The sequence below is a fragment of the Erigeron canadensis genome, chromosome 9 (assembly GCF_010389155.1).
Source record: "Erigeron canadensis isolate Cc75 chromosome 9, C_canadensis_v1, whole genome shotgun sequence".
NCBI lineage: Eukaryota > Viridiplantae > Streptophyta > Magnoliopsida > Asterales > Asteraceae > Erigeron > Erigeron canadensis.
The window spans coordinates 34004268-34076193 of record NC_057769.1 but is presented as its reverse complement, the minus strand read 5'-3'; the positions used below and the strand labels follow the sequence as shown (position 1 = coordinate 34076193).

Genomic DNA, 71926 nt, shown 5'->3' with positions numbered 1-71926 from the left:
CTTTCCAAAAATATTTCGCAAACCAAACGCGCCCTAACTTTCTTCACATTCTAGTATTCTGCTGAATTGATGATAGCGGGTGCAGGCCTGCTGGGCTTCGATCCCCAATAAGCCCAAAAGATTAGCAAAAATTATATTCTATGTGTAAAAAATAAAGTCAAAATATGTAGAAGTACGTTAGTAGTATATTTTGCGCTAATTGGTGTAAAATCATTGATACATGCTAGTATCGTATCTGTGCGTTGCACCGGATACAATTGACAGGAAACGCGTGCAAAAGAAAGAATGGGGAAAACGATTGTGGGCTGCAATAAAGGTTTGTGTGTAAATGACTGCAACGTGGGTTTTTATGGATGGTTGCAATATTTGTGGGAAAGGTATTTTAGATATTTTCCTGCGTAACTTTCAACAGGGGTCTATTCTCTTTATTATGTAATATAGGTATAGATATAAATTATTTTTTAAACATTTAGATATAGATTATTAGATGAAATATGTATATTTATATCACACCAGACTTGATACTACTATATAACATCAGAAGATAGGTAAAAGTTAGTCGTAATATACTGATAAAATGGTGTAAAATAATTGATACATAGATGTATGTAGTAAAAGTAAATATGTTTATTTACACCAAACTTGATACTCCATCCGTCCCATATTAAGTGCTCACGTTTGACTTTTTGAGTTTTTTGTTTTCTAACTTTGACAGTTAATATTTTTATTTGTGTTATATAAAATTTAATATAACATATATGAACTGATTGAGTTTTAAATGTATTTTTCATTGTTATAACTTTCATCAACTAATATATAACACAAACAAAAATATTTGCGGTCAAACTCGGAAGGAAAAGACTTGACCAGTTAAAATAAGATAATTAAAATGGGACGGAAAAAGTAATATTTAGTATTTACAAATACAACTTTCTCACATTAAAAAATTCCATAAGCAACGTCTAGAAAAATCTACGTTTCTTCATTTTAGTGATATGATAGACATGGAATTCAAAAGTTGTATTTCTAATATATATTTCAACACAAGTTGTTTAAAAATAAATCCTTTCAATACAAAAGGCCATTCAAAGTTTCAGATTATATATCGATCAAAGAACAGAAGAAAAAGTCGTGACTTGTACGGTCAATAAACGAGAAACAAAGACAGCGACATTTGTACGGTCAATAAAGGACAAACAAAGACAACAAGGTTTTGATTGCTGTATTCAATAATATTTGGTGAAGTGAATATGGAATTGTCCCGTTTAAGTTTAATCGGAAAACTCCTCATAATTTATTTTTTTAATTCATAAATATTATAGGACCTTATCATTTATTTAAAATATAAATACTATTAAAATGTTTGTGTGTGAGGGTTCCATCTAAGCTTAGATTAGTAACAACCCTATATTTACTTTTTTCATAATATGTTACTCTTATTTTTTAATATTTACTTGCATTTGATATGAGAAAACACTTCCCTAGACAATCACGCCGTCTTAGTGCGTATTTAACCATAAACTGTTACAAACCATTCAAAAGAAAGCGCTCATGAAACATCACTCTCATGAGTTAAACATATATATTTGATATGTTTTACAAGTTAATGATATGTTTTATTAAAAAGGTTAATGGGGAATCTAGCTCCGGTTTCACAATAGAATACCCTCGAATCATCTCGTATGAGCCATATGATATGTTGGTACAATACATCTATCTTAAACCTTACATGATTTGAACACTTTAAAGGATTGAACCCGTGTTTTTAGATTTTCGTATGTGAGCCCAAGCTTAAAAGAATTGTTTTTTGAATGATATATATATTATTAATATATTAATAAATGTAATATATATAAAAAACAATACAAATTTTTTAAGAATTCTCCTTGTTATCACTTCAATATTTGCAACCGATCGACAACTATATTGACCGACTTATATGTCCAAAGCTATATGCCTATATATCTATTGGTGATAAATCTATTACAAATATTGAGAATAGTGTCCGTCAGTGTGTCACTTATGCAGTTATTAGACAAATATCCACGTGATGCGGCGGTGTCACGACGAAAGTAATGGGTGATGGTGGTGGTGGCGGAAATTACGTTTATAATAATTATTCATATGTCTATCTTTTCTTTACAAAAGTTATTTTATCAAAGTTTAAATCGTTTCAAATTTGCTATTCGTTGTGGTAATTATGAGTGTGGGCATTAATGTAAAAGTGATTGATGTAAAGGAAATTAAGTGATATAGTTATTTTAAAAGTTGAGAGATGCATGTTATAAATAATACAAGTATAATTAAGGGTATTATAGGTATCTTAAATGAATATATTTTAATTAATGAATAAAATAAAAGATATTTTGAAGTTATCAACTACTTAGTTAAAAAAATTGATAGAAATAAATATTTTATAATTTAGTATAGACACAATATATTATCAAACTTGTACGTTAGCCCAACTGGACATTTAACGTCTCTTATGTTTTTCAGCCAAATGTTGGTCATAGATTTGAAACTTTTGAAATGTTTATTGGTAAGTCATTGTCAATGAGGTGGACATGAGAGTTTTTTTTTAGCATTTAGCTGGTTTCATCCAGAACGGTAGTGAGACTTCCACCGCCAGTCATGTCCTCAGATTGACTGTGCTGGTGACGTGGTCGATTTCTAGCGGACGATGAAGCGACAATACTGTTGAGTCCAATCACCACGACGGTTGAAAAAATAATAATATATCGATTTAAGTGGTAAGTTTATCAAATTATCAGTATTCAATAGCGAGGAGAAAAAAAACTGAATACAAGAGTCGAAGCATACCAACTTTGACTTTCTCCACTTTGTGTAAAGTCAAAGAGAAGCTTTTAATGCGTTTATGGATGCTTGGACACTTGAACATTTCATTGCCAATTATGGACCCTTATCAGAATCATCCCCTTCATTTCCTACACCTTCACCACTCAACATATATGCACTACTTTAAATACATAAACGATCATTCGATATTATCTTATCTCACATACAAATTTAGAACAAAATCTCTAAGTCCCTTGTAGCCTAAATAACTTCCCATCTTTTGGTTTCGAAGCTATATATTTAGCGTTACAGCTATATATAACTTAGTTAACCAAAGGGACAATAAAATGAAGATATATAAGGGTACGAATCATGAGATATCCGGATATAAGTATATAGTCGTTATCAAGATTTTTATGAAAACAATGCAACACTGCATGTTACATCGATGGAAATACATTGAAGTCGAGTCTAAACAAAAGTGCGAAAACAAAGTCGTGCCTAAAGATGTAAGAGAAGGGCAATTCGCCGTCGTTGCAGTGAAGTGTGAGAAGCCTAAAAGATTCGTTGTCGAGTTAAAAAGCCTTACGAATCCTGATTTCTTGAGACTTTTAAAGAAAGCTGGAGAGGAATATGGGTTTAAACATGAAGGTGCCATTACAATCCCTTGTGAACCTCATGAATTACAAATGATTTTGCAAGAAATGAAACACAATTAGATCATTAATTAAAAAAAATGTGTACTATGTACCATGTAGTTAGTTATTATACATATATCATACATATATTCATATATGTAAGTGAAAGTATGTGCTATTGATTCTTTTTAAGGAATGTTGTCTATTGACCTCATATTCTCCTTTTACGTTCTTTGGATTATCATCATATATAATTGTATATCATGTACTCTTGGTTTGGCAATTGGCTACATAGTCCACTTCAAAGAAAAGACTACCCTTTACTCCTTTAGCTCTTACTTGTTACTTCAACTTGAAGCATTGTTTTCTACAGTTCTCTATCCATATAATTCAGTTATAAAAACTTCTAGAAATAGAGTTTGGTTGTGAAGGTACAAAAAATACAAGGGAAGAAAACATGGCAAAAGGGCTGTATCATGGGTCTTGGCCCATTTAGTTACACTCTAGTAGCGGCTATTGGCCTGTTTCAGCTATCAGGCTCAAGTGCTCCTTCAGTAACGGTGAATGCCTGAATGGTGATTAATTAATCTATTACTAATTTCAATATTTCATAGACCCTTAAACATGCTTAAAATTTGATGCTGACAAATGACTTATCAAAGGTGAAAATTATAAGGAAAAAAAAAAGTAAAATAAGAAATAGTGAAATCAATATTCAACCTTTAGACATAGGATTTACTCTATATCTCATTGGTGTCATGTAACCGGTTTGCAAAATTGGATACACATGATGGCAAGTACCCCAATACGTGATAAGCTTGAAACAAAGGAACCAAGTTTGTTCACTCAATAGTAGATGGGGTGTCATAAGCATTCTAGCTATTGTAAAATTTAAGTTTCATTATCTAGTCTTCAAGCTTTAGTGAGATTGATAGACATTGACTGAGTACATTTGGGATGGCTTCTTTTAACTTTTCTTACATTTTAAAGTTATAATGTGTTTAGAGGATCGTATTTAATAGAGAACATAGAAATAGCATTTTAAGACACACGGTCTGTTAAAGAGTTAAAAGTATTATGTTTCGTTATTATTTGTAAACTTTTTAAAGAAAATTATTCCATAATTCGACATCTTAAATGCCTTTCGGACGATGCATCTAGGTCTTGAGTTAAGCATGATGTACAACTCATCTTAACAAACAAGACAACAATATATACAATCGCTGAATCGCAAACTTTAGTATGACTATACGAGTGTGATGCGGATCCATCAGATGCAAATCCAAAACCAATACAAATCTTTAATTTTTTGAAAAATCATTAAAATATGGTTGTATATAATCAACCAAAAGACTGCTAAACTTTGAACATAACAAACTTATAAAAGCCAAAATTCAAAACAAAAAATTTAATAAAGTAACATTTGATGGACCCTAGGTTATTATCCAAACATTTAGGAGTATCTTTTTAACATGTGATGATGTGAGTATGTGACTTCAAATTATTTCACTAAAACAATTAAAATCTAGAATAGAAAAGAAAAAAGACACACAAAAATAAAATTCAATTTTCTACAAGTTACCCCCAAAATCAAAAATTTGAACTCTCAAAAATCAAAATGTTTCCTTTTCCTTTTTGGGTGTCAAAGTAAAAAACAAAAATAAACTATCTTTACTAGCAGCAGCAGTTTACCTTTTTCTTCCCAGGATCTGGGTTTGTCTCTTCGGTTGCCATCTTTCCATCTCTTTCTTGTAAGCAATCAATCTTTCCAAATTTGTAAACTTTAAATTATATATATGTATGTATCTCTATATATATATATTCAATATTTATTATTATATATGCATGCAATTAGGCTTTATTACAACATGAAATGCAAAGTTAATTTGGGGGTTTTGTTATTTGGGTATTAGTTGTATGAAAGTTGGGTAAGTTGTACAATATGTTAGTTTATATTTATACAATTGAAGTTGATAGGTTTATGGGTATTGAAGATTATGAAGAAATGTTATCATGGTTGGCTTTGTTTAACGAAAAATGTGATTTTTTTTCATGATGTTTTTTGTGATTTACATATTGCATTGTTGGTTTTCGAATCCTCACCCCATGCAAGAGCCGGAGGTCCTTTTCTACCACTTAGATAGAACCTGGAAGCAACCTCTTTACCTAGGTAGAGGTAAGGCCCTATACACCGTTGAGGTATTGGGATCCAAAACCCATGGAAGACGGCATTGGGTGTTACATTTATTGTTGGTTTTCGAAAAGGGCTTTTTATGTTGTTATAAGACTTAACTTCCATTGTTGTTTGGGAATATGATTCATATATAGTCCATGACAAGATTATGTTTTGACTTTTGTATATATTTGTGGTTAGAAGTTTGAGTGTTAACTTTTTTGGATTCGAGACTGAATTATGTATCTTGTTATACTTTAAAGGTTTGAAGGTCATGATCATGACACTGGTAACCTTGTGTTGAGATAGTACACGAAAATGGAGGCACAGTCACAAGTTCCCTTTGACCACGAGACTTATACCCAACATGACGATGTGTTTGTTAAAGACGTAATTACATCTGAAACAAATCATGTTCCATCTGATCAACCAGGTAAAACGAATATATATTATGTTTAGTCGAATTGCTTTTCGGTGATACATAATGTGGTTAGTAACTTAGTATGAAGCTAATTGGAATCTTAAAATATTAATTTAGTGAAAAAACGATCACGACAATGGGCAGCATGGACACGTCAAGAGGAGGAAAGCTTCTTTACTGCACTTCGTCAAGTTGGCAAGGTAAGGTTCACTGCATTAATGCTTTTATATCTTCTTTTGAAAGGATTAAGAAAATTAAGATTATCATGTGTTTCTTTGCAGAATTTTGAGAAGATCACATCTCGTGTGCCAAGTAAAAACAAGGATCAGGTTATTCTCTCTTTGTATAACTTTATGTTTTGTTCTCAACAATATGACATTTTCTTTGATAATACTAATAGCTTCTCCATTTGAAGTTTTATTTTTCACCATATTGGAAATTTCAGGTTAGACATTATTACTACCGTCTTGTAAGGCGTATGAACAAGTTGCTGGGTCCTGAACTTACTCTTGATGCCAAAAATTCCAAAGACACAAATGCTGCTATGCTTCGATGGTAGCTGTGTGTGTATATATATATATATTATGTATATTTATGTTTAATATGATTGCGATTAGTCACATTCTGTAGAAAGTATATGGATGATGTGTATGACCAACATATATATATGTATTCATATTATAGCAATTTAATATCAGCACATCGATTTAATGCCCATATCTTTCTTTGCAGGTGGTCATTACTTCAAAAACATAGCTGTAAAGCCTCAAAACTTCACTTGAAGCCTCGGAGATTCAAGATATTCTTGGAGACCTTGGTTAGTTGGTTCACTATAGTCTACACACTCAATTTTTTTATTATATGATATGTTGTTTAGTTACCTTTCTCTAAATTGATAATCTTTTAGGTGAACCAATTATCAAAAGACCAAAAGAAGAATACAAGGAAACGGCCTAAACAGGGGGGAAACAGTTCTACTGCAAGACAGCGCAGAAGACCAGGTCGTTATATTTCATTGTGGCTACTTTAGTGCTTAAAGTTTTTCTATCTACGTGCTTATATTATTTAAGAATTTTGTTCTCTTATAGGTAAAACGTCGACAGATGCCTATAAGAAATGGGAGAAGGCTGCAAAAGCTGGAGTTTCATTGGTTGCTGATGCTGCTGAGCATTTGGAGCGGACAGCATTGCATAAATTAGCAGACAGTGTACAAAATGTACAAGGTAAGCCGCCATACTAAATAGTATCAAGTCGACTTTGTATCTTATTAATGTAATTTTTGATATGCGTTCAGGAAACAAGGGTTCAGACCTTACTGCAAAAAGTATTCCCCGAGTGCCAGATTTTTGTCAAAATATAAAACTAAAACTTCAACTCTTCCCAGTTGATGAAAGTACACGCAGAGCCTTGGAAACGGTAGGAGTTATAATAATAATGTAATATGTGAAGCTTGATCGACTTGTTATCTAATATTGGTATAATCTTTTCACAGGACAATTACAATCCACATCTGGAGCTAACTTTAAGTACCCGAAAGAAAATATCTTCAGTTTTGGAACGTATGAACTGTAAATGGGGTAGTTCTAGCGTAGCATCTGGGGAATTAACACTTGTGCCTTATGATGTCCAAACCTTAAATATCACAAACTGTCAGAAATGGACTCAGGATTCGGTTTTAAGTGCTGGCGACATATATGCAGCAATTGGAAGCCCTCCCATTTTCCGCTTAAGGTTTCATTTTACACATTCTTTCCTTTAAGGTATATTTCTAAATAATGTGTGACTGTCTCATTATTTGTAATTCTTTTAAAGGTATGGTTGGTTTGGCAAGGCTGACTGTATATCTACACCGATCCAAGATCATAAAGTGACACTGGAATGGGCTGACAGCCAGACGAACATAAGTGTCGGTGATCTGCTCTCAGAATTGTCCCATAATCCAGATGCCAACTGCATGGGCCCGCCCCTGCCACCTGGTTCTCCTTGTCAGAGTCAAGTTTCGTTTAGTTGTGATTCATTTGATGCTGCTATTGCTGCCCACATAAAACAACATCATGGCAAAAATGCCTTTCAGCCCACCGTTGCAACTTCAATTTGGAATGCAGAAGAAACATGTGATGCCTTCTCATTCCCAAAGAACAGTGCTCCTTCAGGCTCTCTTATTGAGGTGAACAGTTTAGCTGCATTATTGTTTTCTTTTGAACTGATTTTAATTCCTTAAATGGTGGCGGAAATAACAAATCTTGAAGCATAATTCTTTTTTCCCTGAAAAGTTGCTAATGCTTCTCAATTTATTGATCATCAAACTATTTCAATTCTTCAAAATTTAACACTTTGGCCATATCCAAGCTTTAAAACATATATTACCAGACTATATACTCTCATCTTTATACAATCATACTATCTATCCAAACTAATCCTGCTAGAAATGTACATTCGTCTTCCACCTTCCAAAAAAAATGTCTCAAAATTAGATGTTCCATCTTGATGCATACTTAAGTGACACGCTTCTGTGCTGTTCATAGAAATCAGTTGAGCAAGAAGAGCTGAAGGATGGTTATCCTGAAGAAGTAAATTCAATGGATGAGTGTAGGTTTGTTGGAAATATTGAGAATGGTTCTGCAAAGGATATCAGATCGCTTACTGATATATACTGGGTCTGTTTCTTTAGTTTCTAATCAAGAATGTAATGATCTGTATTTGTTATTTTCGCAAGATGGTCTAATAATTTTGTTTTTCTTCTATTGCAGCCTGACTCTTTAGGACCGTTAGATTTGGATGCATCATCGTGTAGATATACTAATGATGTTATTTTTAGTGATAGTCTTGGAGGATTAAATTGCCTTATAAACAGCAGCCTTGACAGTTTTCAGAATTGTTCATTTTTTGGATTGGGGAAGAAAGAGACAGCATTAATCGCAGGAGCTGGAGAAACTGCTTCATCCTCGGGTTACAAAGCAGACAGCAAAGTTTGAAGTCAGTTTTGCTGAACCATAACACTTTTCATGAGGGCGACTGTTGTTGCTGATAACCTTCTGTGTTGATATAATATCCCATATCATGATCTGACTTTAGCATTGTGGAAAAAGCCAACATGATGTTATAGGAGAGTTTCTTTAACATTGTACAAAAGTAACACTCGAATTGATGATTGTCAGAGTTTCACTCTTGAAAAACATCTTTAATACCTAATTATGGAGCATCATCCTTTTGAAACACGATGTTTGCTCAACATATGCATGAAAGATCCAACCATATATATGTCCTCAAATGTTAAATGTTCCAAAATCGTACATCAAACTTCTTTCTGGCTGTTATATTAACTTAGACTTGTGCTTTCTTAGATGGTACTATGATATGGTTTATATGAACTAAACTTGGACAGACACGTGTGAATCACAGGATGGTTTTGTTAACCTTTACATGCTGTGTTATTACTTTTGAGAGTTGGATTACACATCTTTGAAACAAAATACTTTCACTGCCCGTGTAATGTTTGGTTCTGCTCATTTCTAAACATAAATTTCGCAAGTATTATCCATGATGTTGATTTTGGCCTTAACGCGAACCAAAATGTATAGTTGCAGCAAAGGCTGATTTGAGTACACATATATCTGAGTTGGTAATTTAAACGTCTAGCCTTGCTTCTTGTGCTACTTTCAAGAGTCAATGAAATGTTCGGTTCAATTTGGCAAGCATTATCCATGATGTTGATTTTGCCATTTAATATTGCTAAGCAAGATGTACACACACATCTGAACTAATTTGATTCACTACATTGAAAGGTTGTGTTTGAACCCAAACAACTACAAAGAATTCAGTTCTGTAGTCATAGTCTCTACTTCTCATGTTATTAGTTTAGTTTTGTGGTTAATTAGGAATCCAATCCTTGTTGTAGTCAGTCTTTATTGGTCGTTTTTAAGTTTCACATACGAGAGTAGTATATGTATATGTACTAATCCTAATACCCGTACGATGTACGGTAGCTATATAGATTGTATCATAAAGAAATTCGAATATGTCTCATACATAATTCGTGAGTTTGAAATAAATTGTTGTTAAAGTAAATCGATGACCGAAGCTAAATTATAATAAACATTAATGATAAATATAAGATATGTTTTAGTTAGAGTTTTGGATTTACCTTAAATTTTTATAATCACATCAAAATCGGACTTGCAAGCATAGTGGATGACGACAAATAGTCTTGTGATTACGGATCATAAACTCAAAATTTTGAAGTTTTCATGTTAATTACTTATTATAAGTAATTAAAGTAATAGAAATTGAATAACTGAGAAAGAAAAATAGACAATTTATTAATAAGAAAACGATCAATCAAATAAGATTATAATGTATTTTGTATTAATAATATTTAGAGTTTAATTCTAAGTCTAATAAGCAAATTGAATCTATATATAAATAAAAAGTTAATTTAATTAAATAAATTAATTAAAAGAACATGTGTCGATCAAGAATTACGTCACGTGTCATTTCAAGAACATCTCAATTATGTTTTAGTTTATTGGTAGATATGATATTTTTATAACTACGATCGATTCTGGATATTCTAGATTCATAACTTATATAAACATTCTATAAATTAAATTCTTATATTTATATATTATTATTGTTATTATCTTCTTTATATATAATAAAAAATGATTGTTTTTTAAAATTATTTTTAGAAACATTATGAGGTGTCAAGATCATATATTTTTTAAAAATGTTTATCTTTCATTTATGATGCTATATTTAAAAATAAAAACCCCTCACTTAATGCTTATTTAAAATTTCTAATCTCTTAAATTTTTCTATATAATATTTTGAAATGTTCTTTATATTTTATTAACGTAATAGGTACTCTTCATATCAAGTTATAATATATTAATAACAAAAATTAGATACATTTTTTTTGATTTTAAGATTTTAATTACAACACCCGGGTTGAACCATTGTTATTAACAAATCGATCATGGAATATTCTAGAATGTCGTGTATGTAAACGTTACCTAAATTCTTCCAAAAATAAAAAACGTAAAAAAAAATACCTTTTGTAACAAGGAAAGGAGTAATATACTTTTGCACTATATATATACCCCATTCAAAAACCCTGCACATTAACCAAACGAAAATCCTTCGAACCATAATTGAAACCTTAGAAAAACGTACCAAACAATTATACGAACAATTTTTCTTCGAATTATATAAAAAATCAAACATGAGTAACCAACCAGAATCATCATCGGATATGTAAGTCACATTCATCATATATTGTTTTCGTTTTATAATGTACTACTAGTATATTTTATATTTATTGCTTGTTAATCAACTATAGTCTTAGAATTATGGTTTTTAGTGATATTAATCTGTTTATTTATGCTGCAATCATAATATCTACGTTTACAATATTACAGTAAAGGAACAAAGCGTGATTATAGTACGGCTATACTGGAGCGAAAGAAGGCGCCGAATAGACTAGTGGTCGATGAAGCAGTTACTGACGATAATTCTGTTGTTGGTTTGCATCCTGAAACAATGGAGATACTTAAGCTTTTTAGGGGTGATACTATCTTGATTAAGGTAAACAAAAAAAAAAAAATTGTGTTTTTTTTTTTGTTTTTTTTTTGCTGTATGATATCATTTTTAGTTTTATTATATACAAATATATATTTATACAGTACAACCAAGCGGTCATACGTTGTAGTCCCGGTCCCCTTCCTTTTTTCGTTCAGTCTAAAAAATTATTTTTTTAGTGTTATTTTTAGATTTAGTGAGTATTGGCACGGGCACCCCTGAGTATTTTTCTTAGTGTTATTTTTTGGTCCCATGAGTTTAGGTCGTTAAATTGACATTGGTGGATTACATAAGTAAGTATGTAGCCGGTTTATCGTTCTTGATGACACTTTTTATAAGTGAATGCTAATGTAGCTGTTTCTTTATACAGGGCAAGAAAAGAAAAGATACAATATGTATTGCTCTTGCTGATAAAACTTGTGAAGAGCACAAGATCAGGATGAATAAGGTTGTCAGGGCTAACCTTAGGGTTAGGCTCGGTGACGTTATCTCTGTACATCAGTGCCCTAATGTTCATTATGGGAACCGAGTACACATCCTTCCTGTTGATGATACAATCGAAGGCATGACAGGGAATCTCTTTGACGCTTACTTGAAACGTAAGTTTTTATATTTCTGTAGAATAGAATGGCACTGGTTTATTGGATAATGTGCTGATAACTTATCTCCATTGTTTGCAGCTTATTTTCTGGAGGCATACAGACCGCTGAGGAAAGGTGACTTCTTTCTTGTGAGGGGAGGGATGAGGAGCGTAGAATTCAAAGTTATAGAGACTGATCCGGCTGAGTATTGTGTGGTTTCACCTGAGACCGAGATTTTCTGTGAAGGAGAGCCCATTAAAAGGGAGGATGAGGATCGGTTGGACGAGATTGGTTATGATGATGTTGGTGGAGTCAGGAAGCAGATGGCACAAATCCGTGAGCTGGTGGAGCTGCCATTAAGGCATCCTCAGCTTTTTAAAGCAATTGGGGTTATGCCACCAAAGGGGATACTTCTTTATGGTCCTCCTGGATCTGGAAAGACTTTGATAGCCCGAGCAGTTGCTAATGAAACCGGTGCTTTCTTTTTCTGTATCAACGGGCCGGAGATCATGTCAAAATTGGCTGGAGAAAGTGAGAGCAATCTTAGGAAAGCTTTTGAGGAGGCTGAGAAAAACGCTCCATCAATCATCTTTATTGATGAGATCGATTCCATTGCTCCTAAGCGTGAAAAGACAAACGGAGAAGTTGAAAGGAGGATTGTTTCACAGCTATTGACTCTTATGGATGGGCTGAAAGCTCGGGCTCATATTATTGTTATGGGTGCCACTAACCGCCCTAATAGCATTGACCCTGCCTTGAGGAGATTCGGCAGGTTTGATAGAGAAATTGATATCGGTGTCCCTGATGAGACTGGTCGACTTGAGGTTCTTCGTATTCATACAAAGAACATGAAGCTTGCTGATGACGTTAACTTGGAGAAGATCTGTAAAGAGACACATGGATACGTTGGAGCTGATCTAGCAGCTCTGTGTACTGAGTCTGCACTCCAATGTATCCGAGAGAAGATGGATGTGATTGATTTGGAAGACGATGAGATTGATGCTGACATTTTAAATTCCATGGCTGTAACGAACGAGCATTTTCAAACTGCTCTTGGTATAAGTAACCCATCTGCTCTTCGTGAGACGGCTATTGAAGTTCCCAATCTTAGTTGGGATGATATTGGAGGGCTTGAGATAGTTAAGAGAGAGCTTCAAGAGGTATTTGCTACTTTCTATCCTAATTCTTTTATCATACTATATAGAGGTCGTAATATGGGCAAGACCTGCAGCGGGTCAGATAAATTAAGGGCTGGTTTGACCCGAAACACTTCTTGTCAAAGTTCTCTTTTGTGTTTTCTAAACTTATAATTAGCTTGTCATTATTACAAGTTTTATATGATTACACACTAAAAATACACTATGATATCTGACCCGTCCACCAGCCCATTTGACCCATTTCAAATTTAGTTTTATAACCTGTGTTAATTGCTAACATCTATCATTCTGTAATGCAGACTGTTCAATATCCAGTGGAACATCCTGAAAAGTTCGAGAAATTTGGGATGTCACCATCGAAAGGAGTTCTCTTTTATGGTCCACCAGGATGCGGTAAAACGCTTCTCGCCAAGGCTATCGCCAATGAATGTAATGCAAACTTTATCTGTATCAACGGTCCTAAGCTTCTTACGATGTGGTTCGGTGAAAGTGAGGCTAATGTACGCGAGGTCTTTGATAAGGCTCGTGGGTCTGCTCCTTGTGTTCTGTTTTTCGATGAACTCGACTCCATTGCTACACAGAGAGGGAGCAGTCAAGGAGATGCTGGAGGTGCAGCCGATAGAGTTTTGAATCAACTTTTGACCGAGATGGATGGTATGACAGCCAAAAAGACAGTTTTCGTCATTGATGCTACTAACAGGCCTGATATCATTGATCCTGCACTCTTGAGGCCTGGTCGTCTTGATCAGTTGATTTACATCCCTCTCCCTGATGAGGGATCTCGTTATTCGATCTTCAAATCAGCTTTAAGGAAATCCCCTGTATCCAAAGATGTAGATCTTCGTCTGCTTGCCAAGTATACCCAAGGTTTCAGTGGTGCAGATATTACAGAAATCTGCCAACGTGCTTGCAAGTATGCCATTCGGGAGACCATTGAGAAAGTAAGTAAAAGTACCCATAACTAATAATAGCTTGTAAGGTACCTAGTTGATGTCTATCATTCCCATCCACTAAATATGCTAATTTGTGATGTGTTGCAGGATTCTGAGAGGCAAAGGAAAAGAAGTGAGAACCCAGATGCTATGGAAGAGGATTTGGGAGATGAGGTAGCAGAGATAAAGGCGGCACATTTTGAAGAATCAATGAAGTTTGCACGAAGGAGTGTCACGGATGCTGACATTCGCAAGTACCAGTCATTTGCTCAAACACTGCAACAATCGAGAGGGTTCGGTTCCGAGTTTAGGTTCCCAGAGAGAAGTACTGCAGCCGCTGATACTGGGTCAGACCCTTTTGCTGCTCCTGCTGGTGTAGCTGATGAAGATGACCTCTACAGCTAGCTTTTATAATAACCGTATCTAGATTTAGTAGTTAAAACTCTTTTTTCTCAACATATGTAAAGTTATGTACGTTGATCCGCTAGTTTTATGATGCTGGTTTTTAATACTTCTTTACCTTGTTGAGTTGGTCAGTACTTGATTGTTAAAAGATGTGCATGAGGTTTCTTTAGCTTGAATTGTCTACATCAGTTACCGGTCCTTGATTTCTCGGGCTTGCAAATCTTGAGGGCGCGCACATCAATCTGTGTGTCATGTTTTATGGTTTTTTGTTGGTTACTTTTTAATAATTTGAGAGTTCAGTTGTTGAATGTTAATGCTGAGTTACTGATACTTGGTTTAGAGGAGCCATTAAAAAGTTTAAAGTTAAATAATACTGGAATGAGTTTTCCATTTATAACTTGGAACAAAAGTTGTTGATCTCAATCATCTTCATGCCTAGACTTGACCATCTAATGCGAGTTAAATTTTTGTACAAAGGATGAAACTTTATCTCCGTAAGTTGTATATGAGGCCTTCAGCTAACATCACTTTTATTTGAACATGATATAACTAATGTAAATAGACTTTATTAATGACTAAATCTGAGAAGCTACATAGAAGTGTTGTCATAATCCCCATGCCGATTTAAGAAAGGCATGTTTAATTAAATCAGCATCAGCTATTAAAGAACAAATAAACGGTGCTGTACATGATGACATGATGTATAATGATAACTTATTCGTTGTAAATTATAAGAATGAAAAGTCAGCAGCCCATCGATGAAACTCCCAAGTTGTATACTAATCAAGATATGCCTGATGTCTATGTTTAAAATTCCACCACCGTTTCTTCTTCCTGTATTCTGGCGGTGGCAACTCTGTTAAAATGAAAACAAGTCTATCAGTTTGCCATTCAGTAATAAATGGAACGCAAAAAAATAGTCAATCTGCAACAAATATTTATGAAATATGTGAGCAAAAAGTATTACATACCTCCTTCGGGATATATTGAGTTGTAGTGCACCTCAGCCCAAAAGCTCAAGAAAATGACTGCAAAAGATGTAAAGTTATTAGTTGATAGAAAAAGAACATGTCATTTGATAATCAACGACCACAATTGTGTTGTATGGTAGAACTGAAAGACACGTGACAACTTGAAGCTATCAAAGCTCGACGGTACCTACTCTAGGTATTTAAAGAAACAGATAAGAACATTACCCCGTTTTGACTTTTGAACTTTCGGAAGAATCTCAATGGAACAAGTATCTTTAAATGAGGTTAGAACAAAAATTTTAACTCCATACTGCAGAAAGCATCAAACAAATCTGTGATGAATATTTAATATCAAAATAATAGTAAGTAGCCTAATCATGCAGGTCATATAAAAAGTGCAAAACTAGCAAAAGCCATTAATCCGATTCACATATTTATTTGGGAATTTCAATATTTGTATCCACAAAAAAGACAGAAATGTCACCATACCGAATCTGCAGCTGCCTGCAACGTGACATGATCTCCCCACTCTCCACTCCTATAAAAACATTAATCGAATTAATAAGTAGCAAAAGAAAGGAAGAAAATAAAAAAGATGAGTGCATAAAAAGGCGTTAATAACATACTTGGCAATTCTTTTTAAGTAATCACTGTATGCCATGGGTACATATCCTTCGTACATCTCTGAATGCGCTTTAAGCTGATCAATCATGTAATATATGTGCATATCAGAACTCACAAACTATCAATTAAAGATGGAAATTGGGTGGTTTGGGTAATTGGTCAAAGTGGGTCAGGTCAAATACAACATATATCTTCAAGTGATGGAATATATGGGGTCGGGTTGGGTCAACCGAAAACACATTTTGTACATTTTCTTATAGATGATTGGTGTCTTAAAATCAGATTACAGTCTTTGAATTTGTGCTAACTTTGTTTCTTACTAACCCGTTTGACCCATTACAGATAATACATAACCCACATCGACCCGTTTCTAAGTAAAACGGTTGAAATTGCCTGCTCTACAACCAACCAACATAAGATTCAAGACAAAAAAGACAATCAATCGTTCAAATCTAACCTGATTAACTACTTGTCGTCTCACAAATTTATGATGCTCTGGTGAACGGTAAAACTGATCTGATAGAGCACGAAACTGAAAAAAAAAAAATAGTTGTTGGTTCATGTCTACATGACAAAACTATAATCTAGAGAATGATTATAAAATAAAACAAAAATTCTATTTCTATAACTAATGATGCTGACCTGACAGTTACCATCGCCTTGAACTTTGGACTCGATCAAGTTATACAACTGTAATCTGTCTAACAACCTCTGATGATCAGAAGTAGCTTCATCAACTGAAGGTATATCTCCATTAACTTTGGGGATATGCTGCATCAGAAGAAAAAAAAAGTCCTCACTAAAATAAATTGCTACCGAATCATTATTTTTCAAGCGTACATAGAAGGATAACACGAGCAAATTCTATAAAATACGGCATGCATAAGTGAGGCATAGCCAATGGCGTGTAGCTCATTTGGTACTGGGTGGGAGCATCTTTACCACAAATAGCACAAGGTCTTGGGTTCAATCCCAGGCACCCCAATAGCCACAACCATTAAGTGAATCAGGTATCCACTCCACATTATGGATAGGCAGCCGATTGTGGGCCAGTTTGGGTTGTAAATTATCAATCTTTTGTCAAAAATAAGTGAGGCATAAATAAGTGCCGAGTGCCAATAAACGGACATCATAAAATCAAGCAGACAACAGGTAAATAAGGAAACTACTTATCAACACACAAATGATGCACATTATCATTAAAGAAAATAAAAAATGAAACAATCATTTATTTAGAAACAGATGGGAACTATGACTGAACAATATACTTTCTGAACTTACAGGAATGCGGATAATTTCATTTAGTCTCTTGCCTACTTCTCCATCAAGCTCAGAGTCATCTGTTATCTCTAGATTGTAAGAATACTCATCCCCATCATAAGATCTATTTTCAGGACTGGAGCATGAGCTCGATGGTCCCATATCCTCGTTTTCCTGTAACCTTGGCTCATCACCTGCTAACAAAAGTGTTACCAACTAATAACCATAAGTAAAACATGTGGCGATATTTTTTCTTTTTGCTATGTAAAGATTAAAGAGAAGCTTACTATAGTAATAATTATCCGATGATGGACCACCATACCAATCTTGAGTATCACTGGATGATTGCAAATGCTCCACGGAGTCAGATACTTGCAGATGATCCTGCTCTACATTGGATAATTCATTCCCATCTTCAATTGAAAGATCCAATAGTTCTTGTTGAAGAGAATGAGCCAACATCTCGTCATTATTGACATTGTTGAATTCATTCTCTTGATAACTACCTCCATTGTATTGTTCGTGACATATGTTCACGTCATGTTGATTACTATCACCATAATAAGTAGAGCTAAAAATTTGATCCACATCAAGAAAATTAAGACCCCATTTTACAACATCTGAATCCGGTTCGCACATACTTTATATTTCCTAACAAAACTCTCCCAAAACTGTTAAAGAAATCTGCACTGATCTTGTCAAGATTGCTACTCAAGCGTTTACCTAAATATACGTATTCTCCCTGAAATTCAGAACTGAGTCCAGAAAAACAGAATCAACAACACAGCTTCATATACGGAAAAAAAAAAAAAAAAGCAATTAATAATCTTGATTCGACATAAAAATGTTAATTTCCCAAAAAGTTTAGTCATGTAAAAGAAACCACATAACATTTTCATATTCATTCCTAACATATTGATAGCACACCATTCCATTAATACACTACTCTAACATGGTACCTCGATAAGTCAATATGGTAAAACTAATCTTATAATCGAAATCTAATGGTCAAGTGACGAATGTATGTCGTGTATGCCACTATATCTAAGTATTCAACTACCTATATGGCTATATTGCATACCAAGCACTTAACTTTTTATGGTTTTTATGAACAACATGAATCAACCAAGCACCTATATATATAATAGCATACTCCCTAAACAGTTATATAAATATAGAATAAATAAATCCTCTCAACAATTTACTGAACCAATCATAAATGTATGATTCATTTCAAGATTTGACATACAGTACAAAAATCAGGTACCAATCAAATTAATTAGCCTAATTTCTTTTATTTTTATTTAATGGTAAGCAAAAAGGTAACAAATTTGGCAATATATATTTATCATATATCAATCAAATAAATTCATATACATACATACATACAGATATATAGAGATAGAAGAACTATATATAAAGTTATTAAAGACTTATGCATTAAGTAATCTTGAAAACAGATAAAGATCAAAACTTGATTGATTATATATTGAATTTCAGTAAAATAAAGATTACCCATGATCATAAATATATATATAAATCGATTATTATTAGCAATAAATAAATCAGTACAATAATTATATATATAGAAATATATATAATAGAGAAAAAGTACAAGAGTTTAATATTATTTATTATTATTTACCATGGGATGTCAGAGTCAGAAAAGCAGCTTCATTTCTGATTGAAAATTCAGAAGTTGAATGCAATTCACCAACCAATATTCATTCATGTATATACAATTTATGATGTATACATATATGTGTGTGTGTGTATGTATAGGTGGACGCGGGGAGGAGATAACGAAGAAAGAGGGAATTGAAACAGAAGAAAAGAAAGGAAACGTGAAAGTGAAAGAATGGTGGTGTTTATATTTATATATACTTATATATATACATACAGTTTAACGGCGTGAAGTTATGTGTATTTGTATATACACGTTTTCCGTTATACCAAATACACGGTGATTCGCTGACGCCGTCTATTTTGGTGTTTTATGGTTTTTGGTTTGCCGTTTGGTTTGTTACTTGTACTTTCAAACTAAAATTTACTAAAGACAAAATGGAAGAAAAAACATAAAAACGGAGTATGTATAATTGTATGTATACATATGTATTAGGTATAGTGTATACAAACAAAGAGAGTTGTATTTTTAGGTTATACAAAGAGAGTAAAATTTTATATTTAAATTTATGTAACCTTATTATCGATTTTTTTAATCATACCGACTCTTTGTTGTGCAATTATTATAAAAAAAGGGGTGGTAACTTGTAAGGGATTGGTATATGTTGTTCTGGTTGATTAGAAGATATAGAATAGCCAGAAGTGAATGTGGAAGCGTGGAAAAACATCTAGTAATGTATTTAACCTCTTTTCTAAGTGTTGTATCGATTATTGAATGTTAGTGTTTTAAAAGCTTTCAAGCTGCCTTAATTACCACTATGTCACCCATGATATGGTTTTATATGTATGGTGTATAATCTAATTATTTTATTTTACATTTCGGTAGAATTCATGTGTATTAATTTGGATATATGTATGTTGTTTATATGACTAGAAGATATTTGTATAAGTAACACTCATCATAACATATATACATATGAGTAATGGTTGTCGAGACGACAAGTGGCTCTTGTCAACTTTGATTGATTAAATAGATTGATGAGCTAGATTAAACAGTTTTTAAGTTGAATTCGGATGAATCATTTTACATGGATCAAGGGTGTTTTTAGAAATGGTACGAGCTCAAATTTCGTCAGAGTCGAGAGTTCTAGCTTCTTAAAAACGAATTGTGGATGTGCATTAGTACAAGCATATTAAGTACAAGCCGTTAAATACGCTTGTGATATGTATTATGTGATGTTCATTGATCGATTCACTCATGCTATCAAAAAAAGGGCATGAGTTGTACCAACCTTGGAAAGTTGGAAGAAGTTAATTATACATGTACATATAAACATTAAGTAGTATTTTATATATAAAGTACTAAATCAGCATGATTAGATCAGTGGTAAACACCCTTGCCTCTGGAGACAAAGGTCATGGGTTCGATCCTCATCCCATGCAAAGGTTGGAGGGCCTTTTCTACCATTTAGGTAGGAACTGGAAGCAGCCTCTCTACTTAGGTAGAGGTAAGGTATGCCTACATCTTAACTCCCCCCATACACCGTCGAGGTATTGGGGCTCAAAACCCGCGAAAGGCGGCACTGAACAGTTACTTTATATATAAAGTACTACTTTTTATGCATGTAATAAGATACCAACGACAACCTTAAAAGTTGTCATTATCATTTTCCGTAGATATATGTATTTTTGTTTCTTGTTGTTCTTTCTTATAGCAATAGTAATATTGTTATCATTGTTGACAATTTTTAGACTTTGTTCATTAATTGTGTTTCTCTAAATCGAAAAAAATGGATTAAGATTAGCTAAAATGAAATGGAAAGTATATATATGGGGAATAGTACTGAAGCTGTGAAACACTTGTTGTCTTGTTACATCATAAACTAGCTCATCTGTGACACAAAATTTGAGATACACATCAACTTATAAAATGTACTATATATATGAGCGTACATAACTATTTATTACAATAATATACAGTAATAATTAATTACTTAATTTCTGAATATCAAATATACGGAGTACTTTACTATAATTATTATTAGGGTTTTTCTAGGCTGTGCCTAGTAGCACATGATTTAAACATTTAATTACATACACGTTAGTCATATTTACCATTAATGAACTTTGTTATCTTTTGTTATTATAATTCTATCTTTTAGTTTTCTTTGATACCTTTGTTTATCTAATCTAATATTTTACATATATTTACAAGTGAACTGTTGTTTTTAACGGAATTGCATTCTAATGAATCACGACTCACGAGCTCCTCATCTTTATATCAATTCTAACATATATGACAAATATTATTTGAAGATATTTTAATTTTTCTTTTTAAGAAGTTGATAATAATACGATGTTTTAAATTATATCTTCAAATATTTCTTCCAGGTTTTTCTATAGCTATGTTTTAATAGTCATCTTCACTTTTAAAAAACCAATAACTATACATAAACAATTTCTTTTTATTTGAATGAGATTCCCATAGATCAAAATATTACAAATGTTAGTAAAAAAAAAAAAAACAATCAATTTCGATGAAAGTTCAAAGAAATTTTTTGATAAAGTTTTCGTGGGTCAATTAATGTTTTCTTAGTAAAGAAAAAGTTTTTGTTTTTTTTATCAAAATTTTGCAAAAAGTAATGGATTTTAAATACGAAAAAGAAGTTTGCCAACAAAAATGGTGAAAATAAAAATGACAAGAATTTTTTTTGTCATCGACAAGGAAAACAGGAAGTTAAATTAGTTTACATCGTTATTTTTTTCTTTTTAAGTTGATCTTGCAATAGAATATGTTTGAAAAATCTCAAATTCAATATATCATGTTAGAGAAATATAAGGGGTTTTGTATGAGATCATTATCACCATTAGAAGTCTAAATTCATGATTTTTTAACCTCATTTGCTTTTAAAAAGTTTCAAAAAGAGTTATTTGTACACTTTGTACTGTCTGTCGAGTTTCTAGCACTTTGCTAGTGACTCTTTCGTTTTGCTACTACAAAAAAAAAAAAACTATTTTAGAACATCGAAACTTTAATCCTATTTTTTCTTTGAATTTTTAAATATAGTTTGTTAGGCCATCCGGAGCAAGGCATTATTTTATCTTTTTTTGTGTCAAGAAGTCTTATAAAGCCTTATAAAGCCATGTACATTTGCCCCAAGAGGCTTTATTGATTAAAAAAAATACTCTAGGCTCCTTGTACAAGACGCTTAAAAAAAAGAAAAGTTGTGCAAGATTCCAAATGGCTACATGCAAGATTCCAAAGTTTTGTTAAACAAAACATAAAACAGAAAAATAAAAAATACATGTGTGGCCCACAAAAAGGATATTATGAAGAAGTCTTGCTCCATGTGAATATGGAAGAAAAGCCCTTGATGACTGGACTGACATTTGTCAAAAGATGCTTCTAGGAGGGACTTTATGAGGAAGTCTTGCTCCGCTTAGCCTTAACAATGCAATTTGAATGAAATATGTGTTAGTTTTCAGTCTTATCCTTTTGTTTATTTAGATTAATACGAGCATTTTATGTTTCTTGAGACTTTTCCAATAATGTCATGACTATACTTTAAAAAATTGATAAAAAAAAAAACAAAAAATCAGATAAGAGTTATCATAATTTTTGGTTTAAATTCCATTATTCGTAATACTCAATCACTAGGATTTATGAATATACCATTAAATAAGATACGAGTATCAAATTAAAGGGTAGAAATGGAATAGAAAATTTACCAAGTCTTATTAATTATGAACATCACTTATAAATAGAAACCTGATGATAATTAAATGTTTAAATCATGTGCCTACTAGGCACGCCTAGAAAAACCCTATTTATTATGGGAAAAATAAATATAATGTCCTGACATTTAAACTTGGATGTGAAATCTCTTGCATACTAATTTTTAATATTTTTTATTTTAATAAATAAATATTTGGGATCCCATGAAATTTATGAATTAAAAAATCAAGTGTTTCACACATAATCTTAAACACGTACCTAACAACCTTATATAATCATCCCTAATTATTATATACGAGATCAGATTAATAGTTCTAGTTAGACATATAATTACCACCATCAATCATGGTCGGAAATATTCAAAAATGACCACTGGGAATAATGTAGTTTGAACGAGTAAATTTTTATTCGAGGAATTAAAAAATTAAATTCACATTTATATTAGTACAACCATAGGAAGGATTGTACATTGGTATGATCTGATGAGAGTACTCCTTTTCATTCAAAAGTTTTTAACTTTGACATAAAAACCATACAAAATAAAATATCAGCCATGAACTTTAATGATTTTGAGGTAAGAACACGTACGTACACTAACAATATGAGTAAATTAACAAAATATGCTTCTGTATTGATAAGATATATTTTAAATCGGGAAGTTTTTATATATATAGGTTTAGGTATTTGAAATTTCAGAAATAAATTTTGAAGAGATTTAGACCGATAACTTTTTCATCATATTTCAGATTAGTTGACATGTTTAATACTTTCATTAGACATTTTTTACTTCATCTAGATCAGTCTTTATCCATGAATATCCTTAGATAAAAATGCAATTTTTTACATCACGTCTTTATTATACTTGTTTATATCGGAATGAGTTGAATACAGTTGTTGTTACTGTACTTCTTTCCTTCTTAAAGAAAATAATAATAATAATAATAAACATATACACTGGCCTAGAGTAAATATACATAGCATATATCATAATTATTATTATCATATTTATGTTACCTTTTTTTGATAATAGATTTGACTCTCGTTCGAAAAGTGACAAACACCAAAAACCTTAAAATTAAAGTATTAAAAAATTTTAAAAATCTCTCGATAAAAAACAACCAAATTACTTTCTTCCGCCAACTATGTTGACAATGTAAATACGAATGCAAACATTGAAATTATATCTGTAAATTATAATTCTTGTGCATAAAAGCTATATTACAAAGGGGAAATGATATTTGTACAATATATTTTAACCATTTACAATAATACATGTATCATGCAGTTGTATTTCATGCATAAAAATCTGTGGTAAAATTCTGTTGTAAAAATATCACTTCCCATTACAAAAATACAAATTAAGTTTGTCATTCATATTTTTTTCTCTTCATTTGGCTTACAAAATTTTGGAACTATGAAGTACGAAACTTATATAATCATTGTTTTCCATAGTACAGTTTTTACACAAAAACAGATGACATAATTGAATGCTGTCAATGTACAACACGATTCTTGATTAACAATGCCGATTCTGGTACTCAGAATCTCCCCACACGAAATAATAATTTATAATAAATGATAATTGATATGTTAACCAAACATTCTTTGAATACTTAAGTTAATCTAAAATTTGAATAAGTGATAGAAATAGTTAAGGTTTAAGTAATTTCAATTTGAATAACTAGATGACTACTCACACGTACGATAGAAACAATATACAATATACAATGTGTCAGGAGTCATGACGACGTTGATTTCACACCAAATACTTGTGTAAGTAAATAATATTTGGATGGATTAAAAAACTAATTAACTAAATAATATAAATGATAATCCATCCAAATGCCATTTAATGAATACATGCACTAATTTGTTATCGGAAATAAGTGTTACTATATATATTCGTTTTATATCCATCAACCATCTCGAAAAATTGATGATTTCCTTTTGTTATTATCAATAAAAAAAATTCATGTCTGTTAAAAAAAAAAGAAAATGCTAAACAAAAACCTTAAGGTTGTACTTAACGTGCATAAAAAGATTGTACATTTCCATATTAAAAGTCCATCCATAAATTTTATGATAAGTGTACAATCAATTAATACACGTTAACGAAACAAAAATACTATTTATTGTATGATAGCTTGTTACATGCATCATTTTTTACTGGAAGGTATTATTATTATATGCATGTCGACAATCCTTAAGATTGTTAGTTTTATAGTTTAAACTATATTTTTCAAAAGGATAGAGATCCTTTAAAGTTATATTTTTCAAAAAGTAAAGGGATAATGACTTGTGAGTGTAGCTAATTAAGCCAAAATGTCTATGTAATATAACCATCTTTAAAGTCGTCTATGCAATGCAGCAAAAAACGTATTTGTGTCTATCTAATGCATGTAACCGGCTAACATACCAGTTGTCGGTCACAATGTAAATTAATACTCCAAACAACTCATAAATTCCTTATCCCATTTAACAAAAGATCAAAAATCATTACAGGGAGCGAACTACGAATCTTCAATTCCATCCTCTTTCAATATATACATATACATATATCTTAGAGATTCAATCCCATCTTCTTTCAATAAATACATATACATATATCTTAGAGATTCGTAGTTGGGAACTTAATTAGGTTTTTCATTCATTAAGCATTTGAAGATTCTTGAAAAATACAGAAATAAAGCAATTTGTGATGTAGGTCTGATCGAAAGAAAGTTTTAATCCCACTTCCAATCTATATCTATTATCTTTCTTGTAATCATGTTATACTTTGTTTTCCCAGATCCACATACATATATCCCACTATATCACCAATTGAACACAATTCATAAACCGTAAAACTCGTCGAAGAACGAGACTTGAAGTCGTACCGCCGCTAAGAAGCTCGTCGGAAAACAAAAATATTAACAAAACAATGAGATCTCCAACCAATAGTGAGTGGCAGTGGTGTTGGTCTTGTTAACCTTCAGCCACCATTATACCATGGCGGTGGTCTTGTGTGTTTCTCGATTTGGTATGTGTGTGTGTGTATATATATATATATCATTCTTCAGTATGATATGTATATATTCGATTAGGTTGTGTGAGTAAATATTTTGACTGGATGGATTTGTGATATATAATGGAGATTAGATATGTTGGGTTTTGATTTTGATTTGGGTAGATGGATCTTGTGAGATCTGCTTATTTTTTTTTTTTTAAAAAAAGAATTTAGATGGAAGATGAAAAGAAAATTTGAGAGTTTTTATTATAAAAATAAAAGGAAAAAAATTGGTGACCGATAACCTATAGATTAGCCGGTTACATGCATTAAATAGTCACAAATACATTTTTCGTTGCATTGCATAGCCGGCTTTAAGAATGGTTACATTACATAGATATTTTGCCTTAGTTAGCTACACTCACAGGTCATTATCCCAAAAGTAAATTTAGTTATTACTTATTACTTGTAAGGAAAAGAGAAGCCACTACCACTTTTGTGGGGTGGTAAGAAGCTTAGTCTTCTTTGGAGTACACGAAGGTTCGAGCCTCCTTCAGAGCATTATTTGAAGATTTTTTGCTTTTAAAAAAAAATAACAAAAATAAGGAAAAAAGAAAAAGTCTGGTTGAAACTTTATGAGGCAAAATCCATATATGTGTAAGTCATTTCTACAAATTTAATTATTATATTAATTTTGAACCTACTAGAATTGATTGTTTGGTTTGGTCCTTGTCCCCTTTGTTGTACTTCTTTGTCATCATTCCACAAAATAGCGCTCGTGATTTCCGCGTGGTTGAGGCCCTTTATTTGACTGTGAATCTATAAATTCCTAGTTTTCGACTTTTCGTATTATATGTCTCATATGATTATTAACAGATTAATTATATATCTGATTTATTTATTGTAAGGAAGTTGATAATAACAATCTTAAAAGCTGATAGTAATAACTTACTCCCTATTACACATAAAAGTGATAGTTTATATTAATTATTAACTTTTAACTTCTTAACAGCAAATTATAAATTTTGACAAATCTAATTTCCTTTAAGAACGTGCCTTATACCTTCGTTCTTGGTTCGTTCAAGGATCCGTCCTCCATTGTACACCGCGGGGTTGGACTAGTCTTTGGTCTCGCCCCTCCCCATTCGTCCCCCCAAGGATGAGTGATTTGACATCTTTTTCTTTTTTCTTTTTTTTTTTTTAAAATTTTGTGAGTGTATAATTAAATAAAATGTGGGTCCAAGACTAGTCTTGAGTATAAGGTTGGATTTAAAGGGATTAGTCCTTGCATAATTTTTTACTGATATGACGCTGATTATGACTAGTCCTTGTGAGAATGAGTCACGGCATAAGACAACCCCTAAGACTGATACTAACAAAAACTTTTCTTAAAAAAATTGTTGCACACATTAACAAAAGGAAGAGTTTTTATGCATTAAGCCTAGTTATCTGTTGTAAAGTTAATACTATATTTTTAATAAAAAGACATCATATGTTTCATTATTTTTTTTAACCGTATGAATAATATATTTTTGGGGCAAACGGTTACCCTATGATGTCATCACTAAATTCGTTGAATTTACTTTTATGATTATATATTTATCAGACAATTTGAAGCACGTTTCATAATGTTGGGCTATACAAAATATTGTAGTATACAAAGCAGATGTATTTCTTTAATCATAGATAGTATTTCTAATCGTTTTACTTAAATACTTGTACCTATAGACGTATTACGTATACCACAAAATACTCATAATTTTCTATAAACCTTTCAAGGTAGGGTATAAACTTCAATTGTGTTAATCAGTTAACAGATGAGGTAATGGGCTAAGCTTTAATTCACAAGCCCAAACTCAATGCCAAAACAAGCCCAAACTCTCTTTTAGTTTGTGGTTATTAACTTCAACATTAATAGGTACAATTTAAAAGTTGAAACCACCTCTTATATCTATTATTACAATATTACATGCACTCTCTTGAAATACGAAAAAAACGGTTTCATCTATTACGAAACAACGTACCCACCCGTTACAGCGGTGGTGGAGGTGGCAGCATTGGTGGTGATGTAATGGCGGCAACGGTGATGGCGGTGACGGGTGGTTGTGGCGAGCGGCGGCGGCGGAGGAGGAGATTGGTGGTGGCGGTGACGCCGGTGAGTAGTGAAAATTATTGATGTAATGTGGCATGATGTATGATATATCATGCATTAAAATGTGTACATTGTTAAAACTTAAAATCAACATTGGAATTTTAAGTTCAATGTTGAAATCAAAAGTATTGATGTGATGTGGCTATAAAATATGATACATCATGCATTCAAATGTGTATATTGTTGAAATTTAAAATCAATGTAAAAATATTAAATTCAAAGTTAAATCAAATATAGATAACTCAAACCACTGGGTTAAACCCCAGTGGCCATGGGTGTTTTACTAAACCTGCTATGCAGGGTCCCGGAAGAGTTTACTCCAAGGTCTCAAGTTCGAGTCTTAGTAGGTTCTTCTTGACGGTATTTTCCAATTAAGATGGTGGTATGGTGAGAAAGACTATTTAAGATCCGCTTAATACGAGACCTTTTCGTTGTGCAATTAACACACAACATACGCGTCTGAGTTAAATTTCATTTAGTAAAAAAAAAACAAAAGTAGTATAGATAACTCAGATCGCCTATACCCTTAAAAACAAGGACCCCATTGTTCAACATCACATAAAAAAAAAACATAAAGTCGTTGGAAAATATTCATACGGAATAATCTGCTAGTCCCGTTACATATAATTTTAGGTTCTTTGCTTAACTTTTAAAACCAAAATATTAACTGATTGGATCGCAAAATTTGATCATATCTACCCAAACTAGACAGTCAGCTAAACAGCTTATTAATGCCAACGCCAAACACAGGACACCACACAACATCATCAATGTATGAGGCAAATGAACACAACACAAAGCAGTTTGGGTCTGATCCCGACATTTCCGAATCAATGTACAGCCAAGCAATTCATGCCGAAATCAAATGTACAAGTGCTCTACGGATAGACTCATACAACTTACTATAATACACAGGCTACACAAGTTACTTCACTTGTATCTAAGATACAAGCAAATCCCTACAGTATTTGAGCCCTTTTACCTCATTTGATAACCAAGGCACACCTTTCTGTACATCGGTCAACAAGGACAATAACATCATCTGCTACCATACGCTGCAAAACTCATCCTTACGAACTTTAATTCAGCATGTTGATAAAAGCTTTGGACGGCAGACTCTAGAAAGATAAGCGGGTTCTGCAGGTTGAACATTAGGAGACCGCCTTTCTGCTTTACTTCTAGTGTCTTCGGGAGTCTTTCTATTCTGGTTGGAACCCACAAAAACATTCTTTGGCTCGATACCCACTGGCACTGAACTTCTGATAGGTGGTGCAGGACTGTTGGGTGACGGACCAGCAATGAGTTGGTTAACCATTTCAAGAACCTCACTCATCTTTGGCCTTGATTTTGGGTTTCTAGACAAGCATCTATTGGCTATAATGGACAACTTTTGTGCTGATTTTAGTGAGTACTTACCCTCAAGTCTTGAATCAATGATTAAACGGAACTTTTTGGAGTCTAGGTAGGGCTTCACCCATTCTAGAAGTTTCTGCTCATTCTTGGGACGGTTTTTATCCAATGGATGCCTTCCGGTGATAAGTTCATATAGAAAGACACCATAGCCCCATAAGTCACTCTTGGATGTGAGATGCCCTGTTTGGATGTACTCTGGAGCTGCGTATCCCATGGTTCCAACAACCTAAAGCATATCACAGAAACTTAGAATTATCATGATGAGGACTCGCTATATATTGTACAGCATCTAAGATGCTCTTTATCACAGAAATAAAGGAATCTTGTGAAACAGAGTCAAAGTATCGACGATATGCAAGACAACGATACTCAAATTGGTAGGTGAATAAAAGTTGCAATTTTCATATGACCACCCAGAATGTAAACTATAAAAGATCTTTCAACTGAAAAAGCTATAGCTAATAAAGTCACGTACCGCAGTTGAGACATGGGTGAGACCTTCTTGGGGACCTAACCGAGCCATTCCAAAATCTGAAAGCTTAGCATTCCAATTTTCGTCAAGAAGAATGTTGGAAGATTTGAAATCTCTGAAAATAATCTGCAAAATCCAGAGTCAGAAGATACTGTAAGCTTCCTCATTTGCAATTTAAATTTAACAAGTCTGGCAGAACATTAATATACCTGAAAGTCCATTTCTTCATGTAGATATGTTAAACCACGAGCAGCATCTTGAGCAACCTTCAGTCTCATGGCCCACGAGAGAGTTTCACCAGACCTTGAAGATAAATGATCCTCCACACTTCTATTTGGCATATACTCATAGACTAGAAGCCGCTGTATTCCTCTTTCATCATCTTCTGCACAATAACCAATTAACTTGACAAGGTTTGGATGCTCAACCACTCCGAGAACATTCACCTCTGTTACCCACTCTTTGTGTCCCTGTTGCAACATGATCATCAAGATTACTAACAAAAGAGTATTTCAAGTATTTTGACAGGTGCTAAACTTATAATTGTTTTCTCATTTCTCAACATACTTTGGTGGTAATTCAAAATTTCCGTAATTACAAACATCAATGAGTTGGTGCCTATTTAACTTGTATCATTCAACATGAAATTAGTTTAAACCTGAATGTCAAAGTGCGTCTTATTTATATGGAGTAGGATAATGTAAGCTAATACAGAACTTATATCAAGATGCATCCAAAATGGGGAAACTTTTAACTTAATAAGTCAGGTATAGTATTTATAAGATTTATAACTAACTGACACGTCTCGTTTGATATACCTCCATAAAAATTGGCGCTTACAAGTCTGTAACAATCCCATATAGTTCAATCTTTAATGTCGTTACTACAATGTTTTTCCAACAAACATAAAAGCAAAAACAATTTGGGAGCTGAATATGATAGTCACAAGCATAATGTAAAGAGTATAGCATTGAGAAACAAAGCTTGCCTGTAATCCTGTTCTACCCAGCTGTTTTACGGCCACTTTAATCCCTTTAGTATGATCTCGAGGGTTCTTGACGATACCAGTGTAGACACTCCCGAACCCACCTTCTCCGATCTTTGCTGACAGGCTAAAGTTCTTGGTAGCTGTCTTGAGCTCAGAAAACGTGAACAATCTAAGATTACTCGTCCTTAGAGAAAAACTAGGAAAATTTGTGCTTCCGGATGATTCCATGCTAAGATCAGAGACATTTTGAGAGGTGAATTCTGACCCAGACCGTCGAATATCACGATCTGTAAATATAGAACTGGATGAATGAGCAGAAATCGATTTTGTTGGAGTTTTTAACGTTTCGCCCTTTTTCTCGGTGTAAGAGAACCCAAAACACTTCATAACTGCTCAATTTGTCTTCTAAACTATTGAAATTGGAACAAAAATTAAGACCAGCACACTACATATTTGTACCGAAAAAGATATAAATTTATCTAAACATCCATCTTATCAACAATACCATCTATTTGTATTTGCAAAATTTCTAAATCCCACTTATTATTTCAACATTAACACACAAAATACATACAAACCAAACCTACGAAACCGCCAAAATTTGCAAACTACCGAAAACAGATCAACGATTGCCTGGGTATCATGCTAATTGCAATAAGCTTAGCAATGAACAAAGAAATATCGATTCTCGTTTTTCTTTTCACATTATTTAACCTTTAATTAACATGTTTAGATCATCCGAAAAATGTATCCACAATGTACATTATGCTATTGCCAATTTCCTAAACAGCTTCAGATATTTCTGTTTTCTGAACATGTAAGTTAAATAAAAGGGTAAATGCCCAGGAACCCGTTAGTCCCATAGAGAAATTTTTCCTCTCAAGCTAGCAACCTTGCAACGGTGCCTGGCGGTGAGACCCTAGAAACCTTGGCTAGTTGAATATGCTTTTTGCAGGGATTCGAACCAGGGTGGTGTTCCCACCAAGTTACTTTTTAGGGGGGCAGGTGGCCACTCGGCTGTAACCGAGATGGTTTGAACATGTAAATATGTAAGCAAGCATATACAATTACTAAGCCTATCTTCTGAAAACTAATTCATTACAATCAAAACTAAATAAAAGCAATCAGCTTGAAACTCAAAAACACTTTCTTTTTTTTTGTCCACATCAATGTTGTGTTTTACACAACTAAATAAACCTCAACATCGCATAATCAAAAATAACATAATGCCTTTCATTAAAAACTCATAAAAGACTTAAAACATTATAAATTTAAGCAGAAGGTCTCACCTTTAACCAACAATACATACATATTTAATATAAGAAATACCAAATAAAAAATTTAAACAATCAGAAAAATAAATGCAATCAAGTATATCCATTTACTAACAATTATCATTTTATAAAGATATTAATTATGATCAAGACTAAAACTAAAAGGAAATAACTTGATATAAAAAAAAACATTTTCTTGATATTATAAACCATAAACTTTACACATAATTAACAATCTAACACAATCTTTCATAACAAAGATTCAAAATTTGCAAAAAATACAAACAACCCAGATGGAATTACACACAAATCTATCATATTAAAAGTGTACAAAAAACAAGAAAAAAAACTCACCTTTAATCACCTAAAAACTTGTAAAATGATAATTACACGCAAATTAGAAATATCCAAACACCCAAAAGGCTAAAGGTTGAAACTTTTTAATGTTTGGTACATGCCTGAGATGTAAAATGATTTGTTTTTTAGAAATGTGAAATGGGTTTGATTTTTATTAGAAAATGATGAAGTACAGAGGTTGGCGTATATTGGGGGGAGATAAGTCAATAGGGAAGAAATAATGAGCAACAAAACAAATAAAAAGATATATATTGTTACTTTTATACTTTTCTTTTTTTATTGTACTCCTCCATCCATCCTATGCATTATTCAATGCAATATACGGACTTACGGAGTATCTATTTTTTATTTTATCTTTTTTTGAAAAGTCTATTTTTTTATTTAAGTAAATCTCGTTATCTTACTCTTTATTAAAATAATATATTATGTATGTAGTGTACAAACTTTACAACAATATCCCCGACTCGAATATTTTTGCAAAAATGAAAACTAATGAATATGAGGTAATGAAAATAAAACCGTTATCTGTAAAAAAAAACTTACATAATTTTTGAGCTGTTTGGTATACATAATTTAAATAAATTTTGTGTTAAATAATTCAAAAACAACGATTAGTAAAGCTTATCATCAGTCATTATCACACTAAAATTTTTGAATTTCATTTTTATGCTTAATTTAACAAACTTTAAATATCTTCGAAAATTTATTGTATTGCACTGTAATATTTTTTTTAAAAGATAACTTTTATTCATATAAGTCTTTGCAACTCGAAAGGAGGCAAATAACTACTTAGACATTGATTTACTTTGAAGGTGCACCAATCCTCTAAACTAATTACATTGTTTTTGACATTATATTATACCATAAGCAACCAAGAGATTTGATGTTAAAAATAATCTTCTTCATGCATACCGGCTCATTTGAGAATTTTCTGTCATTCTTTGATTCAATTATATATATTGTAAATTGGTAACGAGGAAATATAAAATGAATATTAATATTAATATTCATTATATAACATTTAAAAATAAAATCGAATGTTGTGCGTTTCTTGAAATCTTGGTGGCATCTGTACATACCCTTATTCCTGGTTTCTTCCTTGTAAACCTTGTCAGGACTGCAGCCTTTGGCTGTGTTGGGCTGTTGATGTTATTTTCCTTTACAAATTCACATTATGTATATTTGAAAAATGATAAATGACAACTTAAAATTTGTCATTAATCACTTGTTATATATATAAAAACTAAGAGAAAAACCAATATGCTGCTAGAAGCATGGAAGAAACGTTCTGCTTTAAAAGAAAAACCTAATATTATATTAATACAAATATTAACTGTATAAAATAGTGTATCTTGAATAGTGTATCTTGAATAAAAGTGGCTACTAACTTGCAAAAGAAAACAAATCAATGAAGGTAGGTTATGGGCTATTAGAGGCAAGTTGACTACTAATACTATATTGTATCCTAATTTAATAATGTTAGCATTGTACCTGTGAAATGCAGCAACGGTGACGGTGACAGTAGTTTAGTGGTGTCGGTAACGGGTGGTGATCGATGACATCGACAATTGGTGTCGAGTGGTCCAACCGTGTAAGTTGATACAATGATGATAGTGATATTTTAGAAGATAAGAGTTTAAAGTGTAAATTAATTCATTATAGGTAATTTTGGTGATATCTAATAACCCTTTCCTTAAGAGTTGTTTATTAAGGGCAATCTAGTAATTTCTCATCTAACTATTTTCTAACTCTTTTCTAAAATAGAGGGATGAATAATCATTATAAAGAAGTAGTAGATGATTTATGGATTAATCAAGTTTTATTATATTCCTTTAGACTATACGACACGCGTAAACTAATTTGTATAGTTTTGAAAAAGGATGTCATATACACGTAAGGAGGATTGCTATTGCTAGCTGTGTTAGTTGTATTTTTTATTTATTTATTTATTTTTATCAGTTTTCCTTATATAAAGAAAATAAAGTTGATGATAAATGGATAAATTGGCATTTAAACATAATCAATGAGGTTAACGTTAATTAATGTACAAAGTACAAAATGAGTTTAATGGCTCACTCTCTAGTATTGTAAAAAGTATATTTAGATTAGATTTAAAATATTTATGTATGCACTAACGAGAGTATCCATGGTAATCATAAAGGTAAATAGTAATGATCGTAAATGAGTAAAAATAAAATAGAATAAAAAACTCAAAATTGCATTATGCTGATTATAGCTAGTTTGGATCCCTACTATTTTTAGTGTAGTCGTTATCATGGATTCATTCACTCATTCCTTTGGTCGTACTACGTTCTTAATTAATTAAGTGAGCATTAAATACGCACGGTTCGGTCTTTCTACGACACATACATATGAGTATATGACCTTTGACTAATTGGGTCACTGTAGACTTTGTCAGCAATAGTTGAAGTAGTCCGAGGGTATGTATAATTGTATATATAGTTTCTTGACTTCTTCTGTGTGTGAAAAGAATTTCCGAAACTTCGATTTCAAGATCCACCCTAACATTCGAGAGCGGTTACTAATATAGTTTGTAAGTTTTTTTTCTTTTTTAATTTATATTTATAATCTCTTATAAAGCATATTAATACGGTATGTAATTTAAGCACTTTTTTCAATATTCTCATATTGCCTTAATCGACAGTTTCACACATTACCTCTAATTCTATATTTCTAAATACAATTAGATAAACATCATACCAAGAGTTAACACACAGTCCCTTTTTTCTCTCCTTCCTATTTACACACACGCATATCATTTCCCCCCACTGTTTTGTATTATCATCACCGTTTTACCGTCGCAACGCGCGGACATCAACCCTCGTTACGACTAACATATATCCCCGTGCGATGCTCAATATCACATAAATTTTTAAATTTTAAATTTTAAGATATATTCCATGGGGTTGGGTATTGTAAAACAAATATTAAAGCAAAATAAATAAGACAAGATTTTGACATTTAGATCATAGTTTATTTGATGCACGAAGATTCACGAAGCAATTGATGCACAATAACTTTCATGATGCACGGTGATTTTCAGTGAAGAGAAATCAATTGTTTATTTGTTTTACCTTAATACTTGTTTTATTTTACCTAAAACCTATATTCCATAATGAAAATTCTAAATATTTTATAAAATGGTAAAGATAGTAAAAGATTAATAAAATTTTTTCATATATTGCATATCTTTGAAATAAAATCTCTTTGCTCATCTTAAAAGAAGCAGCAAAATATTATCACAACAATTTCTTTTTATTTCGTATAAAAAATATAGTTTTGTTAGTGCAGCTCTTAGGGTTGTCAGTAAAAACTAATTGGGTACATTAAAATTTGTACCTTGCCGTTTGAAAAATTAGGGGGCGGTTTTTAGTATATAATGTACAAGCTTTTAAGCATGTAATATGTTGTTAGTGACAGTCCTAAGGGCTGTCATTATCATTTTCCTAAAAAATAAATTGGTTTTGTATTTACATATATTTTTTTTATTTGAATGGTATCCCATGCTACAGTAAGACATCTTTGGAATGGAAAAGGTGATGACAGTTGACGGCCATGCCCACGAATGTTAATTGGACAACAGGGCAAATTTTGCATCTTTATTTTGTAAAACGATCAAAACAATTGAACGTTTTGGATAAATGCATTACGAGCCTCTTATATCTTTTTACCCATAATTTCTTTAAAAATGTGGTTTGTTTGTTTATATTCACCCACTCCTAGATTGTTGTTTGCTCTCAATTAAAGAAGTAGTAACATCTATCTCTATACTCTCTATATAAACAAATTACCCTTCTTCAAATTAAAAATCTACCTTTAAATTTCTTATTTTACTCTTTTAATTTACACTACCATCAAACACTTTAATCCTGAAATATTATCGAAATTACCCTTAAGAAAACCTTACGCCCAACTTGTCTCACTTTTCTTCCCCCTAAAATTGCTTACATATTATACCAAAAAACACACCCATACATCCCCCTAGATCAAAGCACACACATACATCCCCTCAGAACCGCTTCTTTCTAAAACACACATAGCCACCGCCCCCCAAAACCGTTGTCGTCTCTGCCGTCTAAAACACACATAGCCATAGGTACGATGATCCGGTAATCGCGCGGGTACCACTACTTAACCAACATTTTTTTCTATGCCCCGTCGTATCATGCAGGTACAAAGCTAGTACCAATAAACATCAATAATATATTTCTTTTTATTGATAAAAGATGTGTAGGTGAGTTTTTTTAAGCTATATAATTTCTTATATAAATTATTAATGGGTTTTATACATGTTTAATGGGCTTACTTAAATATATTTAAATATAAAGGTTTAAATTTTCGGACCTCAACAGCTCCCCGCTTTGACCTATGCCAAAACTGGCCATGCTTTTGTTAAAAAGAATAGATTGCCTCTGTTTTTCTGTAACATGAGTATGTTTTGATTCTTTTTAAACAATTCAGTTTCATTCTCGTAAGTGTTCTCATTACCCGTATATTTATCGGAACAACAAAGTGTAAAGGAATCTGTTACATGAAAAAAAATTCGATGAAATCAAAAGAATTACTAGCTCATCAAAAAAATTCTCCCACGAATCTATATTACAATATAATATTCTACACCGTTGTCTGAAAGTTAGATTATTATTTTTATACGGGTAAACTCATTTTACCATTAATAAATTAATTAAATCACCATTTTTTATCTTTAAAAATATCTTCACACTCTTTTAAATCATTTACATTAATTAACTACATCACTCAACTCTGCTACCACCACCAACAAAACTCTGTTGATATCATCATTAGTTGTCGCGTCGCCGCCGCCACTAAACTGCAACCGCCATTGCCAACCCTGTGAAAAGATACATAACCCATGTATAGGTACTTTTTTTTCCTTATTTTTTAACAACCAATTTCAGACGAAACAATCAAATAATCCGATTGATCTTTGTATTATATCCAAGAAAAAAGAGCTCTAAAGTGACCCAATTTATAGGTCCGTTGAATCTAAACGAGACACGAGAGTATATAAGTATATTACATATTTACAACTACACCCCTTAAACTATCGTTACATCTTCATATTAAACTAACAATGATCACTTTGAGGTATAGACGATTATGTGAGATGAGTGAAGAAATTATAGCGAAGTGGCCATGATTTTGGTTATTTAGTTATAAGACTATTTGTATGTAACGACCAAACTCCTTTTAATTAAAATCGATTTTTTTTTTTACTTCAAACCTGATCTCGCCGAGGGGCATTATTGCCCTCGCCGATATCAAAAGTCAGTGTGAAAACTTAAAGAACTCATCAGACCTGATCTCGCCGAAGGGGCATAACTGTCCTCGTCGAGATCAAAAGTCAGTGCTGAACCAAAACAACTGATCTCGCCGAGGGGCATAATTGCCCTCGTCGAGATCACTGCAAAACCTGAATAAAACATCACTTTAACACTTCCATTGCAATACAAAATCATACCATTTGATCTCCACAACTCAAATCAATTTACCACACATTCAAAATGGACAAGTATTACACAACACAACTTTTTAAAGCTTTCAATTCATCAAATGTACGTTTCATAACGAAACAGGTCATTAACCAACCCAAAAACCTAATTACTTCATCATGACAACCTTATGAAATCCAATGACCCAAATTATGACATATTTGCAGGAAATGACATATCAAACCACATGTTTACCAAAAAGACTTGTATCAAGAGTCAAATGGGACAAAAGGGAAATATCTACCTAAGGTTTACCCAAGTTGGCAATCTTCCAAGACTTTCAAATCTTCCTCTTTAACTTCACTCTAACGGTTCCTTGCTCTTGCTACTAATACCGATTCCTATAAAAAGAATAAACAACTAAAACATAAGCAACGCTTAGTGAATGCATACACATATAATCATAATCATGTTACCGTAACAATGTGCATTAAGCACCATATATAGCCTATCAAAGATAGCCATTTCATTCATATCAATCACAAGCATAACATTCATCACATTTCATGTTCAATATGGCCATGGACAATTTGGCTAGTAGAAATTTACCCACCTACTAGCTCTTACAAACAATTAGACTAGTAGGAATTTACCCACCTACTAGTTCTTACAATCAACAAACAAATGGGTTATAAGAATTTACCCACCTATGACCTCTAATAACAAGAACATGATTATATGTATATACACTCACCTCAAAATTGGCTATTAGGTACTATGGCTAAAAAGGCTCAACTAGATGATCTCCACCACCTATTCGTAATACAATATATATATATATATATATATGAGTTCCATAAACTCAATTGTTTCACAAACTTCTACTTAAATTCATCATGCATTCTATTATCATGGTGTTTGGCAATTACAAAACATTTTAACAATTTTCTAAAATCAACTTCATCTCACAATTTAGCCAAACACCCAAAAACATAAATGTTTATTTCTTTGAATTTCATTACAAAACTTAGTTGCATTTACCCAAAGCTTCTTCCTTTAGAATTTCATTAGGGTTCATCATCAAAATCCCCCCAAAATACCAATTTTTCCATTCCCACTAAAAACCCTAGTCTCAATATCCAAAACCCTAAATTCAAAAATTGAAGAATGGAGGAAATTCTTACCTCAAGAACAATCACAATTAGATTTCCAGATTTTTCTCCTTTCTCCTTGTTAATTTCGGCCTCCCCCAATTCAATATAAACCCTCACTTTGTTAATTATTTGATTGAGTTGATTAATTTGATCTAGAAGGGTGAACTTGCATGAAATCCCTTTGATGGATTAGAAGGAAGTGGAAGGCTTTAGAGGATTAGAGAAAGGAAGGATTAGAGAGGGAGAAGGTAGTGAAATTATAATTCATCAACACAAAGTGGCTCAACATGTTACCCTCCTGCCACGTTTTGTTTAATTTTATAGTGGGTATTATACCCGCTAGCCACTAAAGTTCCAACTAAATTAACCTCTTATCTCAAAACAAAATACTAGGAAATTAATTTAATGTTAAAAATATAAAATGGTTAATTTTCTATTACCTTAAAACATTGGGGTGTTACATTGTAAAACCTAGATAAAAAGATTAAGGAAAACGAACATGGTACCCGCGTAATGCGGTGGCGGTGGTGGGGAAAGCGGTCTAGTGGTGTTGATGATGGTGGTGTAGGTTGATGTAATTGTGATAGTGGAAAATCTAAAAGATAAGAGATTAAAGTGTTAATTATTAAAATAAAGGTTTAGAGTGTATATTATACGAGTAATTCATTAAGGGCAAAACATAAAATGTAAAGGTTAATTGTAGTAATTCAAAGGTGATATTACCTAAAATAAAAAGAGGTTATTCGGGGAGTAAAGATAAAAGATGACTAAAGAGATAGGTGAACTATGAACCTATTTAGTGGGTACTGGGTATATAATTCCGCCTTTGATTTTTTTACATATACCTCTTAGCAGTGCAATAACACTTGTATAGTGTACATTTGGAAGTCAAGGATTAATGAAAAAATGAAAAGATGAAAAATTGAAAAGAGTGAGAAGATGATGTATGAAAAAAAAAGTGAAAATGGTAAACGGTTAAGGATGGTAAATATCAAGATGATCCACTGTGGGAAACAATGGGTTCATTACTTGATTGCTTCATTGTAAATATGGCTGACTTTTTAGGTGTGATCCATGTGACCTCACCAACTGTTCTAAAAGGTTTTGCATTATATTTGAACACAGATTAATTATTGAGATTCTATACATATGGATTGAATCAAAGGTTAAGTCATTATAGTGTAGCCAATCCATATATATACCAGCACTTTCTCAAAAAACCTATAGATATACTATTCTACAGAAGTATACAATAGTAAATATGGACGTGGACAAAAATGAAGTTTACAGCTATTAGCTAGGCAGCAACCACTTGGACCAAACTCTTGAAAGGTGGTGCAGGACTGGCGCCCGTTGCTTCTGACGGAACCCCAACTGATTAATCATTTTTAGGACCTCACTCATTTTTGGCCTTGACGTTGGGTTTTTAGACAAGCACTTGTTGGCTATAATTGACAACTTTTGTGCTGACTTTAGTGAGTACTGACCTTCAAGTCTTGGATCGATGATTAGCGGGAACCTTTTTGATCCTAGAAAGGGTTTTACCCCTTCTAAAAGGTTTTGCTCGTTCTTAGCCTGAGTCATATCCAACGGGAGCCTCCCTGTGATAAGTTCATACAAGAACACCCCGTAGCTCCATATGTCACTCTTGGACGTGCGATTTCCTATTAGGATGTACTCTGGTGCCATGTATCCTGCCATTCCTACAGCCTGATGACAAGTTTAGAATCATCAAACTAGAAGTGATAGTCTGGTTATTGAAGTCTATAAATGCACATACATTTCTGATCACATTTTACAGATGGTTAATCTATATTCTCCATTTGTTAACCACAAGGGTGGGGCCTAATGATAGAGAATGGGTTTCTAAATGTGAAAATACCTAGAGGTCTCAAATTTTATGCCCACAGAGGTTCATCCACGATGACTCTGGGCTACCTGCAAAGCGGGCAGTTGACCAGAGTAATTAGTCAACTATCAAAGTGGGTCGGAAACTTAGGTTCCCCAAAAAATCATAGAAGGCCCCTGGGATAGCAGGCGATCATGAAAACTGAAAGCTAATATTAGGGGCTTACCATAGCTGAGACATGGGTAAGTTCTCCTTGAGGACCTAATCGAGCCAATCCCAAATCTGAAAGCTTAGCATTCCATTGACTGTCTAGAAGAACGTTGGAAGATTTGAAATCTTCAAAAATATTCTACAAAAAATAATAATATTACCAATTTTGTAAGCAAGCACACTTGTAAATCATCTTCATTTTGAGCTTTCAAATTACCTGAAAATCCATCTCTTCATGCAAGTATGTCAAGGCACGAGCAGCGTCTTGAGCCACTTTCAGTCTCATGGTCCATGAGAGTGGTGATTCAGAACTTGTGGATAAATGATGGTCTACACTTCTGTTAGGTATATATTCATAGACTAGAAGCCGTTGTATCCCTCTTTCATTGTCTTCTGCACAATAACCAACTAGTTTGACAAGGTTTGGATGCTCAACCAACCCGACAACATGTACGTCTGTTACCCAATCTTTGATCTCCTGTTACATAGTAATTGGAGCACAAACTTAGTTAGATACTTGCAACTTTTTACTTTGTTCCTGTTCAAGGCAAATAGAACGAATTTGGGGATTTTGGCCAAAGACACCTTAAATTAAAAAATTTAGTAATTTATGTACATTGGATAACATTCAAAACTATGATTCTTATTGTACTTGCATATTTTTGGCAAGTATAAGAATTTTACTAATTAGGTAATTATAACTTTATTTGACCCACTAAGGTCAAAATTTATCTATGGCAAAAGTGGAATCGCTTCGTTGGCTAGGTTAGGTTGGAGCAATGAATGATCACATGTCCGAGGTAGCTTTTATCGTGTCACCCATTACCGGGTACAATGACTAAAACTACGAGTATGATTTGGCTGCTCTGGTAAAGCTCTAATTACCTAAATGAATGTTCATCGAAAGCTATAGTTACCAAAAAGTGAACTTTTCTGAGGAATGTTATGTATTTGAAGACAACTTGTAGAGCAGGTATGGTCAATATTGTATATATTTGTGAAACTGGTAGTTCCCAGCTATGATAAACAAGCAAAATCCAGAAATGCCAACGCCGGCCTTTGTCTATGTGTTACAGTGTACGTGGGAAGCCCGTGAATTTGTAGTTCCGGATTTTTGATTATCATTATTGCAAAGATGACACACAACCAGCCACCACCCCTGGCCCTGTATAGGCTAAAGTCAGGAAGTATTGTCCTGTCTTTGGCAAAAAGTAGTCTAATGCCAGGAACTATGAAGTCTGGGTTTCCCACGTACGCTGTAAGCACAGCTGGAATGACACATAGCCAAAGACCAACGTTGACTATTACAGATTTTTCTTGTTTGGCATAGACTCGAACTAATGTGCTTTTGAGGTGTCGCACGTCGCCTCAAAAACCCATAATTAATAAGTTGGACTTTTCTGGTCAAAAAGTGACTATATTTTGTAAAGGAGCATCAATTGGAAACAATAATAATAGCTCATCGAATGTAATGAAATTCAAGTATGTATTTTGGGCATTTGGGCCATCGATTGAAGCGTTTCGAATGTGTAGGCCTGTAATTTGTGTTGATGGAACACATTTATGCGGATCATATAAAGGGAAAATGCTTGTCGCCGTTTCAAAAGATGCAAATAATCGAATCTTACCCGTTTCTTATGCCATAGTTGATGAGGAGACATCACATAGTTGGTGTTGGTTTTTTGAGCAATTCAGGTACTTTTTTTGTGTTTTAAAATTCTATCTCTTTTTAATCAATGCTTTAGATATACCTTTACAAATTATAATTATAGAACATTCTGTTTTGTAGGTATTACATTGCACCAAATAGATAATTATGTGTTATTTCCGATAGACATCGGGGAATCATTCATGCAATGAAAAATTTGGAGGGGTGGAAAGAGCCATTTGCATATCATCGGTTTTGCCTTCGACACCTTCGGAGTAATCTAATGTCAAAGTTCAAAAACTTGACACTTAAAAGATTATGTTGGGCAATTGCTAGCACCACTCAAGAACGAAAGTATAATACTTATAAGAGTGAGATACAAGCAATCAGTGATGATATATGCATGGAATTATCTTGAAGAAATTGAACGAAGTCAATGGTGTCTTGCATTTGATAATAATCATCGATGGGGTTCTTTGACAACGAATACATCTGAGAGTTTTAACAATGTATTCCGAGGTGCTAGACAGCTACCCATAAGAGCTTGTATGGAACTAACATTTAAGAGGACAGTTCAACTCTTTAAAAAGTATAGTGCTACTGCTTTGAATTGCAAAACGTCTCTACCACCGAACATATGGACATTGTTTCGGAAAGCTGATACAAATGCACAAGGTCACCAAATTGACGAGTTTGACTACAGAAACGGTGTGTACAAGGTTATTACATCAAGAAAAGTAAATGGTCATGGAGGAAATGTGCAAATGGTCCATTATTATGAACAAAAATGCACATGTGGTAAGTGGCAAACCTATAGATTTCCTTGCTCACATGCAATTTCAGTTTGCCGAAATAGAAAAGATAACCCCCTCACACTTGTGAATGATATCTATTCCATTTCAACTTTTAGAAGTCAATATGCTTCCCATTTTACTCCTCTCCCCCATGTCGAGTATTGGAATGATCCAGGTTGGAAACTTAAAGGCGATGATTCAAAAATGCATTCTGGTCGTGGAAGAAAGCGTCAAAATCGATTTAAAAATGAGATGGATCAACGTCACCCCGATGAACCGCGTAGATGTGGAGTTTGTAAGTGTAGCGGTCATAATATGAGGAATTGCCTAAACTCGCAACCTAGGTTTGCTAATAGTTAGATTACTAATTATTAACTGTATGTTTTGCTATATAAGGTATTATTAATGTTATAATGGTACGTAATCTTCAAAAGAATGGTTAGACTATTTTTAATGTATGTGTTTTTTAAATATTTATAATATTTTGAAAGTTTTCATATTGCATTATTATATCTGCATCAGTGCATGTATGTGTAGAAAATAATGATGTATCAAAAATGCTAAAGTCCAGATTCAATACAGTTAAATTTATGTAGAAAAACTCGTACTTTGGAGTTAAGAGTTGGAAAAGGGAAAATAAAAATATAGAGATAGATATAAGAAAAATGAGGAGAGAGAAAAATCTGTCAGTATTTTTATTCCTTTTTAGTTGACAATTAAGCATAATATTGGAAAGAGAAATATGAATAAGCATAGATTTGTCCATCTTTTAAAATAATGGCATAGTCTGGGAATTCTCTCTTAATTAGCAGCAACAAGACACCATAATAAACCAGTAAGGTTACCCCTAACAACTAGTTCGAATTTGAACAAATGTCGAGCAAAAACTAATTCGAAATGTGAATAAATGACTAATTAACTGCCCTGAACTATTATCCTTGAGTGTTCCCGATAACGGAGATACCTATAGATTAACATAAGAAAGATTCCCTCATTTTATATGAGCATGTTTTACAAACATCATATGGTTTGGTAGGAAGTAATAAGAAAGCGGAGAAAAACAATGAGAAAAACTTTTCTTGTTTATTTACACTGAAGGATGAAAATAAGAATGGAGAAGTTATAATCATTTTCAATCCCTCTATTCTTCATGATTTGTAGAGAGTATATGAGAATAGAAAAAAGAAAAAATTGTTTTGATGATTTATATGTATTGACTTTATTATTATTAAAAAAATATATTTTTTTATATTCATTTTTTTTGGTTATCAAACAACCGAATTCATGCTCTTTTCAAATACTTATTCTTTTTTATATCCATATTTGTTTTGACGGAGATTGAGTCCCCTTGTTGTTGTTGTCGATATGTATATATGGCGTAACTTTTACTTAAATTATCAAGGGAGGTAATCTCATGTGAATTGAAAAGGGATTTCTTACATATATTATGTATAAAGTTAGAAACATTAAGTCATTAAAATATATATATATATAAAAGCATTAACTTTTCAAATACCCGTTTTTTTTATATCAATTAATTTACTTTTGTATTTTTTTTCCTATGTTTATGTTATAATCGACATAAGATATAAATTAGATATAGAAACGGGTGATGTGAATGATTATAACAAGTTGATGTTAATTTTGAGAAAGAAGATATGTATAAATAAATAATAAAGAAAAAAAAACAGGGTAGTTGCAAGAATAACGGAGAAAAACAAACGGATGGTTAACTTTGGATCAAAGTTGCCTCTAAGTTGGGTCTATTGTACCAAAATCGTCACTTTATATATGTTTGACCACTATTGCGAATGATGTAATATTACAGGGATCAAAAATGCATTTCAACCTATTATAAATTTTTTGAACAAAAATAGGTTTCAATATTATTCACCAAAGACAACCCCTAGCAAGGAGCTAGAAAGAAGTCACACCAAAAATTACATAGAGAGTATGTCGACACCATTAACAAGCCAACTATTACAATCAATAGTATCTACCTTAGCTCTATGTTTTAACCACAAGTATGATATTTCCATTATTTCACTTAAGAACGTCGTATTTGAGACCATATAGTTGTTAAAGACTTTCTTAATCCTCCTTTTCCATATTGCCCAAATAGTGGCCATAGCAATGCACATAACACCTTTCTGCTTACTTTTGTTCCTTTGTACACTTCCAACAATGCTTTGCAACTCCATGACAGAACTGCATGATTCCATGGCTTCTAATCTTGTCCATTGCCCGACTATTACCCATATACCGATCACCGATTCACAAGCGAATAAAGCATGGTTAACTGATTCAGGTAGGTTCCCGCAACACGGACAAATGTCTCCACCATAACTAACTCCACGTTTAATAGTTCCATCTTTGTTGGAATCCTATTCGACGCGGCTCGCCAAACAAAAATATTAACTTTAGGGGGTATCCATTTGCACCATTTCATCACTGGTAGTTGATCGGTTGAATTAGACATCAACATTAAATCTTCCTTCACTATCTTAGTAGTGAACTCCAATCCTTTTTCAGTTTTCCAGCCCCATATATCTTCTCCGATGTGCAGTTCAACATCTCTAAGTAAACCAATGAGCTGTAAAAATTCAGACCATCCTTCAAGAGTAACAGGCCGGCGGCGCCAGGGCCATTGCCAAACCACATTAGAACCAAACCGGGTGTAATTTTCTCCCACAAGCGCTTTTCTATTAGTAGCAAACTGATACATATTGGGGAAGGCTTCTCGTAATGAATAAGGTAATAACCAACAATCGTTCCAAAAACTGACTTTATTCCCAAACCCCACTTGACAAACGAGCTTCTCTTTTAAGTTGACATTGTACTTCAAAAATTCCTTTTTGACACTACCAATTGTCTTCCAAACACCATTACAAGCTTTTGAGATAGGAACTAGATCATTGCCCCTGCCTTTCCCATGGATAGATTTATCAACCTGAGCCCATAACTGATCACTATTCTCTTTAAAACGCCACCACCATTTTAACAATAAAGCGTGTTAGCATCATGCAGACTACCGATGCCCAGTCCGCCTTTCCTTTTAGAAGACACTAACTTTTCCCAATTAATCCACCTTATTTTTTTTCCCACATTTGTCCCGCCATCCCATAGAAACTTTCGTCGAATTCTTTCAAGAGTACGTAAGACACTGCATGGGGCTTTATATAAGGACAAATAATAAGTAGGTAAGCTACCGAGAACTGATTTAACCATATTGACTCTTCCCGCCAACGAGACCGACACTCCTTTCCATCGTGATAATCTTGAGTTAAAACGGTCAATAACAGGTTTCCAATTAGCAATCCTATTCATATTCGCCCCCACCTTCAAACGTTTTCAGCACGTGACTTTGTTTCAATTATATTATTCTCTCCATTAAATTCCGTGTCATTCCCATAAATACCATCAATCTTTTCTAACGTATCCTCAATCAAAGCATCATTAACATCAGTCAAATTGAAATTCCCATCAAAATTTAATGACAGATTAAAATTCGCACCGTTAGAATTGACCGCATCTGTTTGACGCTCTGGATTGACCTCGCCGTTTCCTGCCGGAGATCCAACTACCTCTGTTGATTCATTCCGGCACTGTTCCATTGGTATAGCTTCTTTATCAACATCAAACTTCAAAAAATCTGGAATCCAGTTATTATCCTCTTCTAAAATCCAACATTTGAACTTTAAATAAATGGATTATAACAAGGGTCAATTTAACGCGCGAGACTAATGTTGAAAGTCTTCTCTTAAAGTCTAAGAAACAGGGCTGGCTTAGACTTATTTGATTATATTACGATATCATACATCTATATATAAACTAATCTGATGTTCGGCTCGTGTACATAAAGTCTAAAGTCAACCTGCTACAATTTGCTCATCAACGGTGCGACACATACCCAAGGTAAAGGCTAGCAAGTGCCATCATAAAAACAAACAGCAGGTGGACTTGAGTCACTCTTGTCATCGCGTTTTCATTGGTTCTCAAGTTGTTCTGCAAATAACATAAAAGTCTGAGTCAAATTTCATTAAGCTATATATATGTATGAACACAAGTGCAAAAACCAGAGAACTACATCCAACTTAGAAACCATATATAGTATATATCTGTTAACTATAACCATATATAGTATCGGCCTAGATACTCATCTGTGGATAATTTAATAGTCAGCCAAAATTCCAAAAACTCCCTCTTTTATCACTTTCATAAATTCAAACATAAGACTGGAGACTCTTCGATTTCACCATAAACATATAGTGTTGGAGTCCTGGACAACCATAGAGAGTGGAGGATCTTAGACAGTGAAACGACTGCTCGTGCATGTTATTGTAAAAATAAGCCCAGCTACTGAACTAACGGATCCAAAAATTTCCAATAATATATTTAGAGCACTAAGAGGACCCTAACTATATATTTGGAGGACTTTAGGCAATGGCCTAACCTATTCGGTTGACCATCATTATAACATCGCTATACGCCTATAACTATACATATATACTCCATATTAAGGTTGTAGTGTTGTACCTATAATAAAATTGAATATTGATGACAATTTATTGGTTTTAATCTTTTTTGCTTTTGCTTTTTTAAACGACGAGAGTGTGTTGTGGCGGTGAGATGGTGAGGGTAATAACTCATAGAGTATTATAGGTCGTAGAAGGTGATATGTCATACGTTGTCATAGGCAAATGCCTTAGTCGTACTAGCTCCGCCCTCGAATTTAAAAATTAATCGAAAATATATCGAATGACATTTTTAATGAAATAGCATGAAATTTTAAGAACACTCATATAATTCTTATAATTTATCGATGTACAGTTTTTGAGATAAAAGATTTTGAAAGATTTAGAGAAATAAAATGATTTATGAAGGAGAGTGAAAAAATGAGTGGTTGAGATTTGAGGAGAAAGAGGAAAAAGAATGGATGAAATTTAAGAGTATTATGGATATATTAGGTAAAAATATTTATATTAGTAATAAATAAAAGAGGTAATTTAGGTAGTTGAATTGAAAAAATTGATAAAATGATAGGATAGATATAGCTATAGATTTTTAAACGATAAGTTAGAATAATTGACGGTCATTAGTCCATCCGGTCTATCAAACCCACCCATATATAGGTGAGGAAACTCCATGGCCCGCATTTGACCCAATTACTTTTGTTGCATGGTGAATTGAAGTCGGCTCATGACCTCACTATTATTCAGTCGATGGTTTTTTTCTTTCTTTTTTTTTTTTTTTGTATCTTTTGTTACCGATATTAAATAAAGAAAAAGGAAGACGTAAAATGAAAATAGCATAAAAGTAAAAGCATCGTGTATGACAATTTTATAAGTTGTTTCTAAGGAATTAACCATATCCATTTATAGCAAATAATCTACAGAACTTACCTCGATACTTTCAAGCTCTTTCACGACAATATACATGGAAGGTCGTTCTTTTGGATCATCCAACAAGCATCGATAAGCCATTGCCGAGTATTTGTCCAGGGAATCTGAGTTGATGTTCTTTTCTCTTAGAAGAGCAGGATCAACGATCTCATCAAGTTTCTTCTCTTCATACGACTCTTTCATCAGTTCCGCTGATAACATGACGCCATCCACCTCTTCGGTGCACAGCCTCCCACACAACACTTCAAATAATACCATGCCAAAAGAATATACATTGCTTTTTTCGGTCTCAATACCATCAGTAATGTATTCGGGTGAGTTATAAGGGTCGGCACCTCTATCTAAACCTGTTGAATATTGCGTGGATATACCTGAATCGGAAATTTTAGCAACCCATTTGTCATCAAGAACAATAGAGGTGCTTTCGAGACCTTTCAGGCCTGTGTATTTATTACTAACAAAGTAAGATAAACCACGACCGGCAGCTGCGCAAATTTCAAGTCTTTGTAACCACGTAAGACTAGTAGTATAAGCTCTATTGTTACGCCTTATATACTGATCTAAACTTACACCCTCTGGATACTCACGCACTATAAACTTCTTCCCTTCCTCATAGCAATAACCGAGAGCCGAGAGAAAGTTTGGATGGTGTAGTTTACAGAGGAAGTCCACTAATTCCGTATAATAACTTAGTGATCCTGAATTCTCTAGAAACCTTACTAGATATACCCTTGTAGGTATTCCGAAAATGGAAAGTTCCCCGTCATATATCAATGTGCCATCACGATTGCTGCCAATACACGAAGTAAAGTTATTGGTTGCTACTTCTATCTCTTTCAATTCAAATTTCTGCATTGTCGCTACCTGCATCTGTTTCAAAGAAAGTTATGTTTAGGAAAACCTTTTATTTATTGGTGCTCTGTTTAGGATATTATATACAAAACAGTTTTTTTTTTTTTTTTTGAAAGGTGAATTTTGTTGGAAATTTCGTGTCGCGATTCGACATCGTGAGGTCTAGGCGTCTAGCATACGTTGTCTTAACCGGGTCCGTGCTAGAGAGCTCCCTCGAAGTAAAAATGCCTATTTCAAATACCGGAAAGTCAAGTTTAATTCTTATCTATTGGAAAAGACATGCACTGGCAGTCCCTTGCAGGTGGATAATTAAGGATCACATTCAGAATGAAAAACATAAAGTAGATAAGATAAATGGTATAGAATCTACGTACCTCGTCTCTCACTATATCTTCAAGCTCTTTTATTAAGGTCTGGATTGTTGGTCGTTCGTTCGGATCATCCAACAAGCATCTATATGCAATTGCAAAATATTTACCCATGGAGTAATCATCGATCATTTGTGCTCTTAATCTAGGATCGACAATCTCATCTAATTTCCACTTTGCATGCAAGTCTTTGATTAGTTCGGCTGATAACATGTAGCCATCTACCTCTTCGGTACACAGCCTCCCACATACAACTTCAAATAGTACCATACCCAAAGAATATATATCTCCTTCTTTCGACCCTTTACCACTAAGAATGTACTCTGGTGCGCTATAAAGACGTTTAGCAGTAACGACATCTAAAATTGTTGTTGAACTTGGGGCGGATATCATAAAATCACTAACTTTAGCAACCCACTCTTTATCTAGCAAAATATTTGCACTACTAAGTGCACCCTGGGCTATGCCTCGATTATGAAGTTGATATAACCCATGAGCTACACCGCAACATATTTGAAGTCTTTGGAGCCACTTTAGAGTAGTATTGTTGCTCCTGCAGCTTATATACTGATCTAAGCTTCCACGCTCTGCATATTCATGGACTATAATATTTCCCCTTTCGTCGTCACAATAGCCGAGAACAGAGTTGATGTTTGGAGACACTTGACAAGAGAAAGTAGCTTGGTACAAACAATAACGTTTTGAATGGTGATCACAAAACCTCTTGATAAAGGCCATTGTAGGTTTTCCTCCTGAAATGGAAAGTTTCCCTTTGTATATCTGATATCGACCATCTTCCCAAATACACTTTTTAAAGTTTCCGGCTGCTACTTTTATCTCTTTCATTGGCATTTCTGGTAGTGATATGTTGGCGAGGCCCTATCAGTTTTGAAAAAACAAAGAAGACGGCTGTCAGGGAAAAAAAAAACTATCAAGCTAGACGTATCCTTTTTAAAAATAAATAAATAGTATTTGTTTTTAGGTTGTTAAATTAATAATAAAATTTCAAATGATCGGAATTTTAGACTTATTTCTAGATTTTTTATCAAAACTGAAATTAAGAAAGATGATGAAAATATCAAATAATCGTATTTTAACTATATTGTACCTAAATTTATGTACTGACATGCACAGTTCATATGTTTAGCCCTATATAAATCAATTTCACTACAAGACGAAAATTTTGTACGGATGAGACAAAAACTAACTCAAATGGTGTAGTTAGGAACAACACTCAAATGGTGTAGACACCGAACTTGTCCACGTACATTGAAGTTCGGTGTCTACAACACCGAACTTGTCCTACGTGGCAATATTTAATTTTGAACAGGTAGCCTCTTTTTCAGAGTGAATATTAATACAATGATGACAAACAACTATGAAATATTGCCATGTAGGACAAGTTCGGTGTTGTAGACACCGAACTTTAATGTATGTGGACAAGTTTGGTGTCTTCAACACCGAATTTCATAGTTTTACAAATATATTAAGTCTTGTTCCTAGTTACACCATTTGAATTAATTTTTGTCCCATCCGTACAAAATTTTCATGCAAGACAAGAAGCCATTACTAGAATAGCAATACATGTTACTACACACTCTCTAATAATGATCATATAGCATAAATTATATTGGTTCATCAATCTCATTTTTTCTATATGAATGAATGAACAAGATTATCTAAATATATATAAATACAAGTATATACTACTAGAAAAAACACCTTTAATGACACCTAAATTATGACACACACATTTTAATGACAAGCAAAAACGCGTGTCATAAAAATACTGTCATAATTTGTAAGATCTAAAGGGTTTATGACAAGGATATAAAAGAAGGGCACAAGAATGTGGATGCTGCTGTTGGCTTTGGTCTTTATTTACCGGTCTTGTATTCTATATAATTTAGCGGTTGTAAACTTTTATGGTTAATTTTAGACTTTTAAAATAACTTGCAGTTGTATGAAACACATTATTTTGATATATATGAAATGCGCTCTTTTGCTATTTGTGTATTTATTTGTATTATGAAATTAACTGTTATTTAATATGTGGATATTAGTAATTTTATAAAAAAAAAAATTTTAAAAATGTTTGAACCATGACACGCAAAAAAGGTGTCATAAAATAGTGTCATAAAAGCCTGTCGTAAAAGAGTGTTATAAAAGCGTGTCATAAATTCATGACGCGCGAAATGCGTGTGATAAAGCTTTATGACGGGTCGATTTATGACACCAAAAAGCGTGTCATCTGACCCTTTTATGACACGCAATTAGTGTCATTAAAGGCATTTTTTCTAGTAGTGCTATATGGAGGGAAAAAAATTCAGCGATCAAAACGTACTTGGTATCTATATGCAAGGTCAAGCTCTTCCACGATTTTAGCCATTGATGGTCGTTCTTCGCGATTTATGTGCAAACATTGATAAGCTATTGCTGAAAACCTTTCTAAAGACTTAGGTGAAATTGTTTCTCTTATACTAGAGTGAATGATCGTATCCAATGTATTTTCTTCATAGCACTTCCGTGCCAATGCCACCAAAGATGTGCCCATATCATTGTAGTACTTTGCATATGCGAGTCTTCCGCAAAGAACTTCGAACAAAACAACACCAAAGGAATAGACGTCAGATTCTTTTGACAACAAGTTTGTATGATCATATAAGGGATCACAATACCCCCTTGTACCTACTGCATTTGAAAAAACAAAAGTGAATTGTTGGTTAGCAGGACCTAGTTTAGACAAACCAAAGTCTGATATCTTAGGTTCCAAATTATCACCCAACAATATATTTGCACTTTTGATATCTCTGTGTAAGACTCTTTGTTGACTCCCCTTTAAAGGTTCATGAAGGAATTGTAGTCCCCTTGCTGCCCTATGGCATATAAAAAGCCGTTTATGCCAAGAAAAATTGGTGTGACTTATGTATAAGTCGAGACTTTTGTTGGATAGATACTCATAAACAAGAAGATTCTCGCTAAGCTCATCACAAAAGCCTAAGAGGGAGATAAGATTTTCATGTTTGTATTGAAAAAGTATCATTATCTCTTTCCAAAACTCAGTGGTTCCTTGTCCAAGCGACCTATCTAAGCGCTTAACGGCAACCATGGTTATCACGCCAGATAGGAGAATTTCTCCTTTATAGACTTTCCCGAATCCACCACCCCCGATGCAGTTGGTTTGTGCGAAATTATTGGTGGCAGATTTTAAAACTCCGAGTGATATTTTGAGATGTTGGAACTCTTTAATGGAAGACATTGTTTTAGTGATCAAAACAAAACCGAACTGAAAGAAGAGAAGGTATATAAGATGAATAAGCAGTAGTATAGCAAATCGATGGAATAGCTTGACAAGAAAAACAACATAAATGTACGTGTTCTCTATCTTGGTCGATCAGCACTTCTGTCATGGACTAATTATATATCACGAGGCAGCTGGCCGATGGCTGACATCTATTTTTGAACGTCTAGCAAAACACGTCTTAACCGACTTTTTTTTTTTTAACTCAGTCATATTTCATTTATCACTAGCAAGTTGCTAGCTAGCTAGTGTGTACAATATAAAGATAACAAAACACGTCTTAACCAACTACCCCGTGTCGCTTGGTTGTTTTTTTTTTGTTGATAAAGTCAACATCTTTTACTCGGTATTTAATTTTTGTGTATATGAAGTGCTGCTCTGCTCAAGTGCTCATTGGTGGAGTGTGGACGATGTGGATGGTCCATATTGTCATTAATGTGACGCATTATTTGGAATACACATTGAAATATTTTTATCTTCCTCCTATGTTATTTGGATAAACATAATAATAATTTTAAAAAATAAAATTGTTTTAAGATTATTATAAATTAATTTTGATCAATATATATGGTTTTAATTCACATTAGTATAAGTGGGATATATGAGCTTAAAAGACATACGACGCTGCCAAGATTTCAGATACATCCAGATGCCATGATGCAACATGCTCATTCACGATGAAAGAAGCTGGCAGGTGGTTGGTACTCGATCGTATTTATTTTGAGCGACAGTACGTACAGTTGACTCAGCTTGGCATTATATATATCCAGGCGGCCACTTCATTGTTTTTATTCAAGTCAACATCTTTGAATACGTATGATTTTGTTAAGGAATACGAGCAGTCATTGGCCGCTGAACAATATATAAGTGAATATTTTTTAATTTAATTTTGGCATTACCAAGTCCTATCTAATCTACGCCACCCAGGAAAATGTCTCCTTCATAAACTTTCCCAAATCAACCACGCCCGATACAGTTAATTGGTTTCCGCAAAATAATAGATGACAGATTCCAAATTTTGGAGTGGAATTCGGAGATGATGGAATTCTTTCATACACGACACGACACGACATTATTTTAGTGATCAAAACAAACGAAAGATGAGAAGGAATATAAGCTGAAGTAGTAGTAGCAAATCGACGGAAAATCGAGCATGAGAAGATTCTGAATTTAAATGCATGTGTTATCTATCTTGCTCGGTCAGCACTTATGTGAATGCATTAATATATCACAAAGGCAGTTCGCTGAAATATTTAACGAAACGTGTATAACCAACTACCTAGCCGGCCATCTAATCTTGTGTGTGCGAAGACCAGCGGTTCACCAATGAACCATGTAGACCATGCATGTTGTATCTTTTTTACTAGCTCTTTTATATCTTTCTTTCTCTTTTTTCTTAAAAAAAATTTATCTTAGAAAAACAAAATATCATTAACTTTTACAATAACACATTCTCAACTCACATATTAAATCTACTTAAAATAACTTTTAAATATTTTTCAATTTCTATCTACTCAAAATACATCTCTTCTTCGTACGTTGACTAATATATACTCCTATACTTATACCTAATATATTTATAACTGGCCAGTCACGATACTCGTATTATATACGGAATATATATATAATACGATATATAATCTAACAGTATATGCATCGTACGTTAAACTATAAGTTAATTATCTAATGACATTTAAGCAAGTAAATGTTACTCGTATATGGTTTTGATTAGGAAAATGATAATAAGCAAATATTATTAAAAAAAGGAAAGATAGAGTTAGCTAGTTCAGTATAAATGAAATGTATAATAAATAAAACAAGTAACATTATATAAATAGTTATTATATTAATTTAGTTAAATACTTGGGCTAGTTTCCAATATATATATATATACACTAGAGTGAAAGGCCCGTGCGTTGCACGGTCGGACTTCACGGGTTATTTTGTACGTTTCTTTTATTTAGCGGTTTTTTCCTATGATAGTTTGGAATTTTCTAAACAATACAAAATGATATTAAAAGAACTAAAAGGAAAAAAAGCGTTAATCTTATTCAAAATCAAACTAAAGTCAACCTGATAAACTAAAATAAATACTTCTAAAGCTTGGAATACAACTCTAAAGCCAGGGTGCTAAGTCCACTTCTATCTACACACTCCCTCGATCTCAAAGCCCTTCTGATAACCTGCCGTATAAGAAAGAAAAAGGAATACGGCTGAGCAAAAAACCCAGTAAACGGATATGACAAAAGCTGAAATATAATATCAAATGCGGAGACGTATATTAAAAGAACGAACTTATTACCTTAACAAACTTATTTCAAATCAAAGTATACATACGCATAGTTCACAAATACCTTATACATTAACAAATCAAATTAGACTATAAAACCAAGTTCCATAAAATAATGCACATAAGAGTCAAACAAAATTACTTGTCAAAGGGTCGAACACTTCGTATGACACTACGAAAACGCAAACCGTCAAACTTACAAAATGCCTAGGACCAATCCATACGCCTCCTATCAAAATATCAAAGTGCGCATACCACTACCGGGTAATCAAAAGGAGACGTCGTAGATCAAATCAAATACACCGCTACGGCCGGTGCCACGTCATCGGTGCCACAATAACGCGCCCATGGGACCTCCATGGATAGGTTACTCTTATATGCATATCTTAAGAAACCATTTTGATCGACTTATATATATATATATATATATACTTAAATATATCAAATGACAAACTTAGTTTTCGGACAATTAAATAATAATTACATATATTTCGAGACATTCTAAAATATTAACTTAAAACCACATCTCCATCCACCCAATTCTTACAAAATTTCAATAGAGTCACTTATAAATTTTCGGGCCAATCAATATAATTCATAGTATGCGACTGTATTAATTTCCGTGGCCAATGAATATTCGAGGGACATATCATAAATCACAAAATGCGACTGCATTAATCTTTTGGGGCCAATTAATATGATTTATAATAAGCGACTGTATTATTATTTCGGCCAACGAATATTGAAGGGACATATTAGTGTCCAAATCATCGCACCAAATGTAATATACCAAACGCATCTTTTCGGGACCATACTCAAATCGGGTTTGAAGAGATGGTTTTGACACAACTATAAAGAATAAAATATTATGATTCCCAAATAAATATTTTTGAAGGCAACCCCGTTAGTACATCAAAAGTCAGGGATATCACAATATTTATACAAAGGATAACAAACAACTAATTTTTCAAATAACAAGCAACTTTTATAAAAATAAATACACATTTAATCAAATAAAGTTTTGAGAGAAAAGATTTTACCGGAAGGATTCTAAGACCAACTACAATATCCGTACAATAATATATACATATATAACAAATAAAAGTCTTGAAAGAAAATATTGGACCGAAAAGCTCCTAATTACCTTTAGAATATCCGTACCTTAATAAAGGTCTAAACTTTCAAAAGTCGGTGTACTCCACCAAGATTAGCAAACAAAATCTACATTAAAATAATTTTAACTAAAATCAATATACTTTAAGAATTTCTATAAGAATTAGTTATTTAGATTTATAGGTTTTATTTTCTTTAATATGGTTAATAACCATAACTTGTTTAAAACATGTATTAAAATGATAAAGTTTGTCATATGGCTGACTGGCTTTCTTACTTGTATGTACGTATGCGAAAAACTCGTTACAAAGGTTGTCATTATTTTGCAACATCGAAAACTAACAGTAATATGATTAATCGTTTAGCTATTGATCAAGTTTTTCTCGATCCATTTCTATATAACGTCTTGTATCTTATTATACTTAAATCGAAAGAAGAACTTTTGTTTTATGCCATCATCGAAAAGTTTTTGTTTTCTGTTTCGCGAGTTTGTATCAATATTATAGATCGATTACCACAAAACGTACGTACATTATTAGTATACTTTTTATATCTATTATATAAACACAAGGTAGATATTTAAATGAGTTGATCTCGATATACCTCTACGGATAAAAGATGGTCCTCGTAAACGATTCGAATAGATCTCGAAACGAACAAGAAACAACTCAAGGGTGATAGCTTAACCCGAAGCAGATCTAGCTACGAACTTTCTGACCCATGATCTAAACATAGACTCTTGTTTCTAACTTTCTGATCAATATATCAAGGATTTGTGGTCAACGGAAGAGTGGGACGTACGATGGTGTAGTTTCTGTTTCGAAAGGTGAAGATGTGTTGAAAAATTATGATCGATGTGTATTTATATATATCTTAAGGTTGGGTTTGATGGATGAATAAAAGGGAACAAAATTTGACCCTATAAAATAGATTGTAGTTGAGTAATAGAGGATTTGATTTTATCTAATTTGATCGTCTCTTTGATTTATATGACCAAGTTTCTTCAATTTTGATCAAATATTTAGTTTCACTTAATTAACACAAATTGCTTTTGTGCTCAATTTGTCTACTGCTGCAAGCCGTGCAAGATGAGAAAAACTAAAAGAAGATTTAATATTTGTATAGAACTTATGATTGTAGTTACAAAGTATATTTATTTGGCTTCATAAATTTGGAATACATGTAGTCGTAACCTACACCCAATCGATTTGAATTATTTCTTTTCACTAATAATAATTATTATTATCTTAACAGTTATTGATTCATACATACATATCCCTTAGTAACTTTTGATTCAATTCATTCCATATTTATTTAACATTACTTCATTTGTTTTTAAAGTCCATGATTCTACATTCCTTACATGCTGTCTAATATCTTTCTTAACCAATGCTATACATATTCACGTTAGTTTTTAAATTTCATGTTCTATGACACTAATAATTTAATGATGAAAAATAAGGATGTTAGTGATATCGTTTTAGTTAGCATACGCGTTATAACAAACCATTCAATTAGTATTATATCATTCTCTTAATACATTAGTGTCATTTTTTTTTACGACTTAATCTATCTATCTATATATATATATACTTAGCCCATATTAATACTTCTAATTTATATTTATTTAGATATTTAATTTGGGGTACCAAATTATCAATACCAACATACATCTACACTAAACTATATATATTATAATAAATAGATAGATAAGCATTCAATACCCTAATAATCCTATTAAGTCATTAACCTTATTAAGTATCATAATAAACCCTATTAAGTACATATCGATAAAGCGTCAAGAATGCGCTAATTTTTCCACTATCATGATAGAACTTTTAATTATATTTAGATATAGATTATCAATACCAACATACATCTACACTAAACTATATATATTAAATAGATAGATAAGCATTCAATACCTTAATAATCCTATTAAGTCATTAATCTTATTAGGTATCATAATAAACCCTATTAAGTACATATCGATAAAGCGTCAAAAATGCGTTAAATTTTCACTATCATGATAGAACTTTTAATTATATATAGATATAGATATATATGGAATGGTAATATGAGGCTGTCGGGTATCTAAGTTTAGGTGTGGAACACTCACATCCTGATTTTTTTAACCATAAAAATCATAGGGGCCCAAGCATTTATTCATTAAACAAGAAATAATAAAATATTGGTATGTTGGGGGTTCCACACCTAAACTTAGGTGCCGGACAACCTTAAATTCCCTTTTCCCATATATATATATATGGGAAAAGGGAATTTAAGGTTGTCCGGCACCTAAGTTTAGGTGTGGAACCCCCAACATACCAATATTTTATTATTTCTTGTTTAATGAATAAATGCTTGGGCCCCTATGATATTTATGGTTAAAAAAAATTAATATGTGAGTGTTCCACACCTAAGCTTAGATACCCGACAGCCTTATATTACCATCCCTTATATATATATATATATGGAAAGGTTATATTGAGAACCCCTAAAAAAACAAGAACCTTTAAGAACCCTTTTCATTAGGGGCATTTTAGTATTTTTAACGTTTCATCTTTTATTAATGAAATCACATGTGTACTCTTTTTTAAAAAAATTTCATACTTGCATACATATCTTCAGTTTTTCAATTTTTTTTGATATTTGCATATATGTTTATATGAATGTTTATGCACATGTGATAACTCCATGACACATTCATTTAAAAAAATTTGCATATGTATGCTCATAACTCTCTTCATGCACATGTAATCACCAACTAGATCTTATAAAATATTCACATGCACAAATGATCACAAAATCATGAAACATGTATTTACAAAATATTTGCATACATGTGATGAACTTGCATACATATGATCAACTTACATACATGTGCTCATAGCACTATATTTTTACACATATGAAACATTTATTTACAAAATATTTGCATACATAAGATGAACTTGCATACATATGATCAATTTACATACATGTGCTCATATATTTTTTGAACAATTCAGTTTCATTCTCTTAATTATTCTCATTACTCGTATATTTATCGGAACATACAAAGTGTAAAGGAATCTGTTAACATGAAAAAAAAATCGATGGAATCAAAAGAATGACTAGCTCTAACAAAAAAAAATTCTTCCAGACTGATTTTTTATATCTGAGATATATATAATATTCTACAAAGTTAGTTATTTTTATATGGCAAACTACCATTTTACCATTAATAAATTAACTAAATCATCAGTGTCTTATCTTTAAAAATATCTTCACACTTTTACATCAATTACTTACATTCTGCTACCACCACTAATTAACAATCACTGCCGATATCATCATCAGTCGTCGCACCGCCGCTACCACTAGACTCCATCGCCAACCCTCTTAAAAGATACATAACCCATACAATTTTTTTCATTTTCTTAACAAACAAATTTCGTAAACACAATCAAATAATCCCATTGATCTTTGTATTATGAGAAAATCACGTCATTAGCCAAGTTTTTTTTTATTTTCACAAAATAACCAATAAAATCGCAATAAACTGACAAAATCGCAATGAGATCTTCAAAATCGCAACGAGAACTTCAAAATCGCAACGAGATTCTGCAGAAGAATCTCATAGAAATTATGCGTGATCTCATAGAGATTCTGCAGGATCTCATAGAGATTTTACAGAAGAATCGCATTGCGATTCTCAAGATCTCGTTGCGATTCTCAGAATCTCGTTGTGATTCTTCATAATCTCATTGCGATTCTTCATAATCTTATTGCGATTTTGATGTTCTCATTACGATTTTGAAGATCTCATTGCGATTTTGTCAGTTTATTGCGATTTTGTTGGCTATTTTGTGAAAATCTAAAAAAACTTGGCTAACTTGGTAATTTGGTATAATCACAATGAAATTTGGCTAATGATGCGATTTTCTCTTGTATTATATCCAAGAAAAAGGAGCTCTAAACTGACCCAATGTATAGGTACGTTGAATCTAAACGAGACACGAGAGTATATAAGTATATTACATATTTACAACTACACCCCTTAAACTATTGTTACATCTTCATATTAGATCTAACAATGATCACTTTGAGGTTTAGACGATTATGTGAGATGAGTGAGGAAATCATAGTGAGTGGCCATGATTTTGGTTTTTTAGTTCTAAGACAAAACCTAGATAAAAAGATTAAGGGAAATGACTAGAGATATAGGTGGACTATGAACCTATTTAGTGGGTATATAATTCCGCCTTGATTTTTTTACATATACCTCTTAACAGTGCAATAACACTTGTATAGTGTACATTTGGAAGTCGAGGATTAATGGAAAAATGAAAAGATGAAAACTTGAAAAGAGTGAGAAGATGACGTATGAAAAAAAATAAGTAAGTGGAAATGGTAAACGGTTAAGGATGATACATATCAAGATGATCCACTGTGGGCAACAATGGGTTCATTACTTCATTGTAAATATGGCTAACTTTTTAGGTGTGATCCATGTGACCTCACCAAGAGTTCTAAAAGGTTTTGCATTATATTTGAACATGGACATGGACAAAAAGATTAATAATATATACCAGCACTTTCTAAAAAAACCTAGATAAAAAGATTAATAATTGAGATTCTATACATATGGATTGAATTTCAAAGGTTAAGTCATTATTGTGTAGCCATATATATATACCAGCACTTTCTCAAAAAACCTATAGATATGAGTACTATTCTACAGAAGTTTATAATAGTAAATATGGACATGGACAAAAATGAAGTTTACAGCTATCTAGCTAGCTAGGTAGCAACCACTTGGACCAAACTCTTGAAAGGTGGTGTAGGACTGGCGCCCGTTGCTTCTGACGGAACCCCAACTGATTAATCATTTTTAGGACCTCACTCATTTTTGGCCTTGACGTTGGGTTTTTAGACAAGCACTTGTTGGCTATAATTGACAACTTTTGTGCTGACTTTAGTGAGTACTGACCTTCAAGTCTTGGATCGATGATTAGCGGGAACCTTTTTGATCCTAGAAAGGGTTTTACCCATTCTAAAAGGTTTTGCTCGTTCTTAGCCCGAGTCATATCCAACGGGAGCCTCCCTGTGATAAGTTCATACAAGAACACCCCGTAGCTCCATATGTCACTCTTGGAAGTGCGATTCCCTACTAAAGTGTACTCTGGTGCCATGTATCCTGCCATTCCTACAGCCTGATGACAAGTTTAGAATCATCAAACTAGAAGTGATAGTCTGGTTATTGAAGTCTATAAATGCACATACATTTCTGATCACATTTTACACATGGTTAATCTATATTCTCCATTTGTTAACCACAAGGTCTCAAATAGGGATAAGTACCCAGAAATGCAGTTAACTAATGCTCAAAAGTTATTGTGTGCACGAACTTTAGGTCAACTTTATTATATTTAGGAAACTTGTTCAATAGTCCTATACCATGCAAAAGTGACCGGGTCAAAAGTTAGCCGGTCACCACTTTCACGTTGACCCGTTGACTGCTTACGTGACAAGCACACAATAACTTTTTGGGATTAGTTTATACACAATTAAAAAAAAAATAGATTATATTTTTTCAAACTCGCTGAAACTGCAAATACTCGCTGAAAAACTTAAAAATCCGATTAAACCTTCGTTTATTCGAATTAGACCACGAAAATTGGCACCAAAATACTCAAAAATCAACCGCTAACAAACCCTCGGCAAAAGTTAAACCATTTGAGACTCGCCGGAAAATTTAAAATCACCATAACATTGTTGTTTCTTCGAGTTTCGGACAACAATTTTGAGTAGTTTGGTGTTGGTTTCAAGTCGAAACTTGAATAAACAAAGTTATGGTGATTTTAATTTTTCCGCTGAGTTGGTGAATTTTCCGGCGAGTCTCAATCGGTTTAACTTTTGTTGAGGGTTTGTTCGCGGCTGATTTTTGAGTATTTTGGTGCGAATTTCGTGGTCTAATTCGAAGAAACGAAGGTTTAATCGGATTTTTAAGTTTTTCGGCGAGTATTTGCAGTTTCCGGCGAGTTTGAAAAAAAAATAATATGTTTTTTTTTTAATTGTATGCCTAAACTAATCCCAAAAGGTTATTGTGTGCATGCCACGTAAGCAGTCAACGGGTCAATGTGAAAGTAACCGGTCTCACATAGCCATAATCCCGTTTTATGTTCACAATAACCAAAACTTCAAGTTTCGTGAACACAATAAAGCTGACCTAGAGTTCGTGCACACAATAACTTTTGAGCATTAGTTGACTGCATTTCTGGGCACTTAACCCTCTCAAATACTACGCCCACATAGGTTCATCCGTGATGACTCTAGGCTACCTTCAAAGTGGGCAGTTGCCCAGGGATTAGTCAACTATGAAAGCGGGTCGGATGCCTTTGTTAAAAAAAAAATGTATATATACAACTTACAAGGCCCCGGGGATAGCAGGCGATTATAAAAATTGAAAGCTAATATTAAAGGCATACCATAGCTGAGACATGGGTAAGTTCTCCTTGAGGACCTAATCGAGCCAATCCCAAGTCCGATAGCTTAGCATTCCAGTGACTGTCTAGAAGAACATTGGCAGACTTGAAATCTTCAAATATATTCTACAAAAATACAAATATTTCCAATTTTATAAGCAATCACATTTGTAAATCATCTTTGTTTTGAGCTTTAGAATTACCTGAAAATCCATTTCTTCATGTAGGTATGTCAAGGCACGAGCAGCGTCTTGAGCCACTTTCAGTCTCATGGTCCATGAGAGTGGTGTTTCAGAACTTGTGGATAAATGATGGTCTACACTTCTATTAGGCATATATTCGTAGACTAGAAGCCGTTGTATCCCTCTTTCATTGTCTTCTGCACAATAACCAACTAGTTTGACAAGGTTTGGATGCTCAACCAACCCGACAACATGTACGTCTGTTACCCAATCTTTGATCTCCTGTTACATAGTAATTGGAGCACAAACTTAGTTAGATACTTGCAACTTTTTACTTTGTTCCTGTTCAAGGCAAATAGAACAAATATGGAGATTTTGGCCAATGACACCTTAAATTAAAAAATTTAGTAATTTATGTACATTGGATAACATTCAAAACTATGATTCTTATTGTACTTGCATATTTTTGGTAAGTATAAGAATTTTACTAATTAGGTAATTATAACTTTATTTGACCCACTAAGGTCAAAATTTAACTATGGCAAAAGTGGAATTGCTTCGTTGGCTAGGTTAGGTTGGAGCAATGAATGATCACATGTCCGAGGTAACTTTTATCGTGTCACCCATTACCGGGTACAATGACTAAAACTACGAGTATGATTTGGCTGCTCTGGTAAAGCTCTAATTACCTACAAAAATGTTCATCGAAAGCTATAGTTACCAAAAAGTGAACTTTTCTGAGGAATGTTATGTATTTGAAGACAACTTGTAGAGCAGGTATGGTCAATATTGTATATATTTGTGAAACTGGTAGTTCCCAGCTATGATAAACAAGCAAACAGAAATGCCAACGCCGGCCTTTGTCTATGTGTTACAGTGTACGTGGGAAGCCCGTGAATTTGTAGTTCCGGATTTTAGATTATCATTATTGCAAAGATGACACACAACCAGCCACTACCCCTGGCCCTGTATAGGCTAAAGTCAGGAAGTATTGTCCTGTCTTTGGCAAAAAGTAGTCTAATGCCAGGAACTATGAAGTCTGCGTTTCCCACGTACACTGTAAGCACAGCTGGAATGACACATAGCCAAAGACCAACGTTGACTATTACAGATTTTTCTTGTTTGGCATAGACTCGAACTAATGTGCTTTTGAGGCGTCACCCGTCGCCTCAAAAAGTGACTATATTTTGTCGTTAGTGAGCTTTATGAGGCAACAGACGGTCGCTTCAAAAACTCTACGTCTCAAAAGATGCAAATTCTTGTAGTGAGTTGTGTATACTGGTTTCGCAAATTCATCTCATTGACCAAAGCTATTCTATAAGTTGGCTTCAAATACCTACCATTTTTTCCAAAATTTCTACCAAAGTAGACAATCATAAAACTATTTTTGATTATTTTATGATATGTTTCATTACTTTTTCTGGAAAAGTATCTAATGACTGTCTACATTTCATTTCTCCATACCATGTCAAAGACGGGATTAGGTATTGTTGTTTCTTCATTTTTGAATACTAATTAACAGCTAACTCCTAAGTGACTCAAACTTGACCATTCAACTAAAAATCATTTTCGCATTTACACAGAACAAACAGAAATCCATATATACTATAATAAACTTGCCTGCAATGCGCCATTAGCGTACTTCACGGTCACACGAATCTCATCAAAAGGATGTTCCAAACTGTGAATCATACCATTATACACGCTCCAAAATCCGTCCTCTTCAATCTTCCAAGCCCTACTAAAGTTATTAGTTGCTGCTCTGAGTTCAGCAAGTGTGAAAACTCTCAGACTGTTTGGTTTGTCAGACAAATTTGAGAGTGATCGGCTGAGATCCGAAGAAGCTGTATAAAAGGATGATTGATCACTTGAATAATTCGATATCGTGGGAGTTATTGTGCCAGTCTCAATATCATCTTCCCAAGAAATGGAGAAACATCGGCAGTGAAACACCATCAATATTTTTTCTTTCCGTTAATCATTTGACTAAAAGAAAAAGGTATGTAGAATGTAAGACATACAAATACAATGCAAATGTGAATTGCTTAAGCCTAATTTGTGGCCCCATGCATTAGTTGGCCTAATTGTTTGGTTTTTGGAAACTTTTAAGGAATTTGCAAAGCTAGTGGGACTGGGAAACTTCCTTGTCGATTTCATTCTTAGTCAACGATATTATAATCGAAAAGTTTTTCTTTTTTTTTTTTTTTGTTTTAGGAGAAATTATATTACTTGTACAAATGTTTGTTTTTAGAATTGTGCTATCTTAAAACTCTGTTTTCAAACCTCGATCGCTTAAATTTTGGAGGTAACAGGTGATCAGAGAAATACATAAAATTAATCATCACGATATCTTAAATATGAAATTTTTATAAACTTTTTCCATGAAAACAGGCTACTCAGTATTCTAAAAAAGCTCATAAAATGATTTTTTTTTCACCCTCAACGAGTCAGTAGGCTTACCGTACTCAAATCAGGTAACAGATGGTAATAGAATTACTATAATGCATACAATCTACATATATAGTTTTGGTGTATGAAGTATGAACTAGGAATGTACTAATATATGTGCAAGCCCAGTTAGCTTATATCAAATATGAAGATACAAAAACCTCATAGGCAAGGTGTGTTATGGAACAACTATTGACCTTTCACAGCGTTCCCTGCCAGTAAGCGACTCGAACCACTTGTGTGGCTCTGTACATTGGTTTATAGCTAGCCAGGGGTAAGAATCTAACTGGTACTTGCTAGTTGCTACAATACACATCAAAACCCTTTGTAAAACAAGATCACGTGAGCTTTATAGTGTGTTTTCAAGGAAGATGGGCATATGATCTAAGTTGAATATCAATGGACTCTTTTTCGTCTTTATTTTTGGTGTTCTTGCGAGTCTTTTTACCTATGGTGATACCCATAACTACTTTCTTCCACTTGATACCAATCACTGGGACCATAATCTTGAGACGTGGCTCACGACTAGTTTTTTGTGACAGAACCACAGTGAGTTGGTTAACCATTTCTAACACTTCGCTCATCTTTGGCCTTAACTTTGGGTCTCTAGACAAGCAACAGTTGGCTATAAAGAACAACCGTTGTGCTGACTTTAGTGAGTAGGCACCTTCGAGTCTTGGATCAATGATTCTCTGGAAATTATTAGATTCCAGGTAAGGTTTCACCCATTCTAGAAGCTTCTGCTCATTCAGAGGCCGGTTTCTATCCACTGGCCGCCTGCCTGTTATAAGTTCGTATAGAAAAACCCCATAGCTCCATACATCACTCTTGGATGTAAGATGCCCAATTGCAAGGTACTCTGGAGCTGCATATCCCATGGTTCCTACAAACTTATAAAAATCGAAATATAAACTGTATGATAAAAAATCGAGCTTTTAACCACCGCTCTCAAAATGGAAAACCATCACAATTTTGTGTGAAATAGAAGAGGCAAAGTGCTTATTTCTCTTACAGGAAAAAATCATGAAAACTAAAATAAAAAATAAAGCTACATACCTTAGTTGAGATATGGGTGAGCCCTTCTTGTGGACCTAATCGTGCCAACCCAAAATCTGAAAGCTTAGCATTCCATTGATCATCTAGTAGAATGTTGGACGATTTGAAATCTCTGAAAATAATCTACAAGAAACCAATGTTAGTGGTCTTGTAACTTGTAGGTGTGTCCTTGAGTAAACCACGCCTTCCTTCTCTTTTCTTATTTTTTAGTGGTAGGAGTCTTTTACCTGAAAGTCCATATCTTCATGTAGATATGTCAAGCCACGAGCGGCATCTTGAGCCACTTTTAGTCTCATTTTCCACGAGAGAGGCGTTTCTGACTTCATAGATAAATGATCTCTCACACTTCTGTTTGGCATATATTCATACACTAAAAGAAGTTGTGTTCCTTCACAATTTTCCTCAGCACAGTAACCAATTAATTTGACAAGGTTTGAATGCTCAACCACGCCAAGAACGTTCACCTCTGTTTCCCACTCTTTGTGCCCCTGTTGCGACAATTTCTATTTATTTTAGCCCATCCAAATTTACCAGGTGATTTGGAAGTTAATGCAGAAATACCACAAACTTTGAAACAGGGGTTTCAAGCCCACAACCCAGCCAAAGATTAGGTCATGATAACCATGTGAAACTAGGATCTTTCGTCAAATTGTCTTAGAATTGTAGTATTTTGTACAAAATGTTAAGTTACATCCAATAGCATAAAATTAGCAAGATACTAATTTTCTCTAAGCTATTAGACTTTCTTTATATTCAATCAGTTTTGTATTAAACTAAAAACTTCTTTAAAACTAAACAGATACAAACCAAAAGATATTATTGCTAAGAGGGGGTATGGTATTGGGTATTTTATAGTGATTATCTGCCTTAGATATAACTTAAGTACTTGTACAATCTAAACTAACAAAATCACTAACCTAAAAAGCGCGACAGATAAATAATTAAGGCAATAAAAAAAACTTGCCTGCAATATTCCGCTGGCATACTTCACAGCAACATGAATATCATCAAAAGGAGGGTCTAAACTCTTGATCACTCCCTTATATACGCTTCCAAATCCACCTTCACCAATCTTACAAGCCCTGCAAAAGCCTTTAGTCGCGGCTTTGAGCTCAGCCACTGTGAAAACTCTCAGATTGCTTTGTTTGACCTCAGTCAACTTTGATAATTGTGACGTCTTTGCATGAACGTTGGGTACGGACGACATATTGAAGTCTGAACAGGCCGTATAAAACGTTTGAGTGGAAGTTGATTTTGTATGAGTTGTTCTTGTTTCATATTCGATATCTTCATTTTCTTCAAATGAGACAGAGAAGCATCTACAATGAAACACCATTTTGATATTTCTTTTCAAATTAATAGCTGATTTTTTAGAAAAATTAATGTGTCATTGTAGTCCAGAAATGTGAAAGAAAGTAACTGATATCTACTACTAGAATTTTGATCACTTACATGGAAACCAGAAGGAAATTGCAATTGAAAGTCAAAACTAATAATGGACTTTCCAAATTTACAGATAGTTACAATATCTCCCCTTTCGGTTATTTAGATAGCGTACTTCTCCTTAAATTTATACTTACTATATAAAAAGGCTTGGTTAACTGGTAATACCCGCTCATTAACAAAACATGATGAAAATAGGTGCAAACACACATCCAAACTGCAGCCAACATATAGCAAACATTTTGGTTAAGAAATATAGCAAAGACAGTACAAGAAGAGAATGACATACATATATGGAGCCCACCAAAACACATTTGATTGACTAGTCATATTTCTTAGTAGGTTAGGGGGAAAAGAACTCTTGACCATTGTCACATTGAGGTAATTTTCTTGGTAGGTGTCCATATTTGGACATTACCCTCAAATTTGATCATTGTGATATCAATTTTGTCCAGTAATACATGTTACTACACTAGACTATCATCCGGAAGACAAAAAATTAATGAAATATGTTTAAATATATCTTTTATTATAAAAAAACAACCGTATTATTATATATACATATATACTCGTATATCATATGTTATTAAGACTAGTATGTATACAAATCACACGATATTAATATCTTGACCATCTATTTGTCCCTCGATTCTCAAATACTTTGTGATATGCAGATAAACAATGTATAAAATATGTGCTCCCTATAACACAAAAACAACACTTCATCATACATGAAACAGTAAGGGCGTTTTCATTATTCAAAGAGGGCATACGCCCTCTCTAAATCGGATATGAATGGACCCTAGTGCCATTATGTTGACTGTCCTTACGAGTGTATGCACTGCACTTGAAAACTTTCTTGAGTGTGATAGTATACCACTGGGACCAGACTTTTGAGAGGCGGTGTAGGACAACTTGTTTTTGATGGAACCCCAATAAGTTTGTTAATCATTTCTAGGACCTCGCTCATCTTTGGCCTCAGTTTGCGGTTGCAGGCCAAGCACCTGTTGGCTATAATGCACAACTTATGTACTGAATCCAACGAGTAATTGTCTTCAAGTCTTGGATCAATGATTGGCTCCAATCTATTTGAGTCTACATGCGGTTTCACCCATTCTAAGAGCTTCTGCTCATTCTGGGGACGGTTCATCTCCACTGGGCGCCTACCCGTGATGAGTTCATACAAGAATACCCCATAACCCCATGTGTCACAATCGGGTGAGTGACACCCTGTTTGGAAGCACTCTGGTGCAACATAACCCATGTTTCCAGCCATCTGATAATCGAAAATGCTAATTAAAAGTGCATGTGTACAGTAAGATTAAAAACAAAAATTAAAATCCAAATATGAACTAACATACCATGGTGGAAATATTAGTAGGCTCTTCATTATAAACCAAACCAAAATATGATAGCTTAGCCTTCCACTGGTTGTTCAAAAATATGTTGGAAGACTTAAAAACGCCGAAAGGAATCTACAAAGATAACTAAAGATGATTAACGATAGATCGTGTCAGAACGCCCATTTTTATTGTGTGGCGGTATAAAATACATTACTTAATTAATACGAGTACCATTTTTTCATGTAGATGTGCTAAGCCACAAGCAGTGTCTTGAGCCACCTTGAGTCTAATGGTCCATGGGAGAGGCGTTTGTGACCTTGTAGATAAATGGTATTCGACACTTTTGTTAGCCATACGCTCATAGACTAGAAGGCAAAGGCGTTCGCTTTCATTGACTTCATCACTATAACCCACTAGTGTGACAAGGTTTGGATGCTCAACCACACCATGAATATCCTTTGCCTTAACCCACTCTTTGTGCCCCTGCTCAACATTAAATTGTGCAAAGGGGTTGGAATGCTAATATATATGAATATAATTTTCTTTATTTAAACAGCATCTGAAATTCTAGAGCAAATCAATCAGTCTCGTGTTGAATCCTATCAAAGTGTCTTCTTGGAGACTCTGGTAAAGTAATATGCTCATGTTAATCAATACCAACCATCAGTGGATGAATTTGGTACTCAAAAGGACTTGAGATTAAAAGGGTCTTAGATTCAAATCCTGAAATTGGAGTTGGATATATGAACAGACAATGTCCGCTGAGTCTAAATTTGCCAAAGAAATATATTAATGTTAATACAAATGATAGCCTATTATCATAAAGTTAATAAGTTGAAGATATATCTTGGGTCTCTAAGATAACTTTGGCATGACTTAATTAGTATTGATTAATTATGATTCGATCAATTTAATCTTAATGGACATGTTGTTATTTGAGATGACATGAAATGAACAAAACATGTCCAGAACATCCTCACAGTGTTAGTCTCGGGGATGATTTTGGGAAAACAACAACCACGGGGATGCGTCTAGTGTAATAAAATTATCGGAGGGATGGTTTGTGAAAAAAAAGAAGATAGTTGTACGTGTAATTTACCCTATAAACAAACAAACCTTTTGGTTTAGACGTTTGACCATGACTTGGAGTATCGTATCAGGATACTCTATGGAAATATCAGTCTCATAGAGTGATCCAAGCTCCCCTTCGCCGATCTTTGAAGAAGGGCTAAAATTACCGGTGGCGTCTATAAGCTCATTACATGGGAAAATCAAGAGATCCTCATCATTGGACAAGGTTGGTGCCAAATCCGCTTGTGCAGAGTGATAGGATTGATCAGCTGGAGATAAAACAGGCTTAATCTCGGTTTCTGTAGGTTTGGAATCAAAGTATATAAAATTAAAGGGGAAGACCATTGTTTAAACACTTTAGCAAAATTCTTTCGAAATACCCAGAGAAGCTAGAATTAGGAGAATGTAACATGAGGACATACGGGAATAAAAGTAAATAAATATAGAAACACCAAAGGAGTAAGTGGAGCCACATTAACATTATGCCAAGTACGTCTTATTCATCTTAACCATAACAAATGCTAAAAGCCAAGTCCCACTCATGATCGGCACACGCATCACTTAGTTTTGTTTTTACTTCTGTTTTTTTATGAACATTTGCCGCAATATTTGTTTTTAACTTCGTATTTTAATTGGTACTTTATTTGATAGAAGTATATATAATTCTATAGGTTGTGCCAGTCCGTACCAAATAAAATGCATGACGTAGAACTCAGCGAAATATTTTATTCTTGTCCAACGGTAGGGAGAATGGTGGGTGCTTAGTCTCCGTCAACCATCCATGTTTTCTATTGCAAGGCTAGCTCGTAACCGACTATTACAATGGTTTCTTCGAACCGAGCCACCCCCAATCTTTGTATGTTTGATTTTTAGTCATGGCAGTGCAAGTAAAACCTTTATATTGAGCCCATAAAAGTAAATT

The 71926-nt window shown here is 33.4% G+C and overlaps 7 protein-coding genes and 2 pseudogenes across 10 annotated transcripts; 2 read left to right on the top strand and 7 right to left on the bottom strand.

Moving 5' to 3' along the window:
- Positions 1-5036: 5036 nt before the first annotated feature.
- Positions 5037-9332, top strand: LOC122582155 (TSL-kinase interacting protein 1). 2 transcript variants are annotated; one of them, XM_043754510.1, is made up of 13 exons: positions 5037-5185; positions 5871-6040; positions 6146-6228; positions 6310-6357; positions 6474-6583; positions 6761-6845; positions 6936-7029; positions 7117-7251; positions 7323-7444; positions 7521-7759; positions 7841-8195; positions 8554-8685; positions 8779-9332. In XM_043754510.1, exons 2-13 carry the CDS (start codon positions 5926-5928, stop codon positions 9001-9003), a joined length of 1743 nt encoding a protein of 580 aa, XP_043610445.1. In that variant the 5' UTR covers positions 5037-5185; positions 5871-5925; the 3' UTR covers positions 9004-9332. The 2 variants fall into 2 exon arrangements, with proteins under 2 accessions (XP_043610445.1, XP_043610446.1); XM_043754511.1 differs by lacking the exon at positions 5037-5185 and adding an exon at positions 5595-5610.
- Positions 9333-11249: 1917 nt separating this feature from the next.
- LOC122581388 (cell division cycle protein 48 homolog) lies at positions 11250-14786 on the top strand. The gene is made up of 6 exons (XM_043753611.1): positions 11250-11281; positions 11446-11611; positions 11976-12204; positions 12286-13346; positions 13643-14284; positions 14384-14786. The coding sequence occupies exons 1-6, from the start codon at positions 11250-11252 to the stop codon at positions 14678-14680; spliced, it is 2427 nt and encodes an 808-aa protein (XP_043609546.1). The 3' UTR covers positions 14681-14786.
- A 440-nt stretch (positions 14787-15226) lies between these two features.
- Positions 15227-19380, bottom strand: LOC122581389 (OVARIAN TUMOR DOMAIN-containing deubiquitinating enzyme 12-like). Of its 2 annotated transcripts, none has more exons than XM_043753612.1 (10): positions 19181-19380; positions 17823-18290; positions 17557-17732; positions 16918-17046; positions 16733-16807; positions 16278-16351; positions 16141-16189; positions 15877-15961; positions 15652-15708; positions 15227-15536 (listed from the first exon to the last, which is right to left on the bottom strand). In XM_043753612.1, exons 2-10 carry the CDS (start codon positions 18172-18174, stop codon positions 15460-15462), a joined length of 1074 nt encoding a protein of 357 aa, XP_043609547.1. In that variant the 5' UTR covers positions 18175-18290; positions 19181-19380; the 3' UTR covers positions 15227-15459. The 2 variants fall into 2 exon arrangements, with proteins under 2 accessions (XP_043609547.1, XP_043609549.1); XM_043753614.1 differs by having other exon boundaries at positions 17557-17729.
- A 9442-nt stretch (positions 19381-28822) lies between these two features.
- Positions 28823-32724, bottom strand: LOC122582222 (serine/threonine-protein kinase PCRK1-like). Of its 2 annotated transcripts, none has more exons than XM_043754583.1 (5): positions 32534-32724; positions 30906-31315; positions 30127-30387; positions 29921-30043; positions 28823-29671 (listed from the first exon to the last, which is right to left on the bottom strand). In XM_043754583.1, exons 2-5 carry the CDS (start codon positions 31290-31292, stop codon positions 29117-29119), a joined length of 1326 nt encoding a protein of 441 aa, XP_043610518.1. In that variant the 5' UTR covers positions 31293-31315; positions 32534-32724; the 3' UTR covers positions 28823-29116. The 2 variants fall into 2 exon arrangements, with proteins under 2 accessions (XP_043610518.1, XP_043610519.1); XM_043754584.1 differs by having other exon boundaries at positions 30906-31310.
- A 7737-nt stretch (positions 32725-40461) lies between these two features.
- On the bottom strand, positions 40462-42603 carry LOC122583651 (annotated as a pseudogene).
- A 4403-nt stretch (positions 42604-47006) lies between these two features.
- LOC122583650 lies at positions 47007-53546 on the bottom strand. Its single transcript, XM_043756036.1, has 5 exons — positions 52632-53546; positions 50294-51166; positions 49068-49937; positions 47562-47670; positions 47007-47341 (listed from the first exon to the last, which is right to left on the bottom strand). The coding sequence occupies exons 1-5, from the start codon at positions 53544-53546 to the stop codon at positions 47007-47009; spliced, it is 3102 nt and encodes a 1033-aa protein (XP_043611971.1).
- An 8003-nt stretch (positions 53547-61549) lies between these two features.
- Positions 61550-65717, bottom strand: LOC122582704 (annotated as a pseudogene).
- A 396-nt stretch (positions 65718-66113) lies between these two features.
- LOC122582380 (serine/threonine-protein kinase PCRK1-like) lies at positions 66114-68568 on the bottom strand. Its single transcript, XM_043754764.1, has 4 exons — positions 68112-68568; positions 67375-67635; positions 67148-67270; positions 66114-66981 (listed from the first exon to the last, which is right to left on the bottom strand). The coding sequence occupies exons 1-4, from the start codon at positions 68481-68483 to the stop codon at positions 66454-66456; spliced, it is 1284 nt and encodes a 427-aa protein (XP_043610699.1). The 5' UTR covers positions 68484-68568; the 3' UTR covers positions 66114-66453.
- Positions 68569-69140: 572 nt separating this feature from the next.
- Positions 69141-71414, bottom strand: LOC122582916 (serine/threonine-protein kinase PCRK1-like). Its single transcript, XM_043755346.1, has 4 exons — positions 71050-71414; positions 70165-70416; positions 69952-70065; positions 69141-69866 (listed from the first exon to the last, which is right to left on the bottom strand). Exons 1-4 carry the CDS (start codon positions 71347-71349, stop codon positions 69417-69419), a joined length of 1116 nt encoding a protein of 371 aa, XP_043611281.1. The 5' UTR covers positions 71350-71414; the 3' UTR covers positions 69141-69416.
- Between the last annotated feature and the right edge of the window lie 512 nt (positions 71415-71926).

Coding starts and splice junctions, on each gene's coding strand:
- LOC122582155 (XM_043754510.1), top strand. CDS start 5,926: ATGGAGGCACAGTCACAAGTTCCCTTTGACCACGAGACTTATACCCAA. Junction 6,358..6,473: donor CAAGTAAAAACAAGGATCAG/GTTATTCTCTCT, acceptor TGGAAATTTCAG/GTTAGACATTATTACTACCG. Junction 8,686..8,778: donor CGCTTACTGATATATACTGG/GTCTGTTTCTTT, acceptor CTTCTATTGCAG/CCTGACTCTTTAGGACCGTT.
- LOC122581388 (XM_043753611.1), top strand. CDS start 11,250: ATGAGTAACCAACCAGAATCATCATCGGATAT. Junction 11,612..11,975: donor GTGATACTATCTTGATTAAG/GTAAACAAAAAA, acceptor TTCTTTATACAG/GGCAAGAAAAGAAAAGATAC. Junction 13,347..13,642: donor TTAAGAGAGAGCTTCAAGAG/GTATTTGCTACT, acceptor TCTGTAATGCAG/ACTGTTCAATATCCAGTGGA.
- LOC122581389 (XM_043753612.1), bottom strand. CDS start 18,174: ATGTGCGAACCGGATTCAGATGTTGTAAAATGGGGTCTTAATTTTCTT. Junction 16,808..16,917: donor AAGGCGATGGTAACTGTCAG/GTCAGCATCATT, acceptor TTTTTTTTTCAG/TTTCGTGCTCTATCAGATCA. Junction 16,190..16,277: donor TACTTAAAAAGAATTGCCAA/GTATGTTATTAA, acceptor ATGTTTTTATAG/GAGTGGAGAGTGGGGAGATC.
- LOC122582222 (XM_043754583.1), bottom strand. CDS start 31,292: ATGAAGTGTTTTGGGTTCTCTTACACCGAGAAAAAGGGCGAAACGTTA. Junction 30,044..30,126: donor ATGAAGAAATGGACTTTCAG/GTATATTAATGT, acceptor TGGATTTTGCAG/ATTATTTTCAGAGATTTCAA. Junction 29,672..29,920: donor TCACCCATGTCTCAACTGCG/GTACGTGACTTT, acceptor GATATGCTTTAG/GTTGTTGGAACCATGGGATA.
- LOC122583650 (XM_043756036.1), bottom strand. CDS start 53,546: ATGTCTTCCATTAAAGAGTTCCAACATCTCAAAATATCACTCGGAGTT. Junction 47,671..49,067: donor AAGAGCTTGAAAGTATCGAG/GTAAGTTCTGTA, acceptor TGTTATTTGCAG/AACAACTTGAGAACCAATGA. Junction 47,342..47,561: donor CCTTGGGTATGTGTCGCACC/GTTGATGAGCAA, acceptor GTTGGATTTTAG/AAGAGGATAATAACTGGATT.
- LOC122582380 (XM_043754764.1), bottom strand. CDS start 68,483: ATGGTGTTTCATTGTAGATGCTTCTCTGTCTCATTTGAAGAAAATGAA. Junction 67,636..68,111: donor ATGCCAGCGGAATATTGCAG/GCAAGTTTTTTT, acceptor TTGTCGCAACAG/GGGCACAAAGAGTGGGAAAC. Junction 67,271..67,374: donor ATGAAGATATGGACTTTCAG/GTAAAAGACTCC, acceptor GGTTTCTTGTAG/ATTATTTTCAGAGATTTCAA.
- LOC122582916 (XM_043755346.1), bottom strand. CDS start 71,349: ATGGTCTTCCCCTTTAATTTTATATACTTTGATTCCAAACCTACAGAA. Junction 70,417..71,049: donor TCAAACGTCTAAACCAAAAG/GTTTGTTTGTTT, acceptor AATGTTGAGCAG/GGGCACAAAGAGTGGGTTAA. Junction 69,867..69,951: donor CTACTAATATTTCCACCATG/GTATGTTAGTTC, acceptor TTCGATTATCAG/ATGGCTGGAAACATGGGTTA.